Source organism: Dermacentor albipictus, chromosome 8 (genome assembly GCF_038994185.2).
Source record: "Dermacentor albipictus isolate Rhodes 1998 colony chromosome 8, USDA_Dalb.pri_finalv2, whole genome shotgun sequence".
In the NCBI taxonomy this organism is placed as follows: domain Eukaryota; kingdom Metazoa; phylum Arthropoda; class Arachnida; order Ixodida; family Ixodidae; genus Dermacentor; species Dermacentor albipictus.
Window position 1 is genome coordinate 86,965,079 of NC_091828.1, and position 72,089 is coordinate 87,037,167.

Here is a 72,089-nt window from a genome sequence, read left to right on the forward strand (position 1 = left end):
TTTGCTTGACGCTCGCGCTGTGGGGGCTACGCAGTTTGGATATGTCGGTCGTCTTTGTCTTCTCGCAATGCTGACGGCAATATATACATATATATATATATATATATATATATATATATATAAACGAGAAGAAAGGCGGTTAACCAAGGGATCCGATATTTATTAGTCATATAATGAGAAGCCAACAAACACTGACACCAAGGACAACATAGGGAAATTGCATGTGCTTAATAAATGAAATAAAGTAATGATAAATTAATGGAAATTAAAGTGGATGAAAAAACAACTTGCCGCAGGTGGGAACCGAACCCACAACCTTCGCATGTCGCGTGCGATGCTCTACCAATTGAGCTACCGCGGCGGCGTTTCCCCATCCACTTTCTTGGGTATTTATGTGTACTAGTAGAACCCTGGGAGTGTTAGCCAGCGCCCCCACTCACAGACCTTGGCGGCGGACGTGGAACGTCTTTTTTGCCGCAGGCGTTTTTTCATCCACTTTAATTTCCATTAATTTATCATTACTTTATTTCATTTATTAAGCACATGCAATTTCCCTATGTTGTCCTTGGTGTCAGTGTTTGTTGGCTTCTCATTATATGACTAATAAATATCGGGTCCCTTGGTTAACCGCCTTTCTTCTCGTTTATTACATAACGAGGGTCTCGATTACGGCAACATTGATGCCTTCAGATAGCATATGAGGGTTTATTGACCAGCTGCCTTCACCCGAAAAAGATCACGTTCTCGTGACGCCTGCGGCAAAAAAGACGTTCCACGTCCGCCGCCAAGGTCTGTGAGTGGGGGCGCTGGCTAACACTCCCAGGGTTCTACTAGTACACATAAATACCCAAGAAAGTGGATGGGAAAACGCCGCCGCGGTAGCTCAATTGGTAGAGCATCGCACGCGACATGCGAAGGTTGTGGGTTCGGTTCCCACCTGCGGCAAGTTGTTTTTTCATCCACTTTAATTTCCATTAATTTATCATTACTTTATTTCATTTATTAAGCACATGCAATTTCCCTATGTTGTCCTTGGTGTCAGTGTTTGTTGGCTTCTCATTATATATATATATATATATATATATATATATATATATATATATATATATATATTTAATGGCGACATATGGATGACATGGACACTATCTTTGTTAATCGTCGTCCTACCCTCTCTTTACATTAGGCTACCAAAGAACGGTCACTCATACACTTTACATGTGCGCACGACGCAGGCTCCAGCAAGCCGGTGCACATTAAGTAGTAGCACTGAATGTCGCGACGAAACTTAGCACATGTTGCATAGCATACAGCACATCTGTCGTGCACGATTAAGCAATGTGTCGTGATATAAAACCTACCCATTTAACGTCCACTAATGAGTCCTAAGATATCTAAGTACTAAGTACTAAGTCCTAAGTACTAAGATATCTATAGCGGCTCCACAGCCACCGTACTCCTCCATAAAGCAAGCAACAAAATCCCAATAAAGAAAGGCGTCAGGCAGAGAGATACGATCTCTCCAATGCTATTCACAGTGTGTTTACAGGAGGTATTCAGAGACCTGGATTGGGAAGAATTGGGGATAAAAGGTAATGGAGAATACCTTAGTAACTTGCGATTCGCTGATGATACTGCCTTGCTTAGTAACTCAGGGGACCAATTGCAATGCATGCTCACTGACCTGGAGAGGCAAAGCAGAAGAGTGGGTCTAAAAATTAATCTGCAGAAAACTAAAGTAATGTTTAACAGTCTCGGAAGAGAACAGCAATTTACAATAGGCAGCGAGGCACTGGAAGTCGTAAGGGAATACACCTACTTGGGGCAGGTAGTGACGGCGCATCCGGATCGTGAGACGGAAATAATCAGGAGAATAAGAATGGGCTGGGGTGCGTTTGGCAGGCATTCTCAGATCATGAACAGCAGGTTGCCATTATCCCTCAAGAGAAAAGTATATAATAGCTGTGTCTTACCAGTACTCACCTACGGGGCAGAAACCTGGAGGCTTACGAAAAGATTTCTACTCAAATTGAGGACGACGCAACGAGCTATGGAAAGAAGAATGATAGGTGTAACGTTAAGGGATAAGAAAAGAGCAGATTGGGTCAGGGAACAAACGCGAGTTAATGACATCTTAGTTGAAATCAAGAAAAAGAAATGGGCATGGGCAGGACATGTAATGAGGAGGGAAGATAACCGATGGTCATTGAGGGTTACGGACTGGATCCCAAGGGAAGCGAAGCGTAGCAGGGGGCGGCAGAAAGTTAGGTGGGCGGATGAGATTAAGAAGTTTGCAGGAACGGCATGGCCACAATTAGTACATGACCGGGGTTGTTGGAGAACTATAGGAGAGGACTTTGCCCTGCAGTGGGCGTAACCAGGCTGATGATGATGATGAATGTGTCCTCCTAATGGAACACACCTAGATAAGATTGAATGACGTCTCGCATCTGCAAATGCTTACATGAAGGCCATTGGGAGCACTGATAAGTTCAACACTGATTGATAAGATAAACGTTTATTCACAAGCTTACATAAAAACCACTGAAAATAGTGATAAGGTAAACATCGATTGATTAGATAAACGATGATTCAGAAGCTTACATGAGGCCCACTGGAATCACTGATAAGTTAAACACTGCTTGATAAGACAAACATTGATTCAGAAGCTTACATGAAGGCCACTGGAAACAGTGGTAAGGTAAATATCGATTGATAAGATAAACGATTTGCCAGCAGCCGCCGCGCCCTACCATCGGAACTTTGCTAATGAACTGCGGGCTTTTAAATTTTACCATACACCCTTCAAGGCTCTCGCCAGAGTGCGGAAAGTGTACTTACTCGTTTCCTTTCGAAGCTTTGGTGGATGCACTGATTGGAACGCCGTGCCTCAGGATTTCAAATCTAAATACATGAGAAATGGCATCACTCGGCGTGTACTGCACTAAATTTGATCGGGCTTTGAGAAAAATTTGAAAAAAGAAAACTTATCGATTGAGTGAAGTATATAGATATTCAGTTTAAGGTGTCATTGCTCCTTTTTTGTATTATTGAGAAGCGCAAAATTCTGGAGATCTGAAGCATAAAGTTTACAGCTCTGGCTCAAGCAGATAATCAAAGGTATCCCGGTCCTGTAAACTACACCTATCGAGACATGTATAGCGGATTACATCAGTGCATTGCGCGCTACTCCGCAATATAAGTCTGATTTGTGACTATGGTTTTGAAAAACCATCGTCAAGATTGTATCAGTTCCATTGTATCAGTTATAAGCTGTAAACTGGTATATCGCGAAATAAAAAAAATATAGTTTGACAAAACACTGACGGGGATAGCAAGGTTCATCGTTGTGCTTTAACCCCCCTCGGGCGGTGTTCTATCTACACGCGGCTGCGACAATGTTCGCACAAAGCATCACTCGAGGCACCTCCTGATCCATGTGCAGGAGAAACAGCGCCTTGGCAGCTACCAGGCGTCTCAGAACGCTAGGCGCGGTGAGCGCCGCCATAGGCGTTGCAGGGGTCGCAATTCAATAGTACACGAGACGAGACCGACGGTTTCCCGTCGGTTTCGTGCACCATCGTGTTGCGAAAACGTTGGCGTTGTAGACAGCGCCGAGTGAAATATATTAGGTAGTAACGTAGGTTTGCTTGACGCTTACCGCTCGGACAAGAGAAAACGTACAACAGCTCGGCAGGAACGTCAGTGCGCTTATACGTGCGCACAGCACTCATGCCAGGAGCCGGGAAAGCAGGCGTGGGCGGTTTGCCGGATGGGCGGGGGCGTACACGTGAGCGGCCAGATTGGTGGCGCCAGCTGGTGGTGCAAAGCTCCTAAACACAGAGCCTATTACTATATTCTTCTTAGCTAGGGTGTATGTTTTCGACAGCAGCGTAATTGTGAACACAATTTGCACCAGCAGCGAAGCAGAATAAAGTAGGTTACTGCAATTTCAGCTCTGTGTTTGTCTGGTTGAGCTCTACAACGCCAGGCGGCTTCACCGCTCCGGCCGCTCACGTTTACGCCCCCGATCATCCGGTAATCCGCCCAAACCACCCCAGTTCGCCGGAATAGCGGACACGCTAAAGGTCTCTATTCAGCGTATATAGCGTTAGCGGGTCCGACTCACTGGGACTTTTTTTTTGCAGCCAAACGGACTGCTGAACAGCTGTTGGGACCCGCGCATGCGTCGTTGGCGGGGTCAGTACGAGTCGTGGCCACATAAAGGCAGGGGGTACACAGCATAAGAACACGTGGTTTCTTACGTGACGATACATTTCGAACAAGCTGCATGGTTCTTTAGAGTGCAACAAGCGTCCCAATGGTCCATATTAAGTGCTTAACCAAAGATAAGTAATGTTTTAATATGGGTAGGTACGTAGATAATTTCCAGCAGTTCATCCATTTATTCCTTCTTATATCCATCCACCATCCATCCCTCCAGCCGTCCGTCCCTCCAACGTTATTCATCCATCCATCCTCACGTCCAAGTCTCCGTTAACCCGGAACGACCCGGAACGCGATTCCAGACGTCGTAAAAATACGGCCATAATGTAGTATTCCGTAGTTGTGGCGCTTTGAGCCAATCACCCAATCACAGAGGCCTTAGCAGCCCTGTGGGCCCACCGGAATTGGCAAGATGGCGAACTCAACAGCATGGCGGAATTTCGTAACCTCCATAATATACCCTACCCGTGGTACTCCGCAAATAAAAAATACATATGTTTCCAGGTTAAAACTTTCAGATATTTCTAGCGCTACTTCGGACGCCTTTTTGTGGTCCGCGGCTACTCGCAGAGACGCTGTACAACGACGGTTTCAGAGGGTGTTCGCCGCACGCCGCACAAGCCGTTTGCCTGCAAATTGGTAATGGAGCCGACGTCCGGCTTTTGGCGCGCCGACGCTGCCCCCTAGAGGGTGTCCGCTGTACATAGAGCGTACGTCTTTCGACTCGGCCAGTCGTCGCGCTCCGATATCGCACTCGTCACGTTCCGTGGGTGCCCATTACTCGCCGCCCTGCTCACCGCGGCCAGCTGTTACGTAGCCGACCCGAACAGGCGAAGCGCGCACGCACGCGCGCCAGCGCTTTCGATTACAGGGGGCGCCACAAGACACAAACGAGCGTACGCGCAGGAAGAGGCAGGACCACCACTTTCCGACCCGAAAAAAGCAGCGCCGAATCCCTTTCGTTGCGGTACCGGCTTGCGCGTGTGTGAATGCCGCGGCAACAACTTTTCTTTCTTTGTTTCCTTGTCACTGTCTTTCTTTCTTTCGTTCGTTCGTTTCGGCTGGGGGAGTGCAGAGAGCCAGCCTTCCGGAGTCGTGTTGGGATCTACCCATCTCGCTCGGGGAAATCACGACACCGATTGACTGGCGGGTCAAAGCCTTCGACGCATAGCTGGCAGAGACGAATCGGTCGAGTGTCCGTTGCGAACGAGAGAAGCAACGACCCATGTATGCGAGAGAAACACGAAAAAAAGAAAAGTAACACGGAGAAGCTAACAGCGCGCGGTTTTGTAAGGAGTATTACGCTCCACGGTGTATGGACAGACCGAGGGCATAAAGCATCAGCAAATGATGTCCCACGAACGATCATCCGGTTCGACCTCCGGCAAACGCCGCCGAAAGACCGAGGTCACCGTGGCCGGTAGGGTACGACCACGAACAAGGTGTTATCCGCGCGTCTGTCTTACACAATTTCGTCGCTCGCAGTGCCGTGAAAAGGACTGCAGGCTTTACGCGAGCGAGCTAAAAGAAGGAAATTGGGTTGGGGCGAGGAGATAGAGAGAGAAGACGAGTGAGTAACCTTTGCTGTCTTCCTGGGGTCACACATCCGCTAGGCCCTCGTATGCGGTGCCATATTGCAAACGCTAGATCACGTACGCTTGAGTATCGTGGGCTGCGGAGCTCTTTTACGTTCGCGATGCGAACTGCGGCCAGTGCGCGCAACGCTCCTCTCAAGCTTTTTGAAAGAGAGAAAGAGGCAATTTGCGCGTTACATATGCGCTTTTGTTGTGCGTTTCAGCTGTGATAACGTCCGAGTATTTTCTTTCCATCCTCTGTGTGCGTGTGCGTGTGTGTGTGTGTGTGTGTGTGTGTGTGTATGTGTGTGTGTGTGTGTGTGTGTGTGTGTGTGTTTGTAAGAGAACCGTTGCAGCTTGCACATTTCTTTATGAATGCCCGTCACAATTGGTGTTATACGACTTCCCAATCTAGCGTTGTGTTTCCAAAAAAGATATCGGATGGATTCCGCGCGCCTGCGTGAGTCAGAGCTCATGGACGCTCGGAGATGTTCGGCCTTCCCAAAATGTAGCTGGGTGAAGCGGACTCAGTCGTCCACTAGTTCTTTGTCTATAGCTACGCAGGTAAAACGAGCACTCATACTACCCACTCAGTTAGAGCCCGCGGACCTACGTCACGAAAATGAAAATGCTCGCGCGGTGCTGGGATGCGGAATCTGTCGTTTATTCGTTGTCGTATTTAACTCGGTGATATGCTTGGAATTGAATAGCTAAATCACAAAACTTGGGAAATTTGCCCCTTTTAGGCAACATTTATTCCTGATCTCAATTCTTGACCGTGTAGGTAAGTCAACGACAGTAGGGACAGTGGATGTGTGAGAGAATCCCGAGTGAGTGAGTGAGTGAGTGAGTGAGTGAGTGAGTGAGTGAGTGAGTGAGTGAGTGAGTGAGTGATTCAGTGAGTGAGTGAGTGAGTGAGTGAGTGAGTGAGTGAGTGAGTGAGTGAGTGAGTGAGTGAGTGAGTGAGTGAGTGAGTGAGTGAGTGAGTGAGTGAGTGAGGGAATCGGTCCGTCAGTCAGAAAATGAATAAGTGAGTCAGGTAGCCTAACGTTTCGATAGACCTGCGGAGACTACGAGAGACGGCGAAGTGTACGGCTCTCGGAATAACTTTGAAGTCGGCTTACCCCGCGAACCGGCAGAAACAAAAACCTCCCCCTCCGTAAACGAGAACGTCCATAACTTCGCAAGACCTTTCAAACCCATATTTCTACTGCAAATTTTCGCGCTGCTCACGTGTCATTGAACTTGCAGGAATGCTGGTTTGGTAAGATGAGACTCCTATAGAACATGAACTTGCCGCTAGTTTGCCCCCTCTTTGATCACTCGCATTGCGCCTCTCTCCACCGAAACGCCACACATCACACACAGACGCACACGATATAAAGTGAAGTAGAGGCAAATGGTCATCAGTGCGGCATTCTTTTGAACAGTAAGAATCCGCAACCCACACGAGGGCGCGTCAGTCTAACCCGCGTACACGCCGCGCGTCTGCTTAGAACTGCCGCTTCTCGCATGCAGACGACACACCAGGCGTTCCTGGTTGGCTGGTGGCGCGCGACGCGGGTGCCGCCCTGGCGGCGGGAGCGGCGGCACCCTTCTTTTTGAAACCCGATCAGGCGTAGCCGTCCGCTTCACTCCCGCTCTCCCAGCTCGTCTCGCAACGATGATGATGAGCGCCGTCCACGCGTCAAAGATGGCGGCGCCGTTAAAGGTCACGTGGCGCGGAAAATGGACAGACGCCGCCGCCGACTGCGGCGACTAATTGCCGTCGTCTGTCTGCCCTCGCCTTGACTTTCCGCAACGTTTTGTTGTTGTTGCTGTTGAAGGGAGTTTGAGCTACGGCTTTCGCGGTTCTTTGTACTTTGCGCTCGTATTTTTGGAGAGCAGTAAGCCGCGCCAGGCCTCGCGCCACGCGGCTCCCTCTGAGCTTCGTAGCACGCGCACGCGCGATGACGAATCTGTGCGAGTTCCTGTAATCGGCGGGTCCCCCCCTCGACTCCGCCCCCGCAACTCTCGGAAGAAGGAAGACGAGAGGCAAGAAAAAAGCAAAGCGCTCGTTCGCGATTCCGAAGCGGGGTGGAAGTACGCGGTCCTCTGTGACGGGCACACGCCTTCTGTCGATTCGCTAGTGTGAATTTGAAACGGCCAGATTTATTGTTTCAGAGTTTATTCCCTTCGCTGCAAGGCTGTGCAGCGGCGGGTTCTTGGACGGAAGCCTCCATTTGTTGTTGGTGGTGCTGCTGTTGTCTTTTGGGTGTCGTAGTCGTTGGCGTATCTCGTCAAGTGACCATGCTTCGGCAATGCGGCCACCTACTCGAGCATTGTTATGTTGCTTATAAAGGGACCAGTAGTGGTTACGCACCGAATGTCACTGGAGCCAACGCTCGGATAAAGGGTCTATGTCTTCGTCAAGTCCCTCAGGGAGACTTGTCTCCTTGTAGAAACGTTGGCTCTGGCCACAATACGTGTGGAACGACTGCCGATTACCTCGAGCCTTCATCTTCCTGTGAACTTCTACCATGATTGGATAATGAAGGATAGAGGGAGGATAAAAAAAAAAGAAAAACTGAGGATGTCTGCCTGGCGGCAAGCCTATATAGCCTGTTGCTCCATTTGATGAGGTTTCAAAGTTAACTCATCGTCTCACCCGATTTTAACCAGAGTTTCAGCACAAGAGAAAGAGAGAGAGAGAAGTCATAAAGGAAACGCAGGGAAGTTAATCAGGCTGCAGCCCGGTAGCACTACCCTGCACTGGGGATGGGTGCAAAGGCCTTCCTTTTTGGCACAGAATACGGGGAAAATGAAGCAGACTCTGCATAAACGGAATTCGAAGGCATAGGCTCCCATTACGGCAGAGGGGGGGGGGGGGGGCGAGCTTTCTCTGATGTTTTCCGGGCCTAACCTGGCGATGTCGAAGCCTACATCCACCCCCTAAAGTCTCATCACCAGAGTTTTGTCGCCCACATCATAAAATCTATATAAGTCACTCAGTAAGCGAAATGACGTCAAATCAGATTCAGTCGAAATCAGAAACAATAGCAGTCATTCGCAGCAGTGGTTATACTAGGACTCACAGTAAAAATTAAAAAAAATAAGAACAAGAAGAGAGGCTGCACTTTCGTCAGAACGGCGAAGCAGTACTAGTGACAGCGAAATATTAGATAATTACAGGAAGGAAGCTTACACCACCGAAAGAAACCAGATTATTGGTGGTGTCAAGGGACTCGGCCTGTGAAGTTGAACTGTCTCCTTCTGTGAGGTCTTAGAGATTTCTTTCCAGTTGCCTCTACCTTTCCCCTGAAAATTCTATTGCGTCTAATGATTACTGCATCGTGTTTGACGCCGACGTGCACGGATTTTAATTCGTAATTTCGCTTTATTTTTGCAAATCCTGACAACAGGATGACGAGTGCATTGGAAGCACCAGTGGCAGCAGCCTCATTCGCATTTTCTCACTTTTACATATTTATTTAGTTGTCATTGTAAGCATCATGCGCAGCCACAATATATTGAAATGTATACAACGGAGAATGTTTACTATATATTTTTTAAAGAGACGCAGGTAGCCAACAAACAATTATTCCTAACGGTATGGATGGCCTATGCCTAGAAAATGAACATGTTGCTTAATTTTCACCACGCTTCAAATTGCTTTGCGTGGTTTCTTGACCCTCAAAAAACCTGCAGACTTCAGTGACACCTTCGGCATTTTCTTTTATGAAAGCCATGTGAAATTCACGTCTATCGTATGTATGTTAATATTGCTTCTCTTTCCAGTAAGCAATGCTAACGACTCATGAAAAAAGCTCTTCTAATAATTTACATCATTTATTAGGGATGGAAACATCGCCACTTGCGTGAAGAGACCATAAAATATATATAATTCACTCAGTAAGCGAAATGACGTCAAACAGGATTCAGTCGAAATCAGAAACAATAGCAGTCATTCGCAGCAGTGCTTATACTCGGACTCACAGTAAAAATTAAAAAAATAAGAACAAGAAGAGATGCTGCACTTTCGTCAGAACGGCGAAGCAGTACTAGTGACAGCGAAGTATAAGATAATTACAGGAAGGAAGATTACACCACCACCGAGAGACACCAGATTCTTGGTGGTGCGAAGGGGCTCGGAGTGTGAAGTTGAACTGTCTCCTACTGTGAGGTCCTGTAAAAACTCACATAAAGCCGTCACTTCAGTGAACCATTCTTCGAGGTCACACGGAAAGCTGGCCCCCGGAAAAATGAAAGCAACTCTCCGCCTATGCTCGAAGGGACAGAAAATAGAGCACCAGGAAGGCAGGCCCGGCCTCCATTAATATACGATCCCTACTTCTTCCCCGGGAAAACCAATAATTTTTTTTCTGGGGGGGGGGGGGAGCTAGAGCGCCGTAATGCGCGAGAAACGTATAATCCAGCATTGCTGACTCAGCACAAGTGCCCCATGTGTGACAGGGCCTGTCTGACGTATCTTTAGACACAGCGATCACCAAATGGGGCATTAGTCCACACTGCTTCACCTGCTTCACCGCAGGCACCGGCAGCCACCACCGGAGCGTACGCAAACTCGACCCCGCTCCGCAATGCCGGAACGCCTAGGGAACAAACGCATACAACACGAGCAAGGAAACTTCTCCATAGTACCGAGGCAAAGTCAGATATTCGAGGAGCAGAATCCCCTAGATTTTCTCTCTCCCAGCCGCTCTCACTCGCGCCTGCGCACAAACGTCGGGCGTCTCCGGAAATGCCGCGCCCATGCTGTGCTCACTAGCAATTGTAAATTAGTGGGCCGGCCCGGCCCGGTTCTGCGACCCATTAGCCCTTGAGCCTCTACGAAGCTAGATCGAGTTTTTCGTTATTGTGGAGATATGGTCATGTGAACAACAGGCGCCGAGCGTCCTTCACGCAGCATCAAGGCAGCTTTCTGGCCTGCGTCCCCTCTTGCTGGCTGCTTTAACTGTGAGAGAAATAAACATTTAATCCCATTGCTCGCGGAATACTCACAAATTATTATACGAATAATTGGTGTGGAAACGTACATATACAATGGACAGTTAGAAAAATAGGAAGGGATCAGACAGGCAACAGCCACCGGGACTGGCAAAACGGCCTGCTTACATTTAGGGAGGAAGATTTAGAAAAATACATCCATCGATCCCTATGCTAGTGCTGTAACGTGTCATATGAACGGCCTTACTACAGTTTCCAAACAGTCGTCCCACAATATACTATAGCTAAAGTACAAGTGAACACTCCCGTATACACCTTGTTGGATATGGCGCCGTTTCCTGAGGCTACTTCGAGTTCCCCAAACCACTTCGAATCGCAGCACAGCTAATTGAGGAATGCAGAAGCAGGGGTGCCACATTCCTGAGGCAGGACACTTGCAAACAAGTTCGTACGCCGCCGGGATTAGAAGGGGGCCTCGGACAATGGAGCCCAATCATCCCCCTTCACCTTTGAAGAAGATATTTGCTACCGCTGCGCGGCCGTAGCACCGGGAGCAGGTGGGTCCTAGGACAATGGAGCATGAGCACCCCCCCTCCCCTTCTCCTCCTTGGAAGAAGCGCATTGCCAGTCTGCGAGGCAAGATCGCAGGGGGATCAAGTGACCAAGAGAGGAGGACCAAGCGCCGACTCTCTTCGCCGGGTATGACACCATCGCACGGGCGCCTACCATTGGCTGAAAGTGGCGTCATCTGAGCGGACTCTCCCATTGGTCGAACATGACGTGACTTCCAGTGCTCGAAGGGTTTATAAGAAGCCTTCCAGAGAGACCAGAACATTCCCTGATTCCCTGATTCACCTCTCTCGAACTTCCTGCAGCGGGCCGCAGCGTCCGAGTTGCTGCCGGCCCGTAATGGCTGTACGACTGTTAATTGAAGCTCACCTCTCTGTATATAATGTAAAATAAATCCTCCCAAGTTTTGGTTTTCATCCCGAAGTCCGGCCTTCAATCCCTACAACCTCCCGCCATTTCATGTCACTTTTCAATCTCATATAATCATTGGGATGTACACTGATGTAACTCGAGCAAATAAACTTGACGCGAATGTAAATTTAGATAGGCTGGTCCATTCGCTTTCAGTAATACCATAACGCGCGGCCACTATAAGCTTTTTGTATTAAGCAGTAATTAGCGATACGGAAGGCGAACACTCATGCAGAACCATACTCTGACACAGAACATGCCATTTCTATTGCTTTATTCGGCTTCATTACAAGGGTGTCAGTTCTGCAGTCGGCCATTTAGGCATATCCTTGTTTCCTAATACAAGCAAATTCCGGCTGTGTCTACTTTTCTTTCGGTACAGTGCATATACAACGTAGGCAACGTAGTTGCCCTCCCCCCGTTTCCTCCCCCGTAAGAGTGGAATATGATCTGCAATTTTGTTCCCCTAAATTCGCTGGTAACCCACGTAGTTCTATAAAACAAACATGTATAAGGCTGCGAACACGAGGGTCGGCGGGGTATACTTAACATGCGAAAATAGCATTCAAAGGGGAAAAAATTCACCGAGACAATAAAAGTGCCTGCTGGGATTTATCGCTCACGGCCAACGCCGCCGACACCGACGACACCGGCTTTTCTGCGACACGAGCTCCTCAACGCTGTCGCATTAAAATTATCTGCCTTGTGTCACCGTGCATGCTTTCTCACGGGGAGCCACGACAGCGAGTCGCACACGAATCCCTCGACCACCGGGCCGGACGCGCTCGGCGGTCCCGGGCCGTCGCGTGGGTGGCACCCGCGACACCGCTGCGCCACAAATCAAGGCGCTCGGTAGGGGGTCGACTTGTCGCGCACGTCGTCACGCGGTCGCGCTCGATGACGTGAGCGGGCGGCTTGCCTCTATCTGGCCTCCCTCTTCGGATTCCGGCGCGCATCCTCCGTCTCCATCTCATCCATCTCACTTTGTTCTTGCGGACGTTTGTCCATTTGGCTTCAGTGGCCGTATTTATTTATTTATTTATTTATTTAGAACATACCGTCAATACCGATAGGGGTTATTACAAGTAGGGCACGAAGCGTAATACGTTACGGTCAGTACAGCAATTTCATAAATATAGAGGGAAATTAACGGTGCTAAAGGTGCTGCAAAGCTAGGATTTCGCCACAGCCTCCTCACATATGGACAGTCTTCAGTGACGCAGAATCGGCTCTTCAACTACTTAGAGTGGTGTTGAAAGAGAGCGCTTACAGCGTGTTGGCTCTTCAAGCTGCCGAGCTCTACACTTTAGCGCAAGAAAACGGCCACCACATCACATTTCAGTGGATTCCCAGTCACTGTGGTATACAGGGCAACGAACTGGCCGACGCCGAAGCGAAGAAAGCACTCGAAGAACGAGAGTCACTGTTTTCAATTCCTTTTTCAAGATCGGACGCCAACTGTCTCCTTTCCAGTGTCATCCGAAAATTGAAAGCAAAGTACTGGGACAATCCGGATAATCGCCACAGACGACTCCAGAGATTGGACCCTACCATGAATTTCAGGCTACCACCGAAAATTCAACGAAGCCGTGCCAGTCTTCTGCACAGACTAAGGCTGAGGGTAGCGTTTACGCGCGGATACATGCACCTCATGTAGCGCACCGAGTCTCCACGCTGTGAAGTGTGCAATGTCACTGAGACTATAGGTCATGTGCTTTGTGACTGCCCTAAGTACGTGGAAGAGCGTGAAAGGTTGGACAACGACCTTACGCGTCTCGACAGCACACCGTTCTCGGAGGACGCTACTTTAGGCCCTTGGCCAGATGCTCAATCGAGTTTCAAGGCCATCCAGGCATTACTGAACTTTTTAAAAATTACGGGCCTCGAGTGCAGCCTTTGAGCATGCCAAATTGCTTGACATATGTTCTACATCTTCCTTCTATGGTCATCGTCACCCATCATGTACCTCTTTCTTCCCTCTTTCTTTCCCTCTTCCACTTCTCCCAATGCCGAGTAGCTGGCTAGAGGAATATACCTCAGGCCGACCTCTCAGCATTTCGTATCATTAAACTTCTCTCTCTCTCTCTAGAATATGCCACAGGGATTACAAAGCAAAAAAGAAAATGCGCCCGACTGATAAGTAATTTATCAATGCATAACGTCTAAGGTTATAAATACAAAGTTGTAACTTTGTTAGCTCACTTCTCGCAAAAAAAGAAGAAAGGATCACAAAGAGTTTGTCAAAGTATAATGTTTTTCGTATCGTATCACAAAACTGCCAAAAAAAACTTTTTTTTTCTACTATAAAGCACTACCTGGTGCGGTGACTGCGAAATGCATGTGAACAAGAGGAAATTGTTTTCTATGATCTGTATGTCAGTACAACAGAAATACTATGATAATATTTCTTGCTTCTGCTCGCCCCTCCCGCCCCCCTTCCATCTTTAGCGGAAATGTTTCACTTCACAAACAATCATCATTCAGTTATTTCACATTTTAACGTTGTAGAGAATCGGACGACAGGTACTTGGAGCTAAAATTGATAATAATTATTTAATTAACTAATTAATTAAATCTCTCTTTGACATTCGATACCGTATTTCGGATTGTACTATGTCCGTATATGGCAAATTCCATCCAACATTATCTTTGGGGCACTGCACAACATAAATCTGCAGCACGAAAATACACTGGCTGTTCCAGAAAATGCATTCAACATTCCTGGTAAACTAAGGAGGAACAACATTCATTTAGGCTAGATGGCCCACACAGGCTGGAAAATCTATGTGGGCCAAACGGGTAGATGCGTGAATGACCGTGCAGCTGAACATGTGCGGTCGCTGAAAGAAGGAGGTGCGCATCTTTCGCAACATTGCGCAACTTGCACTGCGTGTGACCGAGCGGCAGAACATTCGCCACGAAAACAATGCCGCTACTGCAAGAAGTGTGAACCACGGTTCGGAGAGATAAAGATTCTTGGCAGAAGCAGGAAAACAGGGACACGGGAGGTTTTGGAAGCATTCCATATGAAGAAGAGAGGAAAAAACTGTGTTGGTGATACTTCCGTGACTCGCTTCAAAAGCGAAATGTCCTATCTAGAACAGTTCGGCAGATGATGCATTATGGTCATCGTGCGCATGTATGATTTTCCTTATAGTTGTTGATTTTTCGCTCAATAAAGATAGATGAAGTTGGCGCTTGTCCTCTGTCGTTCTCCCTCCTGATCATCTTAGTTGGCGCTGTTCCTTCCTAATTTAAGGAGGAACATGAAAGAATTAGGTTATTTTGGGGGGGAATAGGGTTGAGCAGAAAGGCATATACGTTGAAAATTTCACAAGGCAGTAAATAGACAAGAATTTATGGCCATTATACCAATGTTTTTTATCCGAAAGAGTCAGACGATTGATTATTGTGCGTGCAATACTTAATTGTAGCCCGTCTTACGAGCATTTGATAACAGGATACAGACATGCAAGATGGATAACGCCCTAATTTCAACGGCGTAGCGAATTCACAGACGACAATTTATGGCGAATATACTAACTCTTTATACTAACACAGAAAACCAATGCTGAGCTACCCGGGAGCGCAACTCTGTAACAGCCTTAGGCCGCGAGCACGAATCACGTGACTGTGTGCACCTCACCGTCAGGAAACCATGAAACGAGTGTCCTCATGAGAGCACGATCTCGCTGACCCTTGAGTCATTTTTAAGGGGCATACCTGCGCGGTAAAAATAATCTCGAAGGAATCGCTTATCTTATCGTATCTTATAGTTACGCTTTTCTAACCCTTTCCTCTCTGTTCTCTTTCTGACCCCTATCTCCCAACCCCAGTGTAGGGTAGCAAACCGGAGGCTAATCTGAAGTGACTAGCTCAAGAGTTAACACGGGACACAAAAAGGCGACAAGCACAAGCGCACCCTTGAGGACAAGGACAAGCGCTTGTCCTTGTAGCCTTCTTGTGTCCCGTGTCCACGCTTGCGCCAGTCACTTGAACATAGAATGTCTCACACCCGGTCTCACACCCTACTTCGGAAACTAATATCTGGTTAACCTTCCTGCCTTTTCTCTTCATCTTTCTCTCTCTCTTTCTCTCCTAGCAAATTTTCTGAAACAGGCGTATGTCCGAAAGCTTTTAGGAAGTTCGTAGGATTCGAGTGACACCTATGTCAGGTTGGCAGGAAAATTTAACGAGGAAAGAAACTGCAGATTTCAGCAGCTTTTGTTTTTTCAAGCTTCCAACTCATTTACTGCGCCAGCAGGAGGAGCTGACAGCGTACTCTAGTGTCGTCTGAAGAACAATCTATCATTTGAGACGCTCGTAATATAATGCTCATTACCCGCCGTGGTTGCTCAGTGGCTGTGGTGTTGGGCTGCTGAGCACGAGGTCGCGGGATCGAATGCCGGCCGTGGCGGCCGCATTTCGATGGGGGCGAAATGAGAAAACACCCGTATACTTAGATTTAGGTGCACGTTGAAGAACCCCAGGTGGTCGAAATTTCCGGAGTCCTCTACTACGGCGTGCCTCATAATCAGAAAGTGGTTTTGGCACGTAAAACCCCATAATTTAATATAATGCTCATCCGCTACAGTAACGCCTGCAGTGTAGTCTCCGAAGGGAGTTCGCAGGCACATATCGGTCTCCGTGTGAGGATGTTCGTGACAGCTCAGCACTTGTTTTATCTGTTGCACCCCCAACTGCACATTTGCTCAAATGAATGAAAGACCGATCACTAGTGGCGGTTGTGGTCAAAGCTTCACTTTTTCTTTTCTCTTCGTACGGTGAAGGTTAAGTTGAGGATGTTGAGCTCACGTGATGATGCGACGACAGCAACGGTGGTATGGCGTAACGTAACGGACAGATCAGACGGATCGAGAGAAGTGACCCAATTTCGGGCTTCTGAGTTTGTGGGCGTCTAAATGCTCTATTTTGTTTTCTAGCACATTGGAAAGGAAATTGCACAGTAGAGGAAGCAGGATGGTTTTCGTTCGACGCTATTGTTACGCTTTTCTAGCACAAGTCGTGTTCTCTTTGAACATTTACTAAAGCACCGTACCCCGCCGATCATCGGCTCAGAAGGCAGTGTGGGCACTTGTGTGCTTTCTGAGAACGTCTGGTTTGCATGAGCGGCTTTGACTCAATGACTGTCGGTGAACGTCTCTACACCTTCTCTCTCCCCCTTCTCTCTCTTCCCCTTCTCCCTTCCCCCAAGGTAGGGCAGCCAACCAGACTCTTGGCTGGCTAACATCCCTGCCTTCCTTATATATATATATATATATATATATATATATATATATATATATATATATATATATATATATATATATTGTCGCGAAGCACTTTAAGCAGTAAGCGTTCGCGACTAGAACGTTGGAGCAGCGAGAGGTAGTGTAGCCGATCGAGCACCGAAGCAAGGTTGTTTTTTCTCGTCGTCGTTGTCTCTCTCCTAGCCACAGCCCCACTGCTCCCTATTTTACAGTACAATATATATATATATATATATATATATATATATATATATATATATATATATATATATATATATATATATATATATATATATATATATATATATATATATATATATATATATATATATATATATATATATAGCTTGCTCGCTCGATACTCACAAGCACAGTCACATATCGAATTTACGAAACCGAGCCATTCGTCATTGTCTATTGGTCGGTGTGCCCACCCCTAGATATGTTTGTCCGTCCGGCCACTCGTTCGCTGGAAGCTTAATTGCGCGTTCCAGTCCAAACGCGTGTTGGGCAGCTTTACAGTCGGATACTGCTTAGGTCTGCAGTGAAGCACCACCCATGCCCTCGTAACCGCCAGCCACTGTTCCTCCGAGAGGCTGCAAATAGTTCGTGCTTCAAGGTTTCCCTGTTACCTAAATAAGGTGGTAACCACAAAAATGAAATAATTAGCGCTTAATTTTATACGTTTTCACTCGTCTATTATAGTGGAACGGTGAAAGCTTAGTTCTTCATTGAACTGAGATAAAACACTTGCTCGCTACAACTATTTATTATCAAGTTTCACTTCAGTTGGCAGTGAAGTTTCATGAGCAAAACGGGCTCAGCAACGAAATGAACTGTACTGCGGACTTTTAAAAAGTGAAATGCTGAGACTCCATACACTTTGTACATATCCTTTGTACACCTCATCGCTTCCACCTAAGAAAAGGCTCTTCAAGAATAGCAGAAGCTCCGGAGGCATCAAGTACGACGCCATTTTGAAAAGGTCGCATGACGATGATTTTGTTTGCTTCCGTGATTGGCTGGCGGAGTAACAGAACCACGCGCGGTCCGTGTGCCTTGGTTGCCAACGCTGTTTTTCGTTTAAGTTGTATCCTATTATAGGGAACGTTAATGAATTTAAAGGTGGCAAGCACTTGCTGCCTGCTACTTCAGTTCTAAGTGCGCTACAATATGTGATATATGCAAATTACTCAGTGTTCTAGAATGTCCCCCTACAAATCAAACATTTGGAGTTGGGTACAAGTTGGGTGCGCGTTTGTTGGGTACAAATTTGTACTCGACATTCCCCATTCCGTTCCTCAGCGTAGCACCAAGAACCGACGCACTGCCACATTTTGACGAACCAAGCAGGCACCTCGCCTCCCCCCCCTCCCCCGCTTCCTCTAAGGAAAGGAAAAGCAAAGAAAGAAAGAAAGCCAGAAAGAAAGAAAGAAAGAAAGGAAGAAAGAAAGAAAGAAAGAGAAAAAGAAAGAACGCAACACAAGAAGGAACGAAGGACGGACGAAACCCAGCGCTCAAGAGAAATCGCGGAGTAACGCGACGTCCAACTCGGCCCCCCTGTCGTGACGTTTGACGGCGACTCGTCGGCGCCTCCGCCGCTGCGCTCGGGGCGACAGAGCGAGTTCGGTGCAGTGCTTCGCGTATATCGCAGCAGCAACGCAGGCACACGGAAGAGAGCACGTTTACTATAGTCTCGAAATACGCGACCATATAGCGCTTCGCTGTACTTCAACTCTGTAGCAAACAGACAGAAAAAAAATTGGCAGTGGCTTAGCTCGGCTATGCCAGGATATACGTAGCGAAAGCTAAGGCATAGCATTGTAAGCCTTGGTCAATCTTCATTGCAAGTCCAGGTTAGTCTGGTTGTCTAGCTATGTTGCGGCGTTTGGCCAGTCGTTCGGCGCACTGTTAATCTGTTTCCTGGGCGATTCGTTTCCTCTTCATCTCGTTCCGATGTCAATTCCAGGCCTCCTCCTTGCTTATCAGAATTGTCGCCGTCCATGCTGCCGCCTCCGCGGTGGTTGCGGCACACGCGAGATCTGCTTTTTCAATCCTGCGACATGTTATCAGGCATGCGACGCAACTGCCGAAGCGAGCGGAGGCGAGCGCAACGACGAGGAAGGCGGTGTGACGTCATACCAAACGGCGGCGGCGGGGAGGCGCGGCGCTGCGCAGCGGCGGAACACCTGTGGCTCGGGGCTACTAGTGGCGCATGCGCAGTAGTGACTAGGGAGCAAGAGAGAGAGAGAAATATCCGCGGAGAGGCGCGCGTTGTGACATCATGTACCTACTCAGAGTACCACCACGGCGAAATCGCAAGGTCGCGGCCAGTAAAGCTTTCGCTTTAAAAAAACGCAGGTACCACGCACTTTCGGAATCGAAGTTATTCGTAACATTTGGCAGGCAACTAGTCACCAAGTGGCTTTTGGCGTTCTCCAAAGCGCTACACCAGAAGGTCCAATATGTTTGTGTAAGGCGAGAAACAGCGTGTGATTCGAGCACGAGCTTGAAGACAGCTGCAAGAAGACGGCGACAACGTTAGTGTGAGAGCCATTCGACTTATCTAAAATTTTTCTTCTTCGTAGTACGGCTAATAAACGTTATAGCCTGCTCCGTTTTACCTTTGCCAGCGATCAAGGCGGCACAGTCTCTCGAAGCATGTACCTAGCGCAAGGTACATCCGAGGAACGGACTGGGCCATGTGGAACGATCCCCAAAAGGCGGTACTCTCGTCACGACTCTCCCGAGGGAAGATTGGGAGGAACTGGTACGTTCACGCTTTTTCTTTATAAGAAACTTGTTGCTTTCCGACGTGAGTCACTCGAAAGACAGCCAATGCTAAGGTTGGCTATTATTCGCCCGTTCCATTCATGCGTTGGCGGCCTGAAGGAAAGCCCGTGAAGCACTTGCGGTCGCGGAGAGCACGTGCACAGAGAACACGTGCTAACTGTGAACGTGCTCTCGCTGGAACTACCCGACGTGACCCACTCGCAAATCGTCTCGGAGAAGTAGTTCGTGTTGGCCCGAGAGATTTGCGCGTCCGAGTATAGACTAATAAGTTGACTAGAAATTAGTTGCTGAGGGAATCATAGTTTCTGCGTTTCGCTCTAACATGCATGTCATCCATAAGCTTTAAGTAAAGACATGTGGAAGGGTACACATCGTCACAACTAGTTGGTGCCAGATATAGCAGGGAATGGGGATGTAGATTAATGTTTTGATCTTTGTGAACGAACTGAAATTTTGTCCAGAGTGCCGTTTTATACTGGTAAGGTGTTTATCCTTGCCGCAATTTTGGAGCTTCTTGTGGAAGCTTGACCTTTGCCTGAACAGCGTGTATCAAGTATAAATAGCAACTTTACGGGGCTCTTCATTGACTCTGCGTCGGCGTGCAATTGGAGCAGACTCCTTACCTCTTTTAATCTCTTTGTTACCCACAAGTGCCGTTTGCGCGCTGTGATAAATACCCTGAAAGAAAAGGCTAGAGTGCGGCATAATGGTTGAAGCATAGGGCTGTTGCACCGCAATATGGATGGTGAATCCCCATCAGCGGACACGTAATTCCCTTATATCAAGTTGGTTAGCTATTCAGTAAGACTGCGGCAGCAGCAGCAGCCACCGTAAATAAAGCTCGGAGTCTTCACACACACAAAAAAAGCAGCTGCACCCTAATAGCGCAAATGCGTTGATTGGTTTCTGAGAAAGTCAATAGCTTCGCTGATTATACTCGACGCCAGGCGGTAAGGCCTGCAGTCGGGCTAAAGAGGCCAACCCGACACCGTTGAAATGCATAGCATGTGTAGGGGTAGGCTGGTCGATAAACGATACAGTGAACCCTAACAATCGGTTTGAGTCAAAACCGACCCGACGATCCCTCAATCCGCTATTACGTAGGCGTTGATACACCCGACCATTCACAAATGTCAAGGACGGTGGACGGGAGAAAAGCAGTCGCAGTAGCTTCATTGGTAACCGACAGCCAGAGGCTGTGGGTTCTGCTTCTACCAGTGACAAGTTTGTCTATTATTTCACTTTCATTTATTTGTTTTAAGCCAGAAATGCTTTAACTCGCGTTGTCGGCAACCTTCAAGTGACCTTGATTCAAAAGCCTGAGCCGTTATCCGGGCACTCGAACGAGAACATCCGGGCAAGTTGCGAGAACAAAACGAGATATCCGGGAAACCAGTCGGCCGCTGGCCCCCAGTATTTTGCACAGGACCGAATTACATACGCTAGTTACTGCCCAAACGAGTTGCAAGAAATATAGCTTCCGAGTTTTTCCTGATGTTTGTTGACAATACTCACAGTGTCCTGTTGCTCTACCTTTCATCTTTCCTCCCCTCCTTCCTATCTTTCATTTCTGTGTTGCTGTCACCTCCCTTCTGAAGAGTAGGCAGGCTTAGTGCCCCTTCCGGTGGCAGTTGCCAGCCTGCTCCTCGCTTTCCCTTTCCTGTTACTTGTGTATATGTGTTCAAAAGAAATAATAATATTATTAATTCACAATGTCACTCAATCTATAACTTATAGCACGCTGAAGTTTTATTTGTCATTTCCAATAGCGACGTTCAAGAGGCAGATGCATGGCACCATATACTTCATTGTTATCTTTTGTAGCTGAGACAGGTTTGCTTGTCCTCTTTTGAACGCCAGCGGTCCGCGAGCTCCTCGACGCGGGTTTTGCGTCACGCTGAGAGATGGCGCCACGCTGCGTGGTGCCTCCTTCAGGCGCCTATCCTATGCTATATGCTTTCCTTGATTTCATCGTCTGTCCGTAGCGTATCGTTATTGATGTAATGCCCAAAGTATGCATTTTACTGCGCAGGGTTTCATAACTCCAAATTCCGTTTTCGGCATATGAAAGTTCACGCACAGCCTATAGTAGCGTTTTTCACACACTTGAGAGAATGCTTAGTTGTCGGTAGTTCAGAAACCTAATTATAGTTAATTACCATCTTAATTATGTTCTTGCTCAAGTAACAATGTATTTATATTTTGCACAAATGTGTTCTTGAATGGCCTCAGGCAGCCACAAAGAGGTTGATGTAATCTTCCTTAATGTGGGACTGTGCTTGGAACAAGGGCGTATGTTGTGGCGAACTCGAGAAAACGTTTTGTAGATTGACAGAATCATCACCACCGCCATCACCATCATCATCACCATCATATTTATGTCAACTGGGTAGGACGAATACATCTTCCAGCAATATCCAATTTTAAACAGCACGACACAGGAGGCGGCAAAAGAACAACAGGACAGGACATTCTGTCGTGTGGTTCTCTTGCTCTATCACGCTGTTTAAAGCTGCTGTTTGCAAGATGTACCAATCAGCCCAAATGAACACGCTGGTATCCACTTACCCCAGCCTGACGCTAGCTGAAACCTTCTTCTGCCAGCGGATTTTCGTATTTCATCGCACCGCCCGATTCTCTGCCGTATTCGACTGCGCTTCTCTTCACTGTAACTCTAATAGACTATCGCTTATCTGCCCCGATCCACGGACTATACGCTCTCGATTGCACGAAGTGAATATCTGCTGCGCGGAATTGTCTGGACTGGGTGCCGACGTCTGACGTCCGGAGCCATGAGAGCGACCCGGGGCGCCTGCGGCTCGTCCGAGCATGTTTTCTCTGCGGCGCCGAAGAGACCTCGAGCCTTGGGTATGATGGCGTGCGAGAACTCTAAGGACGCTGGCATTCCGCTGCCGCTGGAGAGACAGACGCTCACTTAGAACTAGCAGGGGGAAAAAAAAGAAAGAAATTGCGAGTGATCCGTGAAACCTGATCCGTACGCATCATATATGGTTGCTCGTCTGCTCTTCGCTCCATCGTCTGCAACGTCGGGATTCGGCCGAGGCTGGCTCGCGTAGCAGACGGCACGATATGCATTCTCCTATGAGACCCCTTCTACATATAGTCAGTCCCGGGTATCTTTGTGAAGCCTTCCAAAATAATGTCTAGTATCCCCTGCGGCAGATGAAGTTCTAGTCCTTGATGAATTGCAGAAAGAAACAGATGTGCGGCAGACATTGTCATTCCATAATTGACTAATTGGCGAAATAGAACTGATTAAGCTTACTATTAATTCCTTTACAGCACACATTGCAAATCACGAATTGTAGCCAGTGATTTCGGATAGCATATCCCATTTGGAATATATTTTAGCACGTCTTATGCGTCGAAGCACACAAATAACTGGAGTGCCAGTTTATTTTGTCGATCACTTTAGGAATTGGCTTGTACTTTCGGAATGCGTAGCTAAAGTGAGCTGATAGGGTAGTCGTCATCGATCACTTTAGGAATTGTCCTTTCGGAATGCGCAGCTATGGTGAGTTGACAGGGGAGTCATCGACGACCACTTTAGGAATTGGCTTGTACTCTCGGGATGCATAACTATGGTAAGCTTATGGGGTAGTCGTCGTCTATCAGTTTAGGAATTGACTTGTACTTTTGGAATGCGTAGCAATGATGAGCTGACAGGGTAGTTGTCCTCGATCACTTTAGGAATTGGCTTGTATTTTCGGAATGCGTAGTTATGGTGAGCGGACAGGGGAGCCGCTGCCGATCACACTCTAGGAATTGGCCTATACTTTCGGAATGCGTAGCTATGATGAGCTGATAGGGGAGTCGTCGTTGATCACTTTAGGAATTGGCTTGTACTTTTAGAATGCGCAGCTATGGTGAGCTGACAGGGTAGTCATCGTCGATCACTTTAGGAATTGGCTTGTACTTTCGGAAGGCGTAGCTATGGTGAACTGATAGGGTAGTCGTCTACGATAACTTAGGAATTGACTTGTACATTCGGAATGCGCAGCTATGGTGAGCTGATCAGGAAGTCGTCATTGATCACTTTAGCAATTGATTTGTACTTTCGGAATGCGCAGGTATGGTAAGCTGATAGGGTAGTCATCGTCGATTACTTTAGGAATTGGCTTTTACTTTCGGAATGCGCAGCTATGGTGAGCTGATAGGGAAGTCGTTGTCGATCACTTTAGGAGTTGGCTTGTACTTTCGGAATGCGCTGCTATGGTGAGCTGATAGGGGAGTCGCCATCCATCACTTCAGGAATTGACTTGTACTTTCGGAATGCGTAGCTATGGTGAAGTGATAGGGGAGTCCTCATCGATCACTTTAGGAATTGGCTTGTACTTTCACAATGCGCAGGTATGGTGAGCTGATAGGGGAGTCGTCGTCGATCACTTTACGAATTGGCTTGTACTTTCGTGGTGTGCGGCTATGGCGCGCTGATAGCGGAGTAGTCGAAGTTACTAAGTCCTCTGCAACATTCCAATGCCACGAAGAGCTTCTTCGCAAATCACCTTCGAGCACACGTATAATTAACTCCAAATATATCTGGTTTCCATACAGTCCCGTACTTCAGACTTCGTTCGCAATTTGAACTGGTTTTCTAGGACGAGTAACAATGCCGTTTCATTGAGTCGTGTGGCTTGGCTTGTAGACTTTATTTGCCGCAGGCACTTTAAAATTAGGGTCTCTCTAATAAAATATTTGCAAAAAATTTGTTTTCATGCTGAAGATACGCCTGTTTTCAGCTCGGGGAAGCTAGTTGTTGTTGTCCCAATTGTAACTGCCATTATAATGAAATGCCATAACATTCACCCAGTCAGAACCATAGGAAACATCCACCGTCCAGAAGCGCTTGGTTTCAAAGGTGATTGGGGCGTTCGTTAATTGGTCAGCGCTTGAAGTAGGCTCCTCGAGTTTAGCATATGGCGGAGGAAAAATATCAGGGAACACATGGGCAAGGGATTGCCGCAGGAATAGGTAAACTTAGCGACACAAAATGGAGATGTAAATAGAACGTAATAACTTACGATGTGGTAACACACTACTCACTCACTCGTGCTAGGCGTCAACTTGTGGCCACCCTGGTTCATATGGGAGGCCACTATAAATCAGCAGCAGCAGCAGCACAACCATCATCACCATCATAATCTCCTAAGTGCTCGTTATGTTGTAATAAATGTGTGACGCTTTCTCGCGCTATCATAACAAAAATTGATCATCTAAGTATCGTTACCTGTGCCTGCTCCTCGGTTGGGTGCAAGCCCTCGTAGCACGTTAAATCTCAGCCGACACTTGCAAAGTCATAGCGCCGAAACAGATACCCTCGCTCGTTTTAGGCACTTGTGCGTATCCACAAAGTATAAATCGTGTATATGACAAAGAGTAGTAGCTTACGACTTGGACCTCCGTAGCGGTGCAGTTTTATATGCTACCGGCAAGCCCCCGAATCATGGCATTATCGCCTAAATGCGCCTGGTCCTTCAGAACAACACTCACACTGACAAAAACTATCCTTTGCAGAGCGCCCTTCCATCGCGGCACTAAAGCTTTGTTTGCGCGATAGGTTTTACGACCTCCCGTTTCCATCGCGATTTCTTTTTTGTTTTCTGTGTGGGTGTCGGCTGGCGCCAAAGGGAAGACCCAGGGCCGTATTGAGTCTTCTGTGCTGAATACTAAACAAGATCGCGCCCTTAGAAAGAAAGAAAGAAAGAAAGAAAGAAAGAAAGAAAGGAGGAAAGAAAGAAAGAAAGAAAGAAAGAAAGAAAGAAAGAAAGAAAGAAAGAAAGAAAGAAAGAAAGAAAGAAAGAAAGAAAGAAAGAAAGAAAGAAAGAAGTGTCGACTGGTGAGCTCGTAGTTCACAAACAAATGGCCAGCCAGCTATGGGTGCGAAGTACTTCGGTTGAAGCCGCTGCTTATCGTCTCCGCGAAGTGAATCTTCGTTGCCTTCGACGCCTGCAACCCACTGTTACTGTTTTAATGCTTGTCCTTCAATATATTTTGGAAGACGCAGAAGACGCAATTCTCCACCACACGCACGCCAGGCTGAGTAGAGACGAAGCCGGTAGACTTCTGAAGACATCAGACCATCTCCTTTCGATGTATCCCATGCTTCCATACCAGAATGTACCAAGCGAGCTACAAGGAATGCAACCACTGCAAGGTGCCCAACACCGTGTGCCTACGGTATGGGGAATGTGACAGTGCCGACGCTGTCGTCGTCGTCATCATCATCATCACCCTGGTTACGCCCACTGCAGGACAAAGGCCTCTCCCATAGTTCTCCAGCTACCCCGGTCGAATTTGATTGTTGTATTCGTATAGGCGCTTCATATATATTCATATCATTTATATATATTCATATCAGCGCCCACGTACTGCCCATCAAAGAACCAACCACCGAGCTGCGGGAAGACCCGACTGACCAGCTCCGACTCTGAAGGCCAGACGAGTCTTGGCCAAAAAGCTATGCGGTAAGCTATAACCCTAGCTTTGAAACATCGATGCCTTGTTTTCCTGTTTGTTCGGTTTCACCTTTCTGTATCGTTGCGTTTGGTGCATTCATCCACTGCTTATCCATGCCTGTATCGTCTAATCCTCTATATATCCTATGTCTGCCAAAATTACCCACGTCCATAAAATTGTGTATTTCACGTGGTAAACTGTACGCCTAGTTAATACGCTGTAATACGCAGCTCATTTCTTTGTGCCACGGATTTTCGCCAGTAACGTGGCTCTGTAATATGGTAAACTAAATTCAGTTATGACGATTAACGCCCTGAATGTAGCTGCACAGTGGGTTATGAGGGTCGCTTCCAAACTGATCGAAAAGCTTTTACCACCTGTACTTCTTTAACGTGCATCTAAAGCACGGCACAGGAGCGTATTTCCTTTGCATCCCCATGTGAATGCGGCCGTTGCGGTCGAGAATCGAACCTTCGACCTCGTGCTTAACACTAGCTAGAGCACACTAGTTCGTTGTTCCGGCCCGATATCGATTGATTGATTGATTGATTGATTGATTGATTGATTGATTGAGTGAGTGAGTGAGTGAGTGAGTGAGTGAGTGAGTGAGTGAGTGAGTGAGTGAGTGAGTGAGTGAGCGAGTGAGTGAGTGAGTGAGTGAGTGAGTGAGTGAGTGAGTGAGTGAGCGAGTGAGCGAGTGAGTGAGCGAGCGAGTGAGTGAGTGAGCGAGCGAGTGAGTGAGTGAGTGAGCGAGTGAGTGAGCGAGTGAGTGAGGGAGCAAGTGAGCGAGTGAGTGAGTGAGTGAGTGAGCGAGTGAGTGAGTGAGTGAGTGAGTGAGTGAGTGAGCGAGTGAGTGAGCGAGTGAGTGAGCGAGTGAGCGAGTGAGCGAGTGAGTGAGTGAGCGAGTGAGTGAGTGAGCGAGTGAGCGAGTGAGTGAGCGAGTGAGTGAGTGAGCGAGTGAGCGAGTGAGTGAGTGAGCGAGTGAGTGAGTGAGCGAGTGAGTGAGTGAGTGAGGGAGCAAGTGAGCGAGTGAGTGAGTGAGTGAGTGAGTGAGTGAGCGAGCGAGTGAGTGAGTGAGTGAGTGAGCGAGTGAGTGAGTGAGTGAGTGAGTGAGTGAGCGAGTGAGCGAGTGAGCGAGTGAGCGAGTGAGCGAGTGAGTGAGTGAGTGAGTGAGTGAGCGAGTGAGTGAGCGAGCGAGTGAGTGAGCGAGTGAGTGAGTGAGTGAGTGAGTGAGTGAGTGAGTGAGTGAGTGAGTGAGTGAGTGAGTGAGCGAGCGAGTTAGTGAGTGAGTGAGTGAGTGAGACCCCTACCTTATCTCTAGACGCAAAATAACACTAAAAATGTGTGTTAACGTGCTATTAGCAATCACTCCTTCGCATGAGTAAACATACAGCTAGAATTGTCCTTGGAGGGTGTGACAGGCAAGGTGTTTAAAGAAAAGCACTATTGCACCACATTTGAAGAGACCTTAGTCGTAAAACCATTGCCCCATATAAAAGAGGCGATGTCTAGACCACTGTCGAATTCGATCGATGATAACGATTATCAAATCTTCGAGAAGCTCTACTATTTCCCGCATCCTTGAAACGGATATACCCTCCTTTCGGCTGCCATAAACCGCGGCGAGCGGTTTTCGTCTGCTTCGAAAGGCCGCGGCTTATTTGTCCTGTCGTCTGCTTGTATTCCCGCGGCGCCGTGCGCGTTGTTTTTCGTCTGGCACGGCGGAGGCGTTTGCCCTAAGTGTTTCCCTCGGTCGGGGAGGTGGTAATCGAAAGAAAAAAAGGAAAGCTAAGCAAAACTGAAAAAGGGAAATAAAGAATCATCGCCTCGGTATCGCACGCGCGCGTCCCGCTTATCTCTGGCGCATATAAGCGGCCATTAACGTCATCCCCGGTCGCGCGGCACGGCGGATCATTTCCAGCGTTGATTTGTGGTTGGGGCGCGCGACCCCGCTCATACGAAAAGCGAGAGAAACATGCTCGGATAAAGCGGGATGGGGTGTGTGGGGGGGGGGGCGAAGAAGGTGGAGGCGTGTTAGTTCAGCACACCACGTTTCCCGCGCCTACCCTGCTTTTATAACACATGCCGCGCGGCACCCTTCAATTCGTACCCACTCTGTTCGTTCCCCGCTAAAACACCCTTGTGATGCACTATACTGCGTCCACGCGTTCTCTCGAGCACCGCGCAGAACGCCCCCAACTTACCCTCCCCTGACTTCTCTTTTCTCCCAACTTCGACCATCCGAGTTGTTTTGCCCCGACGTGAAAACTGGCAGATTACTACAAGACTCGAATGTTCTGTTCTCTTTTTCTTTCTTTCTTTCTTTTATTTTACTTTTTTGTGGTCAGGTAATGATAGTACTTTCAAATTCCTAATCCGGAGCCGCGGTGACCATTACTTATCCTCGTTCGTCTGCTCGATGCCGAGATTCTAAATTGACGTAGCCTCGTTGGCCGCGGCAGAGGTCAAAATAAAGAAGCGCGAAATTTATATTGATATATCGACGTGTGGCATTTATGACTTTCACTTTTGCGTTGATGAAAGTCCCACCTACAGAAACTCTAGAAAATCAAGACTCACTTTGTCAAGACTCACAGCGTCCCAAATGATTTAAACGATTTGGCATGTCATAACCCTTCTACGAACCACTTTCGGTTTCGTTTCACATAAGGTGTACAGGTCGTGACGCCGTCACGCGGCAGGTGGTCACGTGGTTGCAGGACATCGTGAGGTTGCAGCGCTCCGTCTGGCTCCAACGGTTGACTCTAGTGATTCTCGTTGCGTGATCCGACATGCCACACCTGGCTCGGTGTTTTACGCTTCGTCGTAGCTTGCGGACGATGTAGTGCATAAACATAAACGTTGCGTGATGTTACGGTTGTGACCTGTGTGGTGTATCATCATCATCATTGCACGAGACTACACCTGTAAAAGAAACGCAACTGGACGCTTCGCATTTCATCATCATCATCATCATCATCATCATCTTCTTCTTCTTCTTCTTCTTCTTCTTCTTCTTCTTCTTCTTCTTCTTCTTCATCATCACCATCATCATCACCTTCATCATCATCATCATCAGCCTGGTTACGCCCACTGCAGGGCAAAGGCCTCTCCCATACTTCTCCAACTACCCCGGTCATGTACTAATTGTGGCCATGTTGTCCCAGCAAACTTCTTAATCTCATCCGCCCACCTAACTTTCTGCCGCCCTCTGCTACGCTTCCCTTCCCTTGGAAACCATTCTGTAACTCTTAATGACTATCGGTTAACTTCCCTCCTCATTACGTGTTCTGCCCATGCCCATGCCCATGCCCATGCCCATGCCCATGCCCATACCCATGCCCATTCGTATTTCGTTGAACAGCAAATGAACCGCTTCACCGAAACTGTCAATCGTGCGGATTCCTGCGTGTTCGCTTGATCTGAATGTCTCCTTGCCGTTCTTTTATTGTTTTTCCTGCACGTCTGTCTCTTCATTTATGCACAGGTCCTTATCGCAGCGTGTCATTGCGCTGTTACTATCTCTTCTCCTTTTACAATGATGCTTTATTTTGCTCAGGTGGCTTGAGTTGAGCGCTTACAAATGTCGTCGCGCGCTCCCCCAGTAATGTTCCCCAGTTGCTAGTTAACCTCATTCACTGCTCAATCCCGGGGTTTTACGTGCCAAAAACCGTGAGCTGATTATGAGGCAGGCCGGTGAGGGGGGACGTCGGATTAATTTAGACCACCCGGGGTTCTTTAACGTGCAGCTAAATCACCAAAAGGTTCTTGCATTGCCCCCTCCTTCCCCCTCCACTCATCGAGTTGCGGTCGCCGAGGACGGCGTCGAGCCCCTGACCTTGGGCCCATCACCGCATCGCCTCAATCATTGAGCTACCGCGACGGGTAGCGTTGTCCTGTTGATTCCTTTGTTTTCAAAGCTTCGTCCACTTGCCGCATTGCGTGAAAAAAAGAGAAGGAGAAGGAATAATCATACAGCTACACACAGGAACGCTCACCACGGTTAACTTGATCCGGTGGCTTCGACAGCATTGTATGCTTCCACAGCCATGGGTCCTTCACCATCTTTTCGGGCGCGGTTACCGACCGCCATGGGACACCCCTATAGATAACACCCTCTAATGGTGTGAGTTATAGACACATGTACACCCTTTTTCACGTTTTAAGGGTGTAAATTATTTTATAGTGCAGCTGCTGCCGCGGTATGGAAGAGGAGCGTGGATTTCGGTAATGATCGGTGACGGAGTTCAGTGGTGACATTAGTAAAGGAAGTCGATCAAGCTAGACAAAATCCTGAGTGCATGGCCATCAGAACACTTGCTAGGTAGTGCAGTGCGCCCATCAGTAATTTCTTGAAAAATTAAGAACATCCGAAAGTTAACGAAATTATTGTTGATTTGATCGTGACGGCGGCTCAGTGAGGCCTGCTGCATAAACACCGAGACTGAGGCTGTGAAATGCTTAACGAAAGTTATTTTAAATTATTCCCCACTTTCGAATGTGTTTATCTGTTTACTGATATTTCTTTACACCAAGTAATGTTTCCTTGCTGAGATTACTGCAATCACTTATATATGTTAATCGTTTCAATCAAAATTTACCTGAGAGTAACCGCTCGTCCTGTTTGCTTCTATTATTCGTCTGTGTTCCTTCGCGGTACTAACTAAATACGGGCTACCGTACCAACTCGCCCAACTTTGCATCTTTTTGTGAAATTATTTATCGGCACTTTAATCCCTTTCTACATGCTCCCCAGTAAGTGAAACGCATTCGTCTCACCGTTTCAACACAACCTATGAAGCCCGACAGAAGCCGTCTATTGCCACATTAAAATAACCTTCCATGTCTTGCCTAAATGCCTTGTTACGCGGCTTGTGCCATTTAAAAAGCAACCACTTTTCTTACCTCTCCCAGAAGCATGAATTCCGACGAACCCCTGACCCACACTAAAATCTAGACGCAGCACTTTTCGACTTCTGTATGTACCCCACGGCAAAACAAGCAACAAAGAGAGAGAGAGAGAGAGAGAGAGAGAGAGACTCTTTTGACATGGAACAAGGCACATTTAATACCGGTTTCACACGCACACTTCCGATCGCGATCGGGGCTGATCCGGATAGGATTTCTCGATCGCGATCAACAGTGGTCGCTGCTACACGGTCCACCGGTATGGATCGAGTATGTTATCGTCTGCTGATCGTCGGCAACTCTCAGAACTGCATAATGTCTTGGCTACAAATTCAGACGTGCCAAATATGGTTAAATTTAGACAAAATTTCAATTTTACAGCTTACCGTTGCTGATAAGAAGATTCTTAAATAAAAAAAAAATAAAGTTTATTCCTCCTCCTCCTCCTGAGCTGCCTTCACTTCTTGTTTTTAGCGTTTTCAGAATACTGCGCTTGAGGACGCAGACGTCAGCCTGCGATCGCGATCAAGAGGCCCGATCGCCATCGGAAATGACCCGTGCATCATCCCTCGATCCGAATCAAGCACAATTCAACTCGGCCCCGATCGCGATCCGAAGTGTACGTGTCACCGGTATAAGATAGCGGAGGCAATTTTCAAGAATGCGGCGAAAGGTGGCTTCACTCATGTTATCTAGATTTCTCTAGAAACAGCGAGACACGCGCATTTATTTCACGTGCTGGGCATCATAAACAGAAAGGGATAAAAGTGCCCATGAATAATTTTCAAAAATAAAGATTCCACAGCGACAGTATCCGTATATGTTGTACAACTCTCGCATTTGAGGAAGTTATACATATATACATACATATATATATATATATATATATATATATATATATATATATATATATATATATATATATATATATATATATATTGCAGCACATGCACGTAATCTTATTTTTCGCAATCACTTTCGTTGCCATGTTCCCGTGACTATAGGCGCCGGACACGAGATGAGTTTGGACCGGTAGCGATATCACACGGCGGCGCCTCGAATGCAGTGGCACAATCATATTAACCCAACATAGCTCGCAGCAGCGCCATCTACGTTGCTTTAATATGTTCCGTCGTTCCTACGCAACAGCGTTAAGAGGAAGCTTTAGCTCGGGTGCTCCTATCTAAATACATGTAAAAGGACAATTCGCTTTTCTCGGCAACCGCTGCACCAAATTTGACGAGGTTTGTTGCATTTAAAAGAAAAATTTTAAATCCAGTGACTGTTGGTTTCGAATGGTTGAGTTAAGTCGTCAATTTTTATTAAATATGAGCAAAAATAGAAAATTTTCCAAACACGAGAATATGTAGTTTACAGCTCTGCAACTCAACAACGAAAACAGGTAATACAATTCTATGAATTGCATCTAATAGTACATCTAAAGCGTACAAAATTTACATGTTACACATGAATACAAAAAAAATTCGTAATATGGAAATACAGCTATTGCAGAACCCTTGTAAACAACGAAATAAATTCACGTAAAATGTAAAATGACGTATCGAATTTGTCCGCTTTGAATGGTCTAATGGATGCCGCTTACAGAACCGCGATATCTGTGCTTGGTGCAGTGCTATGAATTTGTAAACTTCGTGCTTCTATAGCTTTCAAATGGTCGAATATTTGAAAATATTTTTAACAAAATTCAAGCACTAAATCCAAATTGCGCTTCCAACAGTCACTAGAATTTAAATTTTTCTCTCAAATGCAACAAATTTAATTAGTATTTGTCCAGGGGTTATCTCATAAAAACGTTTTTGCGTTTTACATGTATTTGAATATAGGCCGCGTCGGAGTTGGGCCCGAGCTAAAGCTTCCCATTAAGAGCCCCGTGTGTTTAGAAAAAGTTTATTTCGACAAGAGACGATACAAACACCGAGTCATGATCACGGCACAATTCCACCGGGACGACAGCATGTAAGAAACGAAACACAGCACGTTTTAAACGTAAGTAATGTCCGAGTCCTCACGCACCATCATATAAACACATATACCCACGGAAAGGCACAGTTACACATAAACTTAATGCCACATGTACAAAATGACTTTCAATAGTCGTGTTTAGAAAAAGTTTATTTCGACAAGAGACGATACGAACACTGAGTCATAATCATGGCACAATTCCACGCGGACGATAACATGTAAGACACGAAACAGAGCGCGTTGTCAACGCGAGTAGTGTCCGAGTCCTCACGCACCAACATATAAACACGTATACCCACGGAAAGGCACAGTTACACATAAACTAAATGCTACATGTACAAAATGATTTTCAATATATACAGTGTGCACAATGGTTATATACAATGATGATGTGATGGTTGATGGTTACAATGGTTATATACAATGATGATGTGATAGAACACTTTACACAATTTTGAAGTGATGTGCACGAGATGTGTATATACAAAAATGATCATGTATACGAGAGGACACACACACAGAAATCACGGGCACCTGCATTCTATGTGCATTAAATGAATATTTCTGATGGTCTGGCTACAAGAACCAGGCTGGACAAAAATTCAGCCATACGCGTCCATTAGCCACCGACAGGAAGCGACATGACCACTGTCCAAGGAACTCTTCTTCTCCAAGGAAGAACAATTCCTCCGACAGAAACGACAGTAGTTCAGAGTAGAGTCTCCCCATAAGTGGAAATAGAGCGCGGTGACGACGTCCCATGGCAACTGCCTCGCACCGGTTACGCCATAGACAGAAGGCCCCCGCAGCAATTAAAAGTCGCGCGAAGCGGCCACGTGAGCAGCGACCAGATGTAATAAAGCGGTTGACTCCAAGGCCACGAAATCCAGTATGCACGGCCCTCCAAAATATCCTGGCAACGACGCATTGCAGCAGTACATGTTTATTGGATTCTTGAAGGGGGCAATTGGGACACTGCGAAGATGAGACAACGCCCCACCGCTCAAGCCTGTCCCGAGTTGGAAGCACTTGCCACCCTAGACGCCACATGAAGTCGCGTAGGTGGCCAGGCAAAAATGACGCCGTTATCGCATCCCACGACACATTATTGGAACGTGCGAGGCGCGCTGGGGGAACTAGAGGAAGCAGTAAGGCTGACATAGTATCTACTACACGGGTTTGGAGGACGTCTACATCAGGACATACCTGTTGTATGTGGCGATAAAATGCCACGGTCGTACAGTAAAATGTAGGCGCGTTTAACACTTGTGGGCCGCGATTTAAGTGTACGCCCGGTAACATGTAGCGAATTTTCGTGCCAAGGAAATAGCAAGCGAGTTCACGCGCTGGACACTGATCATGCTGTAACAGACGGAGCAGAAATCGCAGAGCAAGCAGCCGGCAGCGGACAGACACGGATGGGAAGGCGAACCCACCGCGAGAGCGTGGTTGCCCAAGCACCGCGCGACAGACTAGTTCTGTACGGCCCGACCAGAAGAAGGCACCAAGAAGGGACTGCAAGGACCTAGTAACCCGTAATGGTGGCTGTACGACGTGACAAACGTACCACACTCGGCCGCAAAATACAGACTGCGCTAAGTACCTTCTTTCTGATAGGGGTAAATCATAACCTTGAACATCTTCAATATTTCGCCTTACATCTTCAAGAATTGAGAGCCACACAGAGTCTGATATACCATTAGAGGTGTAGTCAAGGCCTAAAATGCGAAGAGAATTGCTCTTTTGAAGACGGAAAAGGGGACTTAGGCGTGTCTGTGGTGAACCAATGAACAAATAACGACATTTTGAAAAATTTAGCGCAGCACCTGAAATATTTCCGTACTCAGTGAAAATTCGAAGGCTACGGGTTAAGCTATCTTCATTCCTGAGATATAATGTGATGTCATCGGCGAAGGCTGTCACCTTTACAACACCGCTACCAGGCAGTGGGAGACCGCATACGTAAGGGTCTCTCACTATTGAGCGCAGAAATGGTTCAAGACTGAGCACAAAAAGTACTGGGGATAGAGGGCACCCTTGTCGAACGCCACGAGTAACCGGAAACGGTGCACTTTCTCGACCATCAAGGAACAATGTACTTCGGATATTTGAATAGGTATTCCTAATAAGTTGAACAAAATTTGACGAGAAGCCGAACGAGGTCAGTACATTAAAAATGTAGTTATGTTCAAGGCGATCGAATGCCTTTTCTTGATCCAGTGAAACTAAGAGACCACGTGCCGACCTGGTCAGCGTGTATGTCATTATGTCACGAGTAACGAACGAAAGACTGTGTATCTCTCTGCCAGGGACTGAGCATGCCTGATGGTGTCCTATTAGGGAAGGCATCAGGCTTCTCAAGCGCCGGGTGAGAACAGCTGTGAAGGTTTTGTAGTCAACGTTGAGAAGCGTGATTGGCCTCCATTCCTCTGGACGAACTGATGACGGATCGTGCTTAGGTATCAGCACAATACGACCGTCCCGAAAACTTAACGGGAAATCAAAGTTCTCAAAGCATTGGCTGATAACCGATACGAAAGTGGCACCAATATCTTCCCAGAACGTTAGATAAAACTCCACGGGTAACCCGTCCGGCCCTGGGGCCGAGCCACGCTTCATTGAAGATAATGCTGCCTTCACTTCCTCGGCTGATGGTCGTGCACAAAGACGGTTAGCTACCTCAGGTGGAACCTGAGGCAGACCACTAAGCAAAGTATGAAGACCTTGAGAGCCAGAATCTATTTGCATGGTCGTACGCGCCATGTTTTCAAAATGCGTTACAAAGAGCGAATAATCACGTGTGGGAGGTGGTGTAACAGGAAGTGATCTTGGGGCCGCAGAACCGAATGCAGTCGGCTGTCTAAAAAGCGAGTTTCTTGAAAAGCGCAGAACTTCGGGGTGTGCACACGGATTACGTCGGCATCGCCAAGCAGCAGCTGACAAAGACGACGCCGCGATGAGGCGTTGGAAACGCCTCCGTAGCTCACGCTGCCAGGACCGCATCAACGGAGTCAGTTGATTGACCCGAAGGGCGATGCGGAGCTTCGTGGCAGTATCCGCCAGTTCCTCTGACATACGTCGTCTGAGTGCACGTCCTTCAAATGAACAGTGTAGACGCCACTGCACCTTAAGCGCATCCCATGACTCTCGGTCAGATCTAGAAACAGAGGCGCCCAAAACTCGTGACAAACAAGAGCGCGAGCGTGCGTCATGTAGAACGCGCATGTCCAGACGCCAGGGTTTTACTGATGAGGAAGCAGGGAAACGAATTTCAAGTATTACTGGTTTGTGATCGGAAATATAAACAGGGGATGAAGGTAACGTTATCACATCAGACTGGGTGACATACTGAGTTAAACTGCTTGGCACATAGGCACGGTCTAACCTGCTTGACGACGCACCGCGTCGCCAGGTCCAGGCAAAGAAAGAACCATGAAAAAGTTGATATGTATCTAGCAACGAAAAATGCTGGACGAGGCGACGCAACTCCCGTGCGTTCCAATCAGGGCGACCCCAGCCCGGGCCCTGCACATCTGCTCGCGTGTCTAAGACGCAGTTAAAATCCCCAACGAGCACCACGTGACGACCGTCAAGGAAATACACGTCCAGGTCACGGAAAAAATCATTGGACTTAATGGCCTGCGCGGGTCCATATATGCACAAAATCCGTAACCTAAATGAAGATAGTACACAATCAAATGCCAATATTCGCCCAGTCCCATCATAAAAGACATGATGATCTCGCAAGAGAGCTCTGTTGAAAATAATAATACCAACTCCGCTAGATCGTGATGTAGCGAAGGAGAAGAAACAGTCTAGGTTAAAAGTGCGTTTGAAAGTGAGGACATGTCCAATGGTGAAAAAATTTGTTTCTTGTAAACACAGTATGTCACACTGTTTTGCGCGGGCCACGCTAATAATTTCGGCTTGTTTTACAGGACTTCGGAACCCTTGTGCATTTAATGAAATAATTTTCAGGGTGTCAGCCATAATTAATTAAATGTATCACCAAACTGACCTGGTCGTGTTGTTCAAGTCGGCGCCCCGGGAACAAGTCCAGGGGTTAAGCAGTCCACGCGTCACTTCTTCGACCCTCTCGAAGAAGGCCGAGGTTTTTTGGGCCGCTGTAACTCGGCACGGCGATCGGGGCCGCCGTCCGAGCCAAAGGCTGACGCATGAGCGCGCTTTACGTCTCGTGGGGCCGCCATTTCTATGTCGAGTTCATCCAGGCTCGGCGAGAGTCCAACGCTGCTATCAACTCCGAGGCTGAAGCTGTTTTCTGATGAGGATGATGTCGGTAGCGGTAAGACGGCGGGATTGGTTTCATCGTCACCGACAACCTCGGCAGCCGGGGGCCCACCCAGATGCAATGGCTGCGCCGCTGTAGGAGATGCAACTGAGGCTGATGAAGCCGCAGCAGACTTCGTGGGTACATCGACTGCAGCGATCGCAGGGTCAGACGCTATATCCGCGTTCAAAACTTTGCTGGGATCAGGAGGAGTGATGGTAACAGCCGAAGTGGAGGCGCTTTCGGCTACAGCACGCGTGTCCCCTGCTTGAAAGGGCAGCGAACATGGCGTGTTGCGATCCGCCACGTCACGGTCTTCTTTTTCAGTAGAGGAGGCCGGCGAACATGGCGCGCTGTGACTTCTCGAGCTGCATGCCTCTTCTTTTTCATTTCTTGACGCTAGTTCATGCGGTGTCAGTGCAATTTCTTTGGTTGTGGCGTCACGCGCAGTCGCAACCGCAGTTGACGCCGGCGGTAAGGGGGGAAAGGCTCCAGTAGCAGCGTCTGAGTATGAACGCCGCACAGGGCACGCGACCGTAGGGTGACTATCCCCGCAACGCCGACAAGGCGGTCACACCCGTCGCTTTCGTGGCCATGGACGCCACAACGGCCACAGAACGCTGCGGTGCACTGTGCACGGTAGTGGCCGCTGGAACCGCACCGACGACACACGCGTTGCAAGCCGCGGTAGTCAAACGTTACACGATGACCAGAGACTCGGAGATAATTGGGGACAGGTGTTGTGGGGCTCATTTCCATACGCACGAAGCGTGTGCCCGTGAGCACGCCACGTCGTCCGCTCATGAGACCAGCACTGACAGACAGAACCTTGCCGTATGGTGATAGTGCCTGGACGAGGACTTCGTTCGGAACGAAGGACGGCAAAAAGAGGCAGGTTACGTTGGTTACCTGCGGGCCAACGGGAACGATGGGACAACGCTCGCCACCGATGACGAGGCAGCCAGCATCGACGATTAGAGTCATGGAAGCCATGCTCTTGACAGTGACTTGGAAGTTGAGGCCTCCAATGTGCTGAACGCAGTAGACCTCAGAGAGGCCAACTATTGAGGCCGTCGCGTCGACGACGGTCTCGGGACCATTCCCCGCAGGGACAACAACATCGAAGACGTGGGCCTTCGAGGGAGTCCATGACGCTGTAGGCGCCATGGCGTGAGAGGTGGACGTCCCCGACGTGGAACACGCTGGGGCGTCGGTAGAACCGCTTGTTCCGTGCGCCTTCTTCTTCTTCTTCCTCTTCGCGGACACAGCTGTCGGCGTCCAGCATCCAGCGTCGGCAAAAAGAAACGCATACCCAACCTCAAAGGCCCTCCATGTGGCGCAAGGAAATTACTGAACTTATTGAATTTCTCAAGGTAAAATACGGAGAAAAATCGTAAAATATGACTTCCGCATATCCTACAGACATGAGAGCCTTGGATTGTAATTTGAATATGCGAATAAACATAATTATGTTACACGGAAACCCGAACACAAACCCCTTTTAACGCGATAGCGTTTTCGCGCTGCCGTTTGAAGTCTGTCTTAGTAGGAGCGGAGCGGCATGTTTGGTTCCTTGCACACCATCAAAAAAAAATACATACATAAAGAGAACCACAAAGCTCGTTTTCGTGCATAGCGTTCGCTGCAGCGTTTCCCAGTAAACGCTACAATTACATAAGCTGCGGTTGCAGGGAAGCGTGAGAAGCACTCAGGGATTTTTGAGTGCTACCACATTCCACTCTATCGCATCGCATTCTATTCCATGCAGCTGGCGAGGCGAGCGCAACGACGAGGAACGCGGAGTGACGTCATACCAAGCGGCGGCGGCGGAAAGGCGCAGCGCTGCGCAGCGGCGGAACACCTGTGGCTCGGGGCTGCTAGTGGCGCATGCGCAGTAGTGGTTAGGGAGCGAGACAGAGAAATATCCGCGGCGAGTGCTTAAAGGCGAAGCATAGGCGTCGTCAAATTTGTTTCCCTTTTTTTTAGTTCTGCGTTGGCAAAATACCACGTAAAACCAATTCTGATCAAACATGTGCTTTTGGATGCACGAGCAGTTACTGAAACATGACTGAAGCTGGTTAGTCAATTAACCTCAATCCTCTTTCTTCGCGGCGTCACCAGATGGAGCGGCGGAAAGACTGGATGCGCCCGGTCTGTAGGCAACTTCTTCTTATGTGGTTTTACGTGCCAAAACCACTTTCTGATCATGAGGCACGCCGTATATGGAGGACTCCGAAACATTTCGACCACATGGGGTTCCTTAACGTGCACCTAAATCTAAGTACACGGGTGTTCTCGCATTTCGCCCCCATCGAAATGCGGCCGCCGTGGCGAGGGATTCGATCCCGCGACCTCGTGCTCAGCAGCCCAACACCATAGCGACTGAGCAACCACGGCGGGTAAGTCTGTCGGCAACAGTACGTGTGTACAGTGCTCAGCGATTGAGACGCGATACTCGAAGCGGCAGGTCGCTGGCACTTGTTGCATCGGTTACAGTGTACGCGCATGAGGACACTGGGCTGATGCATCATGGTATACTGCGAGAGCGAGAACCTTCGTAAAGCACTGTAACTGCACATGGTCCCATGACGATCACCTAGAGCTCACCTGTAGCGTAGCAAAAAAAAAATGGCTGTGGCTTAGCTAAGGTTAAGCCCAGGATGCGAAGCATACTAGCCTTTATTTTAGTTGTTGAACCACTGTTTAAGCCTGGTGAACTGCTGTTGCTTGGCTATATTTGGTTCGGCTAGACGAAGAAACAACTCATGCAGGCGAGCGCACGAGCTGAGACCCGGCTATGAAGCTACGCGGCCGCAAGCGAGCGCACGAGCTGAGCCTCCGCTTTTGCAGCTGTTATGACGTCACATGGTAGCTACGCGGCCGCGCGCGACGCATCAAGGAACAGCGTGGTTGTGCGGCTAGTATGCTTCGCATAAAAGAAAAAAGCGCAGAAGAAATGCAGCGGAAACGCACTTCGCAACTCGTGTAATTGTGACTTCTGTACGTTACATGTTCATAATTACCGATATACACCGCAGTATAACTTTCCACGGCTCGTTTCGAAGGCAACACCGCATTCACTAGAGGCGCGTTTGCACCGCTTGGAAGCATCGAACTCGTGGCTGAGTGGTAGCGTCTCCGTCTCACACTCCGGAGACCCTGGTTCGATTCCCACCGGGCCAATCTTGGAGGTTGCTTTTTATTTATGAAGCGTCTGCGGTGATTTATCGCTCACGGTCAACGCCGCAAACGCCGACACCGACGCCGACGACACCGGCTTTTCTGCAACACGAGCTCCTTAACGCTATCGCGTTAAAAGACGGACAGACGGTGACAGCCGCGAGCTCCGGATATTGCGTTTCAGCCGTTGAGCACTGTGGCATTTCCGACGCTGCTTTCCACTGGTCTGGGAACCGTTAAATACTCGAGTTTCGTGTCCCATGGCAATAGCCTGTCTTCGTCTTCGAAGCTGTGACGGCTCCCGAACTTCGGCTGCGTAGGCGCACCCTCAAATATTTGTAGTCGCCATTCTGCCGTTTCATCCGTGCATCAGTCTTCCTTTTGGGGTGTATTTGCCTTCCTCGCGGTTCCCAACTCTAGTTGCGTCCCGTACATGACGCATCGACGGCGGAAGCAAACGCACCGGCGTGTTCACACTTGCCGCTACCGGCGGCTGTCGTCGCGCTAAGTTGTGTGAAATGGACCATGACTGAAGATTGGGCTAGATTATAATGCATTAAGACCGACGAAGCATTGCAAAGTTAAAAATGATTGCAATGGACGCAGAACGAGAACTTACCGACACACGTACGATCGGCGAAGCAGCTCAAGAAGGGAGGTCTCCTTTTTTTCCCATAATTTTAGAACGCAGCTCTTAGTCGCCCGTTCCTGCGTTGACCGTCGGCGTCGACATAACATAGCGAACGAGCTCAGCGAAGGATGAGAGAGCGAACGCGGAGTGCTGCGGGGGAGAGAGAGAGAAGGAGATTCATGTTGATGGGAAGGAAAGGCTGGGGTAAAGTGCAGCGCAGTAACTGTCTCTCAACAGAGGACACCTCAACCGCGCTGCACAGGGGGTAGGGAATGAAAGTAGAGGGAGAGAAAGTGCACCAGAGACAGCAGCATGAAAGACGGTGAGAGCGAAGATAGCGCGAGGAGGAAAGCGGAGGAGGAAGGTATGCCGAAAGCGTGAGAAGGAAAGCGTAGTGCCGCGCAAGACGGTCTCCGCGGCGACGACCGCCGCGAGGTGGCGCCGGAGTAGTGCGCCGTCGTCTGTTCGCCGATGGCATGCGGAGAGTGCGTCGACCGATACCAGAAATGTAAACAAAGCGCTGCATGAGCGGAGGTCTGTCTGCGGCGGCTGCTGTGAATCGCTCCCATCGAGAGGCGCGCTGCCTCTCGCGATCTCTCGATTGGCGAGGCAATCGCGCCGCACTTTGCTGCGTTTGCAATGCGCCGCACGAGACTGATTGTCCGCGCCCGCCAATATAACATGATATGAAAGCGCCACACTTTGCTGCGTTTGCAATGCGCCGCACGAGACTGATTGTCCGCGCCAGCCAATATAACATGAAATGAAAACGCGTATGGGTGATGAAATAGGGAGTATCGTAATAGTCGGCTAATTTTTTTTACTCCAGAGAGAATCGGTACAACCTGTTGCCGAACCCGAAGGAAACACAACGTCTCGCCGCATATTCGAAGCGCTTAGCTACGAGGAAAGGACTGGGGAACGGGAGCCGACCCCTAAGTCGGGGGTGCAGTTTAGTGCAGTGTTCCAAAGCGTTAGCTGCCACGAGGCGAGAATGGGACCAACTGACACGCTCCCGATAGTGACACAAGGAAGAAAGTCATTGGTTCCAGTGGCCGAATGGAAGACGGAGCGCACACTGGTGCTCTATAGCTCGTGCTATGGGGGACGCGACGTATATACGCGCCAGTCGTGTGAAAGAAGCGTAATACACTCGAACGCCTTTATGACAAAATGCTTGAGGCATCCGAAATCCCTCATTTACAGGTCACTTCATTATTATAAAGGTCGAGCAGCGCACAGCTCACACAACAGCAGGGACGGGATCATTCCGTTTGAACATCGCGCTGTTATGTGTCTCCTGAAAGGGGTTTCGGACCCACCGTGCAAACGACTGCAGTAGTGCTACACCGCTGCCATTGGATCCAAATAATATACGCGCAACCCGACGTCTTACCGCTCATAACCACTGCAGTCACTCCAGCAATCTTCGTAGTCTTCTGACAAATGCTTCTTCATTGTATGATTAACGAGAAAAATCAGAGCAGTCTTCGTCCACCGCTTCGGTAGCAGCGAAAGCCCTTTGGCCCAATGTCTCCCAGGCAAGGTCCTCAAAGAGCACAAACGCGATGTTGAAGGTCATAGCTGGTAAGAACGTGCCTTTCGATATCCTAAAAAAAAGAAAACGCAACGTCGACGCCGACCCTGATTTTTACGAAGAATCGCATTACGTGAACGCCACCGTGTAGGTGTGAATGTTGCGATACTTGCAGTGACTCAAGCTGGTGCCAAAAAAGGTTCATTGATGATCGGAACGTGCCCCTTGGCTCCTGGGGCACATATCCAGTATCATATAATCCAGGGGCCCCATGATACATACCCAGTGGTATGTATTTTACACATTTTTCATACATCGTCTGTGAATTTCTTCTTGTGCTCTTCACTTATTTACAGTACGCGACAATGTTAACGTGCACAGCGAAATAACACCCGGAATATAAATACTGGAGCTGCACGTCCTGGCTTACCGCGGTGAGCTCCGTTGGCGGGATGCATTTGCGTCGCCGTTCGCGCTAGTTTTTTACTCTATGTAGTACCCGGTGCCATGAATGTGGTCTGGCCTCGTACAAGCGGCGACCTTTCTCAAGCGCAGACACAGGCAAATGCGTTTTTCCGGCACGTCAGGCCTTAAAACCCGCAGTGCGAAATCACTGGAAGCGCCGTGGGCGCCTTCGTCCCGTCGTCTGCTTCACATGCCGGTGCTCTGACTTCTGCTCCGACCAGCGGGGCGCTAGCCGTCGCTGACGCCCCGCTGTGGCCTTACGACGGCCGCCCGGTGCCTACTGTGATCGCGAGCGTCATAAACGTTCGCCACAAACGAGGGACCACATTTGTACTTCCATATGAACATTTCTACTTTGTAGGCTGCTTAAAAGCATTTAATTTTGTATATTCATGCCACGCTGTAGTCGTATTACCACTAAGGTATATGCTTAGTACCACTAAGGTACTAAGTACTTAGTACTAAGTACCTTAGTACTTAGTACTAAGGTATCTATACCTTAGTACTTACTATATGCTTAGTACTTATACTAAGTACTACGTACTTAATACTTCGTATATACCTTAGTACTTAGAACTAAGGTATATACCTTAGTACCAAGGTACTAAGGTATATACCTTAGTACCAAGGTACTAAGCTGTATGCTCGATTGTGAGCATACAGCTCGCTCTGTGGTTAACAGTCAAGAAATACGTACGCACCGGCGTTCCTTCAGGTCCACCCAGTTCCCTTGCGGATGCAAGCTAATTAGGATCGCGCACTTTTCTGGCACATTTAAATAGAACCATTAATAAACCTATTCTGAAATCATGAGCACATACTATCGTTTAGACGTTGAACTAAACGAACGCGCATTCACGTAAGCCTGTTTCAAACTGTCTACAAGCAGCCAGCTGCGGGCGCAAGCTACAGAGGTGAAAAGGACAGCTTTAAACGGTTCTGGCCCTCCGCATGACGTAAGCAGTTTGTGCCTGTAGCCTGGACCGAGACAAAGAAGGACCATTCTTTCAAACGGGGGTTTCTGCATAGTACACCGCGACCCCCCGCCTTCATTTTTCATCGGGCACGCCACAAACTTCCACAACAGTTGCTTCTCCGACATGCTGAGCATACAAGTCCGGCGCTTCCTTGGAGACCGAAAGACAGCCCCCGAAAACAGCCGCCCACAAAACGAGAAATAAAAGAAGCAGGCACGCAAGTTAGGGGGGGGGGGGAAGCCCAGGCTGATAGCGCACATATACCGTTATACTTCGTTCCTTTTTAATATCTCGTTCGTCTCTGCTGCAATCTCGTTCGTTTCCATCCTCCCCAGCAAAATCTTGATCAAGCCTGATCGCGCCAGTCTCTCTCGCTTTCGCGCCGCCTCTTGCCTTCTCTCTCCTTCTCCTTCACTCACTCACTCTCTCTCCCTCGAATCACACGTTCAAATTACGAGCTTTGCCGCCAGCCCTCTCCCCTCTTTCTCTCTCCTTTCTTTCTGTTCCTCGCAAGTTCGTGCCGTGCCTGCCTGCTCCCCGAGCCCACCTCCACACCAACAAACTTCGCGCCGCCGAGCGGCGGCATCTCGTGGCACGATGGCGGCACGCTGGCACGAACTATAAAGGAGCAAGCATAGCTACGCGCGGAAAGAAGGAAGGAAGAAACCGAGCGCGAAACGGTGCAAGACAAAAGTAAAGAGGACGACAGGGGTGCGGGAAGGGCAAGCGTTGTAGTGTGGATATGCGAGGCGGTTTTCAAAAAAAAAAAAAAATAAAGCGCACCGCCGCCGCGCAACCAGCCTCTATATACGAAGCCGCGTCGGTCGGTCCTCGGCTCCTCCGGGAGGCCTGCGCAGTGCCGCGCGCGCGAGAGAGCACAGATCTGGCCGCGATGTCGCTTCGTCTCTGCCGGCGGCAGTTAATGACGCGCCCTAAATAGTCATTAGGGGACAAGGGACGGCCCTTGTGTCGCTCAAACGCCGCCTCCACAAGTTCGCGCGGCGAGAGAGAGATAGAGAGAGAGAGGCGGACGCGAGAAGGAGACAGAGAGAGAGAGAGAGGCGTACGCGGGAAGGAGAGAGAGAGAGAGAGGCGTACGCGGGAAGGAGACAGAGAGAGAGCGAGAGAGAGAGAGATCGAGAGACGTGGTGCACGTCGAGGGTCCTCGAAGCTCGCGCATATGACGTCTCGTCGGGAGGAGCTCGATGTCCTCGTCACAAGCTTGCGAGTGCCGCGCCGCGTATCGGCCTCGGCTGCCAGGCGTGTCACCGTGCGCGCGCGCTCGCATAACTCTCTTCGCTGTCAGCGTTTATAGTTTCTTGTCGCAGCGACGAAGACGACGGGAGGGCGAGTGCGTCGCGTTCGCTTTTCGTTCGATTTTGCGCATCTCCCTTTGCTTGCCCGTTCTCTCTCTCTCTCTTTCTCGATCTCTTCCTTCCTGCGCAAGTCTTTTATCTGCAACCTCCTCGCTTTCAACGCCGCCACCGACCCTCGCCAAGCCTCATTTATCGCACCCTCTCCCTTCACCTTCCCCACGGACGCGATCTCTTCTGTTACGGCAAAAAAACTGCAGTGAAGCACCCTTTCACTAATCTCATTTCCACTCCCTTCCCTTTGCAGGGAAAAAAAAAGAAAAGGAGAAGGAAAAGAAGCATTTTGGTTCTTCTTGGCGCTCGTTCCCGTTTGGTCCTCTCCCTCATTTATTTATGCTCAACCAACACCATTTCCACCCTGCTTTCCGGGCTTCAAACACCTTCAATCCCATGTTTCTACGCCATTTGGTTATTCGTTAATTCTGTCCATTGAAAAGTTGCTTGGTTGTAACATATTCCTCTATATGTTCAGTGACATTAAAAACACGCAATCGCATAATTTTTAATCCAGTTTTGTTAATCCAGTTGTATATATATATATATATATATATATATATATATATATATATATATATATATATATATATATATTTAAGGGAACTATAGAGACCATGTGAGAGAGTGTGAAGTTGGGCTGGTTGGTTCTGCAACATGCCCAGAAGAGCGCAACAGCACCGCCCATTAAAAGACGAAACGCCCCGTGTTGTTTCGTCTTTCAGTTGTCCTGTTGCTGCGGTGCTGGCCTTCTTTCATTTTCTCGTAGAACGAACTGTTTCCCCTTAATTGTGTTAGAAAAACAGCGATCGACACCAGAAGTGCGACTTGTGGATATAGCAATTATCCGCAACAACAAAAGAGAACCATCTATATACGTATAACACCGTAACAAACGTGCCAAATTTCTCTCTTACAATTCGTTTTACTAACACGCTTGGAGCGTATTAATAAAGCTTTAGGGCGCGAATGCAACGAACCACGTGTAAAGATGTACCAGTATAAGATCATTACTTCCATGAGTACTTTTTATTTGGAGGAGTTTTCTTGGCACGCACAATAGCACGCGAAGCTCCTGGAGAGGCTGTATTCGATTACTTCGCCATTTCCCTCTTCCTTAACTGCTCCTTTCCTCCCACTTGCACACCTATGTTTCTTGTCGCTCTAATAGAAAGAATTAAAAAACTATATGCATTCCTATCTTGCTTCCTTTTCCTCCGTTGCAGACTAATTGTGTTCCTAGTTCTCGCAAAGCACGATGATATTAACGCGTGTACAAAGGCCGCTTAAAGCACTAAGTTGTCTGCAAAAATCAGTTATACAAAGCTATATTCTGTAGCTATGGGTGCCAAAACCACAATGTACGACTGCGAGGCAAGCCGCAGTGGAGGACTCCTGATTGACTTAGACCACCTGGGGGTTCTTTAAACTACACCCGATGCACTGTACATGGGCGTATTCTCTTTCTTTCTTTCTTTCTTTCTTTCTTTCTTTTTTGGGGCCGCCGCGCCCCTGATTCAATCACTCGCAATGCCACCTGCATTGCACCACCACGGCGTGTGATTTCTTGGGAAAATTTTGAAGGTAAAGCGAAACAAATAATCCCACAAGAATGTCGCCAGCCACAAGCGCGAAGATTAGAAAAAAGCTTGCGCTATCCATTATAAGATAAGGAAATTTAAAAATCTTGCACTAACCATTATAGTTTATTTATTTATTTATTTGTTTATTTATTTATTCAAGTAACTCACAGGCTCGATCATTTACATGGGAGCACTGTGCGAGTGGGACTATATACATGGAAATTGCAAAAGCATTAAAGAAAATACAACGATTGAAGAAAAACGTTACACAATTGTTAGCGGCCAACACAGGCATTATACTCTTAAAATCAAGACAAGTTCATGAATAAAAAAATTATAAGAAAAGACTTTGCACTAATCATTACAACATTACGAGGAACTCTCGCACTAACCATCCTAAAATAAAAAAAAATATATATAGCCCTAACCATCGTTCCCGTACTATACACTGTAAAATAATTTACACCCTTAAAAGTGAGAAGGGTGTAAATGTGTCTATAACTTACACCCTTAGGGTGTGAATAATATAACATACACCCTAAGGATGTGAGTTATAGACATATTTACACCCTTTATCACTTTTAAGGGTGTAAATTATTTTACAGTGTAGCCGAACGATCCCAGCACCAGAGACCGTCTCAAGCAAATTTAGTAGAAACCTACGACTAACCACAGGCAACGTGCCGAGAGCGACCACCAGTCCATTCGGGCAACCGCACGAGCTGCACGCTTCCTTCGGGAGCGACTCCGTTCTCCATTTGGGACGTCCCGTTCCGGCGCGGCGGCGGCAGCAGCAACGGCAGTTCCTTAGGCCAGCGCGTTGCATGCAGCTGGCGCTGTCGATCATACAGTGCCCCTCCCGCCACGTTTTGCCTGTGCGCTTGCGTTCGTCGCCCAGTCCGCACCACTCTAGTTGCATCCGTTGGCGTCGTATATATACCCACCCCTCTTAGCCCGTTCGCTTCTGGGGTCCGCGGTCTCTCCCTTTCCACCCCTAGAATCCTCCTCTCCCTTTCCTTAGCGCTTTTGAAGCCAAAACAGTGCGTGCAACTCGGGTCATTAACGGCAGAAAAGCAAGAGCACCGCGAGTTTTTTCTTTCTTTTTTTACATGCAGTCGGTGTCGCACTGTACAGGCAACTGGCCGACGGCACTAACTCTGTCGCTGGCAGTAAACCTGTCGTCGAGTCAGCAGGCGCCGTTTGCGTCTCGGAGGCTCGCTCAATCTTGTAGCCGTATCTCGCTTTAAGGAAAGACTAAATGGCGACATTAATTGAGTTTACGCCGGTGTTTCTACGCTCGCTGACAACGTTCTCTGGCTATGACGCGAGAGAGAGAGAGCAAGCTAGGCAGGCCAAAAAAGCACGCCCGAGACGACGCTCCTGGAAATAGTCCCACATTCTCATAAACGCTAGCTCAATCCGGCTGAACAGAAAAAATGGGCGCGTATTTCGTTACAGCGCTTATGTATAAATAACGCATAAAAATGCGCCACTCAGTGTTAAATTCGCCTTATTTTCCCACTTTTATATCTTCAGCGCTTGGGCAAATGCGAAACCGTCGCCCTGGAGAAGGTTGTTAGGCTTATTTAGCGTGCGTTCCACAAAACCCAAAGTGCTGTCAAACTATGCCGGACTACTTGGAGAAATGGGCACGGGCAGGACATGTAATGAGAAGGGAAGATAACCGATGGTCATTAAGGGTTACGGAATGGATTCCAAGGGAAGGGAAGCGTAGCAGAGGGCGGCAGAAAGTTAGGTGGGCGGATGAGATTAAGAAGTTTGCAGGCATGGCATGGCCACAATTAGTACATGACCGGGGTTGTTGGAGAAGTATGGGAGAGGCCTTTGCCCTGCAGTGGGCGTAACCAGGCTGATGATGATGATGATGACTTGGAGCCGTAACATATGCTCAGAAGCAATGCATGTGCACATATGCACAGAAATTGTCCACGTGAACAGGTGTAACAAAGGCATTGGCAGAAGAAACTGACTTCGTTATAAGCGGTAGCCTGTTTCACGATGACCAGCTACGGCTACGACATGGTAATGAGGGAAGAAGAAAAGCTTGGAATGAAGCTATTTCATTATAACGAGGCTTTACTGTGTATAAAAGAGAAATGAATGCCCGTATGTGAGCCACTCAGATTGAACCATATCAAGCGAGACGCGCAGTAGCCAGCTTAACGTTTTCACTATCTTTATAGCGGGTGATAAGACAGGAATTTTGCCGTTAGCGTACGTACACATGTTAAGCACCCATTCGCCTGGAAGCTGAGGAGGGACCTGAGCGATGGTAGCCAACGGGCCCCTAAACTAAGAGTGAGAAGACATGAGTCTTGATCGCACTTTCACATGCACTAAGCTAGGTGCAGCGTGTCTACAGACGGGCACTCAAGTCTGTCGCCTTCAAGTACAGAAGAAACGCTCGAATGGCTTTCAAAGCTCATGAGCTGATTTTCACCTCTTGTTCTATGTCTTTCTGTCTCTTTTTAGGCACACACAACCAAGGCCATAACCACGCCATAAGCCTCGCATACATGTTGATATATGTTATATCGCCACAACAAATGCACCTAAGTATTGGTACTTCCCACGAACAGCTAAGGAGTAGAATAAATGCACATTAAAATTAGGCGCATACAATAAATAAGGCGCATTTACAATCTCGCACCACCGCCAACCTAGCAGCTTGCATGGACTCATTTCGACTGAGTCGAACTCGACTAAAGTGCACCGGATTAGAAAAGATTCCACTCGAATGTATTGTGTGGCACTAGAATGAAGTAAAAGAGACAAGAAAATTCTCAAATTCACGGCGTTGGACTCAACTGAACTGGACAAGAAATGACTGAACTGGTCTGAAGTTGGTTGGACTCAGCTTAACTATATTGTGATGGGAAATACCTAACTTTACTGAACTGGATCAGGTTCAACTGAATTTGACTAAATTGACTGACTGACTGACTATTGAGTCTTGACTGACTCCCTAACTGACCGACTGACTGACTAAGATAGAGAGAGGGAAACAAAATGGAAGGGAAGACAGAGAGGTTAGCCAGTGTATGTACCGACTGGTTAGACTAACTGACTGACTGAACTGAACTGACTGAGCGACAGACTGACTGAGCGACTCAGAAACTGAGTGAGTGAGTGTGTGACTTACTGACTCGCGGACTGACTGAATGAATGACTGACTGAGTGCATGAGTGACTGACTGACAAAATGAGTGACTGACTGAATGACTCACTGACTGACTGTCTGACTGTCTGACTCACTGAATGAGTGACTGAGAAACTGAGTAAGTGACTGACTGACTGAGTAACTGACATAGTGACTGCCTGACTGACTGACTGAAGTTACTGACTGACTGTCTAATGACTGAGTTACTGTCTGACTGACTGACTCACTGAGTGAGTGAGTGGCTGACTGAGTGACTGTCTGGTTGAGTGCCTGAGTGACTCACCGATCGACCGACTGAATGAGTAAGTGATTGACTGGCTTAGGACTGACTGACAGAGTGACTGACAGACTGAATGACTGAGTGCCTGAGTGACTAACTGAGTGACTGTCTGATTGATTGTGTGAGTGACTCACCGACCGACTGACTGAGTGAGTGAGCGATTAAGTCACTCATTGACTAAGTGACTGAGTGATTGACTGACTGAGTGAGTGACTGACTGACTGACTGACTGACTGACTGACAGAGTGACTGACAGAATGACTGAGAGAGTGAATGACTGAGTGCCTGAGTGACTAACTGAGTGACTGTCTGATTGATTGTATGAGGGACTCACCGACCGACTGACTGACTGAGTGAGCGATTAAGTCACTCATTGACTAAGTGACTGAGTGATTAAGAATGACTGACTGACTTTTGAGTCGGTCTTTAGAATGACTGACCCTTGAGTCTTGACTGACTGAGTGACTCTGAGTGACTGACTAAGTGATTGACGGAGTGGCTGACTGACTGACTGACTGACTGAGAGTCTTCAGATTGACGGACTCTTGAGGCCTGCCTGAATGAGTGACTGATTGACTTTGAGTCAGTCTTCAAGCTGACTGACCCTTGAGTATTGACTGACTGACTGACTGACTGACTGACTGACTGACTGACTGACTGACTGACTGACTGACTGACTGACTGACTGACTGACCGAGTGACTGACTGACGTTTGAGTCAGTTTTCGGACTGACTGTCTCTCGAGTCTTGACTTACTGGCTGAATGAGTAACTGACTGAGGGACTGACTGACTCTTGAGTCCTGACTAACTGAGTGACTGACTGAGTGACTGACTTACCTTTGAGTCGCACTTCAGACCAACTGACCCTTGAGCCTTGACTAACTGAATGGCTCACTGGCCGACTGAGTAACTGACTGAGTGATTGACTGAGTGAATGACTAAGAGACTGGCTGTGGGATGAATGACCGAGTGACCGGCCGACCGACTGACTCACTGTCAGTCTTGAGATTGACCGAATGGTTTGTTGACCGACTGACTGACCAACTGACCAACTGATTGAATGATTTATTGGTCGATTGCGTTCCGCTCGATAAGAGAGTCCGCCATCGACCCATCATCTACCACCGCGAGTTGTAGGCCCCCTTTTAGGAATCCTTTTTCGTCCTTGCAGTGTGCTTCACAGCCCTTCAACGGATCAATGCATGGCGGCCGCACGCTTCGCCGAGCTGAGCTCTCTGACGTGGCACCACGTGCGTTTTGTGAGGATAATGCCCGTTCATACCCCCCCTCCTCCCCGCCTTTGTTCCGATGCGCCTTTGGCCGAACGCCGAACCGCGAACAGTGCGTATAGCGGGGAGATGAGTGCGCGCAAAGACGAAAGGAAAAGGAAGTTTGTTTGGAAACGGAACGCATCCCCTTCTTTTGAGCGAGGCGTAGGGCGGCAGTGCGGAGACTCGCGCGCGCCGCGTTTACGCCACTTTCCATCTTTTTATGTGCGCGCGTCGCTCTCGGGCGGGAAAGAGGAACACGTGCGCCCAGCGTGGACTCGGGCGCTTCGTTCACTCCGAGCGAGAGTTCCGTCGGCTTCCGGCCGTTCGCGTAAGCAGCGCGTGCGGGCGGCTCCCTTTCAAGTCTCGAACCGGCGGCCGATATATCGCCGGCGTAGCGCGGGCGCCGGGGGGTCCTGTGCTGCGGTGCCTATCGCGCACTACGTAAATGCGCTGGACCGTGGACGTACGCGCGAAACCGGCCCTGGCGTGCGCTTGAAGTGAGAATTAAGAGACGCGCAAAGTATAGTCATTCATAGCCGCACTCCGTCCCCAAAGGGAGCCAGATCATCGGCTTCGCACAGCAGAAACAAAAGAATGGAGACTTCGACAAGTTGGCGCTAGTACTCTCAGCGCGAGTCCTTTGTGGTTAGTTTCCTTGTCCTCTTTTTTGGTGGCACTGCCCGTAACACCTTGAACCTGCAGGACAAGCTATGTGTACACCGGCTAAGGCTGGGAGGTTGGGCCCTTGTCGCGTCCCCCAAGGCATTTCTGTAAGGAATGTCTTGAATAAATGAATAAAGAAAGAAAGAAAGAAAGATTGCATGTTCAGCTGGTGGCTTACAAAAAAACTACCAGGGGCTGTGATCTAGAGACATGAAGTTGCAGCATGCGGATCGGACTCGAGTTGAGCAGCAGCTGGCCGTTGCATGTTCTTATTTTAGCCACCATGGCACGTATAAAGTGGTATTTCGTAACAGCTTAAAAAAAACGTGTCGCGGTTCTTAGTTGCAATCAATATTTAGCAAAAGGGGCGTACAGTTCGTGCGGCGCTCGAGGTGGTCGGCGCAATTCGAGTTGGTTGTTTCGCTAAGTTTTGTTACATGATCATTTCCCTCTATACAATATGATGCCGTCTCTAGCCTGAAAGATATTCCTCCGTGAGAGGCACCATCGAGCGTGCAACACGCGAGCTCTGCTTGTCACAGGACCGGGCGAGAAAAGCTTGTCTCAGCTTCCGTGGAACGCACTTTGGAATGAAAGTGCGTCCATCGCAAACCATACGAGTCGTAACAACCCTGACTGAGACCGGTAAATTCTTCAAGATTGTCGTTCGAGATCATCGACGAGCCGCAGACGTCAAGGAGAGAAGAGACATGGGCCTCGAAGAAAAAGAAAGTAAAATCACATTGACCGTACACAGTATATAAAGGAACGGCATGCTTACTTCGCGAAGCTGGCAACAGGGAGCGGGCCGCCTCCGCCCACGCGCTACTCGCAAGCGCGTCGACGCAGAACGCCAAGCGCGCGCGGGAGCGGGCTCCAAATTCGTTTGCCAACCACTCTCTCTCTCTCTCTCTTCCTCGTTCCTTTTCCGTCCGTCAAACGAGCGCGAGTCTGAGCACGAGGGAAGGAGCGAAAAACGGCGAGCAGGCGAGCGCCAATCGCTCATCATCATCACCTTCCCAGTGAGAGAGTACCGCTGGGCAGCCAGCTGGGATGGCACGACGAATATCCGTCTCCCCTCCGCCCTTCCACAAACCTCGGGTCGCGAGCACAAAGGCGTCCCTCTTTTTCCTATCTCCCCGCGGACTCCAAGTCGCGGGGCTACAATAATTCGAGGAGGAAAATGGCTGCGCCTCTCCTCGCGCCCAGGCCTACGGTTCTCAAAGGACGGCGCTTGTTTTCGACGATGACGACGATGTCGTCTGCTTTTTTCGTGGTGTCGTCTGGCTGCCGCCTGATGCTCGCAGACGAAAAGAATGCCGGCCGGAACGCGAAGTGGATGGAAGGATCGCTCATGCTGGAATCTACAAGGAATCTGGAATCTACTGGCAGCTACAAGGAAAAAAAAAACATAGTATTTTTCACTTACTTAAATGAAATGACATTCCACTTGAAATCACAAAACATAAGGAATGGCGCTGCAGATACTCGAAATTTAGATGTTCTTATTGCGCATGATAAATACGTGTAAATGTGTTCCAGTGCAATAAACACTGTTACCGGGAACAGTGTTCCACACACCTGTAATTTTCATCAAGAACATTGTTTTACCGGAAACTTTCATCTGGAATAACTATGTATAACACAGTTGCACAAATTGGTGTAAAAAGTTCCAATATATGGGAATATATGTACATAACATATACATACAATATAGTTTCCTATGTTTTATTTTATGTGGGACGCCCTTACTTTTGCGTAAGTTAAAAAAATTACTAAAATTTTGCATTCCCGATTGGAACCTAAGTGGAACAATTTTAAGAGAGCAGGGTGTTCGTTTTTTAGAGTTAACGGAATGCTCAAGAATCGCCGGGGGCATGTAGCACAGTTCTGCGGATCGAGCAAGATTACTCTGAGGGGCGTACATTATTTGTACGGAAAATCAGCACACCAAAAAAACCGACATGTTGCCGAAACATTGCTAATTAGCTTTTAAACTAATTGCGTTACGGCATACGTCCCTTTGGGAATTGTAGCGGGTGATTTCATAAGGCATATCTACTCGAAACGAATACTGAGGATGACGCCAGTTTCGAAATGAGTTCCCAAAATTTTTAGCTGAAATTTTACCGAACGAAATAGTCAATTGAAGCAATTTCTTTAACGTCATCTATAAAGATATATATATATATATATATCAAAACGTTTATTTAAAAGAGGAAAAAAAATGCAGAAAGCGAGTGGGTGGAGCCCCTAGTCCAGGGCCCCACTGGCTTGAGCGGTCCGCCGTGCTTGGTCGAGAAGCGCTAGCTGCATCTCCCGATCCTCGCTGGCGAGCCAAGTCTCCCACTGCTCCCTTCCGGAAAGTTTGCCGGCTATTTTTGGAGTATTAATTTTGGGTGGCCTGTTCTGGCAGTCCCACGTAATGTGGGCGAGAGTTGGCCGGCCTCCGCACCAAGGACAGCGAGCGCTGTACAGCGTTGGGTGAATGGCATTTTTCAAATAAAGGTTTGGAAATGTGTGCGTCTGTATTCGGCGCCAGTCATAAGAGTCCTGCCTGGATAGGTCAGGGTGTGGTGGACTGTACTTTCTTCGCTCGCGCCGCTGGTGCTCAAGGATGTCTCGTGGTAAAAAGGGGTTTTCGTCAGAGTGGTCGGCCGCTCGGTTGACAAAAGCACGAGCTGCGCCGTCCGCTCTCTCATTGCCCTCGAGTCCTGCGTGACCCGGGCACCAGATGATCATGTGTTTCTGCGTTAGGTTGGATCCTAATAGGTGAGTGGTGCTGTGTGGTAGCCTCCCGGTGAGGAATAGTCTACATGCGACTTGGGAATCTGTAAGAGTTATCGACGATTGTCCCAGAGCGTCCTTAGTTTTAATAGCTAGCGCGATGGCTGAAGCTTCTGCGGTATTCGCAGATGCAGCTCTAGCCGTGGCACAAGTCACAAGCCCTTGATTTGCGGCCGCTCCTACCACTGCGAGGGCGTATTTGTCAACACCACATCGAGCGACATCTGTGTAGACTGTATCCGGGTTTCCATCGAATTGCTGCATTAACTTTCGAGCTCGAGCATTTCTACGTCCCTGGTGGTATTTTGGACTCATGTTCTTAGGGATTGGGGCTACCATGATCCTTTCACGAAGGACTCTGGTCAGAGATTCGAGTTCTTCTCCCGCATACTGTGGATGGGTAGGGTAACCCACGCGGCAAAGTAATTTTCTGCCAGAGGTGGTTAAGCTAAGCCGCTCCCGTTGAGATATGAGCGTCGCTGCCCGTAGCTCCTCGTAGTTATTGTGAATCCCGAGGGCCAGCAGGCGTTCAGTAGAGGTTCCCTGTGGTAGGCCAAGAGCCGCTTTGTACGACGTTCTAATCAACGCATCTAGGGCCTTTAGTTCTGTTTTCGTGGGGTCCTGGAAAGGGAGGCTATATGTGAGACGACTTAGCACAAAAGCCTGAACGAGCCGGATCGTCTCTGTTTCCTTGAAACCTTTTCGGTGATAAGTTACTCTACGGATCATACGAGAGATCTGTTTCACCGTAGTCCTAAGGGTTTTAATGGTGTGGTCTACTCGTTTGTTGCTTTGCAGCCACAGTCCGAGGATTCGCATTTTTTGGACTTCCTTTATCTGGCTGTCTCCTAGAAAGAGGTTCACCGGCTCGTGAGTTTGACGGCCTCGCCCTCGTATCCTGATAAATTCTGATTTATCGGGAGCGCAGCTCATTCCACTGCTGCGAGCGAAGGTTTCAACAACGGTCGCTGCTTCTTGCAGGATTTCTTCGTTGTGTCCTAACGAGCCGCTGGTTGCCCATAGGGTAATATCGTCTGCATATATTGCGTACCCTAGCCCAGGTATGACGTCGAGTGATTTGGCTAAGCGTCTCATACCGATATTGAAAAGAAGGGGGGAGAGTATCGCCCCTTGCGGTGTACCTCTATTGGGCATGGGAAAAGGGTCTGAGCGCGTAGTGCCAATGCCTATTGTCGCGATGCGAGAGGTCAGGAAAGAGCGGGCGTAATCATAGATTCTTTGTCCACAACCGATGTCACTTAGCTCAGATAAGATAAGTTCATGTGAAATAGTGTCAAATGCGCTTTTTAAATCAAGAGCCAGGACGAGATGTTCCGCACCAACCGTGGTGTTGCATAGAACTTCTTCGCGAAGTAGCAGGAAAACATCTTGTGTCGACAGATGCTGGCGAAAGCCGAATATGTTAGTGGGAAATAGGTTGCGGTCTTCAATGTAAGAAGTGAGACGTGTGTGGATCACCTTCTCAAATAATTTGCCAAGACAGGAGGTTAGTGATATCGGCCTGAGATTTTGTAGATCATGAGGTTTTCCTGCTTTCGGAATAAGCACGATTTTGGCCTCCTTCCACTGTTGTGGAACTACGTCCCTCTCCCATATTTGTTCATTAAAATACCTGGTAAGCTGTTCTAGGTGTTCGTCGCTCAGGTTCCGGATCATAGCATTTGTGAGCTGATCTGGTCCTGGAGCAGTATTTCTCTTCGCAGCTTGCGCTGCCGCGAAGAGTTCTGCCTTAGTTATCGGAGCGTCTAGCACCGCGTTTTCTTGCCCTTGGTATGGCAAGGTGCATGGGGGAGTGATTACTGCTCCTACGTACTTCTCTTTAAGCTTAGTGAGGAGGGCCTGATCTGTTCCTGAAAATTCTCCGGCAAGTTTTTGAAGAGTGCGGTTATTGGCCGTTTTTGTTTTTCCTGGTTCCATTATGCTGCGAAGTATCGCCCATGTCTTGGAGGTGTGTAACGTTTCGCGAAGTGAGTCGCAAAAGCTCGCCCAACTCGCTCTCTCTAACTGCTGTGCGTAAGCGTTTGCCCGCTCTGATATTTCAGCAATTCTGTGGCGCAGTTTGCGATTAAGTCGCTGTTTTTTCCATCGTTTAGTTAGCCCCCTTCTGGCTTCCCACATATGTAGCAGATGGTTGTCAACTACCGGCGTTTCCGCTGTGAGCGCTAGCCGCTTAGATGTTGCTTTATGAGCGTCTCGAATGTGTTTTGCCCACTCTTCAGCGTTTTCAGGTGATATCTCCGGCATGGGGATTTTGCGATAATTTACCCAGTTCGTGATTACCACCTGGCCACAGGGTCGCCGAATTTTCGGGGAGCCTACCGACACACTGATAATGAAATGGTCACTGCCTAGATTCTCTCCTAGATTGGTCCAGAATACCTCGTTGACATTATTTGTGAATGTGAGATCTGGAAAGGTGTCTGCACTGACGCTGTTACCTAATCTTGTCGGGTTTTGAGGGAGAATTATGAGTTGGAGATCATATGCTTCGGTCGCTCGCTCGAGCTCTCGGCCTTTGGGGGTGTCTGTTCGGTAACCCCAGCTGGTGTGAGGAGCATTGAAGTCCCCAAGAAGCAGTAGTCTATCCTGGGTGCCGGAGTGACACATGACGTACCGAATGATGGCCTCGAAATCGGCCCTCCTTTCTTTAGGGGGGCTATACACGTTCGTGATTATTGTTTTTGCCTTGCTACGCTTCTGCGGTAGTATTGTTACAATTTGATGATTGATGCTGCTAGTCGCCAGATAATCTATACTGATTGCTATGTCCTTGAGCACCATCGTCGCGACCTTAGGGTAGTCTGGGTGGGTTATCGTGTAGTAGCCAGTCAATCTGACTGGCTTGTTACCGATCTCTTGCAAACAAATAACATCAGGTTTGACTGGCACCGTGTTAATGTATTGTTGTAGAGCTGCCGCACGTTTGTGGAAGGTGCGGCAGTTCCATTGCCAAATTTCGAGATATTCGTGATGTACTCGCGTTCTACTCGCCATGAATAGTGCTTTCGCTGTCCGAGGTCGATATGGGTCGCGGACGGCGGTTAGATTGAGCGCTGGGGCTAATGCTGGCTCGCTTACGAGCCGCGCTCTTTGCACTGGCCACAGATTCATCGACGTAAGTTTTTAGGCTTTGAAATTCTGCGTACATCTGCTGCTGAAAATTTTGCATAGTTTGTAATTGATGCACAACTTGTTGGAGTGTAACTTCCACAGAATTCGGCGTCGTTATAACCTCGAGAGGCATGCCTGCTGCTTTAGTATGTGTTGTTTTGTTCGTTTCGGTACAGCGACTAGCTTTGAGGGAGGCCAACTCTCGCTTAATTTCTGCCAAGCTCTCGCGGAGGAGCTTGTTCTCGTTAACGATCTTCCGATATTCGGGATTTTCTGTTATAGGAGCAGTAGGAGAAACGACTCGTGCCCAGCTTACCGTGTTATCTTGTGGCACTTGCTTGGTCACAGTGCCGAAAGCCCCCGATTTAGGTGGTTTTGGTGATTGGTAATGAGGTGGGTTTTTGGGATTGGAGTTCTTTCGGGTCCGCGATCTTGACCTGGATCGACGGCGAGTCTCCGATACCTCCGGCGAGGAATCGGATGCGGATTCTCCATCATCGGAACTGAACCAACGTAGGCGTTGAGGTGGCTTCGTTGAGCTGTCCTTCCGGGTAGTCCGTTGAACGCCAGTCCTCGGCGTTCTTTTGCTTTGGGGTTTGAGACGCTTTTTACAACTTCGGTCTCCTGTCATGTGACCCTCCCCACAGGCTGCACACTTGGGAGCACACTCATGTCCGGCTACAGGGTCCCGTTGTCCACATATACGGCACACTGGAATGTCCGGCTGGGGACAGACGTCCGATCGGTGACCAATTTGGTGACACACTTTGCACACCTGAGTGGTAATCTTGTAGGGATAGCAAGCAAGTTCTCCGCCGTTGTAGTAGACGTACCGCGGCGTAATACCTCCAAAAAAGGTGATAACGGCCGTTTTAGTGTTACGGAACATGCGCGCTTGGAGAATTTCAACCCCTTGCGTGCGTATGCGTAGATTCGCTTTTAGCATTTCAGGTGTCGTGTGCGGGTCCAAGCCGTGAATGACACCCTTGGTTGTCCCGTCACTTGTCGCTACGTAGGCGTTGACCGAGTGAGGCCGGCCGTTGATGTTGAGCATTTCAATACGTCTAACGTAGTCCGCCACTGTCTGGTGTGGCGTGGACACGATAAAGATGTTGGAGCCCGGCTTGATTCTGAGCAGAAATTGCTCACCTGATATTTTCCCGTTGCATGCAGCAATCACGGCATCCGCCAGTAGTGGACTAGTCACGTTCTTGACCGGTAGCCCTTGATGCGGTCGCACCACTATCTTAAAATCATCCTTTGGCAGGGGGGGTAAGCGCCTGTATGCTGGTTTGTGTTTAGATTTACCAGTTGCTTGACCAGTGGAAACTTGCTGATTCTTCAAGGTCCCCGAATATTCCAGTGCTCTGATCTTCTTCTCTTTCGCACCCTTCTTTTTCTGCCGAAGCGTGAGGACCGTCTGCCAATCCCCATCTGTTTGACATTGGCTCTCTGTCCCGGCGTTCTGGTCGCTGGGTCCTTTTGGTGTCGTGAGGTTGTGAGCAGCGGAGTCTTGAAAATCCATGCTGTCAAGGTCCTGGCGGCGCGTGTCCGTCACCCGCGAGGGTCCGGGACGCGCAGGTGCGTCAGGCGGTTGATTTGCAAGAGCCATCGAGCGGTCGGTGGGAAACGGCAAGAAAGCCGCTTCCCATATGGCTTCCGGCGAAAGCGGCCCGGCCGAGGGCGGTCGGTGAAGATGGCGTCGTCTTCTTGGTTGGGGAGCGCGCCGACGACACGTCCGTTCCCTTCCAAGGCGAAACTCTCTGGGGTCAGTTGGGATCGGTCGATGCCGCTGGCCTTCACGGACACATTGGTGCAAGCAAAACTTACGTTCAAGGTAAATAGCACTGCGTAATTAGCTAGAAATCACGGAGCCGATCGCTGGCTAGGAACGAGCGCTTCTTCTTCGTCTTCTATAAACTTCTATAAAGAACTATACGAGGCAAGTCGCACTGCTCCAGTTGAGAGTCTGTGTATCCATGAGCATTCTCTTATGAACCAAGAAAATTTCCGAGTATGCATTCCCCCATGAAAATTAGTGGCCGCCATCTGCAGGTTTTAGATACCTAATCGAAATTTTCAGAGTAAATTGATGAATGTCGCGGAATATCGTAACTTGAATGGTTCATTTCACAAACAATTACCGCCGTAACTAAAAAAAAAAAAGAAGTTCGGAATTCAATGCCTACAACATCGTACACTTATACAGCGTCTAAAGCGGATTAATTCTTTCTTGGGATACGTAGCTCTGCAGGCTTCTGCTGTTTCGCGAATACACGAACAAACTGGCAGAACAGAGACACAAGAAATAAGCCGACTAAAGAACAAACACTGCTTTTTGACATGCCTTAAAAAACTCTATTTCAAGCATATCGCCGAATCGCGGTACACTGTGAGCTGTAACTTTGATGTTCAATCTATTTCTCTATTGTCGATCTTCTTTTGCTACTCTTGAACTATTTACATCAATCGGACCTCTATTAGCGAAGCACAATAAATAGTAATATAAAAAAAGGTCCGCAAGTATTTGCGCTACTTCTGAACTTTATACGCTGTACAGCGATTATACAATGCTAAGCTGTAGGATAATGAACTATGTGAGAACAGTACGCAGCGCCTACACCTAATGCCCCATGAAAAAAAAATTGCTCGAAGCAACCACCAGCCAACTCCGGCTGTCAAGAAGAATGCTCATCCGAGGCGCATGGGCCAGTTGCAGTCAGTGCAATTTGCGTTACATATGGACTAGCGACACCACACACCCTTGAGCGACGTCTGTTGTTGGCTACATAAATAAAAAAAGATGTTGCTTGTCAGGTGGGCGGCAGGGGAGGGGATGGCATGGCGGAGGAGGGACGTCTAGTAGTCACTTGTTGGAGCCCTGTCTTCTGTCACTGATACGTTAAACCTGTCGCTGATCAAGGACACCAAGAAAGCCCGAGGGAGAAGGAGAACTAAATCTGTCAGCAACAGATGTTTCCCCAAGTTGTCTACCTTCGAACTATACCGAGGAAAACTGTGGCCTCCGAGAGTAGGCGCAGCCCGATCTCGGAGGCTATGACCAACCACATAGTTGCATAGCCGGGGTGACCTGACGGGAACAGGCGTATTCATCTGAAAACACGAAACGATCGCCATCATCGAGTCAGCACTCACTCGAATGTAACTTTCCTGTTAAATGCAACAAGCGCTTCCACGTCGATGCCGCGGTGTTCGGCAAAGCTTCTGCATTTTACGTGCATTGGGAAACGGTAATTATTCTCAAGCGCTCTTTAAAAGCTTTCTCGATGAAAGAAAAAGAAAGAACCCCGGGCGCTGACCTTTGACGCTCGTGGTTGACCTTTCCTGTCCGATCGTTGACCTCTCGACCAGGATGACGATGCGCACGCACCGCGTGAGAGAACAAAGAGTTCATTTTGCCAGGAGCCGAAGCCCTCGTTTAAATAACCTGCGAACGAGCGCAGAGATGACGGTGAAAGAAAACAGTGCTAAGGGGAGAAGAATAACAAATAACCACAAAGAAAATGACTCCAGCGCCGACTAATAACCCCTCGCACAAGGGAAGAAGTCTATATGACTACCGCGTGTTCGGTGTAACGGTCGTCTTTGCGAGCTCCGTATTTAGTGGAAGCCTAAAGGCTCACGTGAACACACACACACACACACACACACACACACACACACACACACACACACACACACACACACACGCACACACGCACACACACGCACACATACACATACACACACACGCACACACATACATACATATATATATATATATATAAACAGCAACCATAAGCGATTTCTGCGGCTCTGTAATCATTTGCTGCAAAAAAATACCACGTTTATTACAGTGTACTCTGCGATGTTGATGATGGTGATCGCCCTATAATGGTGTCATCTATTCAAGAGCGACTTTCCTATATTCACATCGTCATTTTCGTCCACCACAATGCTGCTTGCTTTCATTTCCCAAATACATGCGTAGACACCACCAGTGTCAGCGTCTGCTTGGTGCAGAAACACCTCTACCTTACCAAACTGAGATAAATCATCCTCCTCCTTTTTACTCCAACTGGGAGCGACTACAACCATCTACCCATCTTCTCGTCTGCCTTGAAAATGTGAGCCCGATGGATGCAAACGCTATGTAGGAATAAAAATTCCTCCCAAAATCCACGCTTATATGGTTGTTATTATAGATTGAAATTTAGGAGCGCCAGTTACTTTTAAATGTGAAAATGTGCCACATTATACAAGTTGCCGTGTTAGAGTGCACTTAGGCACCAGCATCATTATCATCAGGAGCATAACAATCGGCGCCTACTCTTTAAGAACGGACGGAGTCTTAGAAACTCCCTTTTTCTAGGAGCAACTGCTTGGCCTACGCTTGGCTCCATCTCACGCACTGTATACACTCCTAAACAAATGTACACACTTTGGGGGTATATATTTGCCATACAATAATAATCGTGATCTCTAATGCTTGCGTTGCTTGAAAACGCTGCGCTCGATACTTTCTTGTCGAGAATGCTCTGGCATGCTGATAACGGCACGCCGTTCGTGTCTTGGAAGTGCCGGGTTCGCCGGGTTAAAGAAAGGAAATGAGGCCAAGACAGATGACGATTTTTGTTGTGGCACAAGGGTGTAATTTTGCTGAGGAGTGTAATAAAAGCTCGTTACCCCTAAGGGTGTAAATCTCTTTGTACGCCCGACCCTGGGGGTACAGCCGCTGCTGGCATCCTACACCTGGCGTACTGATGTAGCACCCCGGATGAGGAGTGCCCAGCAAAGGAAGCTGAGAGCTAATTGCGGCCTTGTCCGCTGCGCACAATAACCTAAGGAGATCAGGAACACGCAAATAGTGAAAGAGCTATTTTTTAGCTATCTGCCCGTCCTTATTATGAGTAAAACGAGAACAAGGTAGAAGCGGAAGCCCCGCATTTACCTTGTTTTCGTTTTGCTCGTCGTCTTGAATTTGCATCTCCCGCGCCTTCCCCGTGTTTTCCCCGTACTTATTATGTATTTCCTTAATTTTTTGTGCGCTATGAACACCGTCGAAGTATACCGCATCGCCCTATAGCTTCAACATTTGGATAAATATTATATTTAAGGTGTTACGGGGAGCTCTTAGACACACATTTCTGACTAAGTGCACGCTATTCCTTTCTTTTTTTCGTTTTTACATAGTTCGCTGTAGCTTAGACAGCCACACCAGAGTAACGCATGGTATCACTGTAAATGAGAGTTATTCATGACATCCAGCGAAGCCTCCTTATTTGAGCAAACAAGGATCTGTAAAAAAACAATGTCGTTTTGAGCACGCTTTCGTGTGTCAAGCTTTTTTCTTTCGCGCAAGTTACTGTAGGACACAAGAAATACCAACGCCGCATTCCACTGCTATAGCGAGAACGGTTAACTCGTTGAAAATGGAGGAAAATCTTGGACCGGAAGTTACTCTCGCTGAGGGAGTCTCGAGCACTCTTAATTTATACCTTACCGTTCACATGCACCGAACGCGGTGCAGGAGTTTCCCTTAAAGTGACGCTAACGAAATAAAGTTGAATAGGATGGCAGATCGCGGGTCTTCAACAGCAAACAATGGAAATACTAGACGCGGCTGACGCCGTCGCATTGAAACACCATCAACTTATTCCGAAAGAATTTGCAATTGTACATCCGCGCACTTGCAATTGGCACGCACGCACGCACGCACGCACGCACGCACACATTTCATACACATGCATTTTTGCCCACTTGAAACTCCTAAAGATAATGCATCAATATCGTAGTTTGAGGTGATTTAGTATTTCTAGTTAACATGCCCATCAGCTCGCTCAGTTAAAGATGCCTCAATTGATGTTTGTCCTCTGCCAAGAAGCAGGCAACAGTGTACGATAAGCTGCATTCGGGCCAGCCAGGAGCGCAAGCTTTGAACTCTGGTCGCTGTAAATGTCAACGCATTGGCCGTATGATCCAGTTAAGCCCAGTAATTGGGAGCCGCTAAAGAAAGAAAAGAAGGAAAAGAGCGTGTTTATTCTTCGTACGAATTTGCAGAAATGGATACAAGATACGCAGCGCGTGCCCATCCTTTAGGCTCCCCTCTGGGCCGCTAACCAAGTGGCAAATAACTACATGTGAGAAGGTCTGCTTTTCACGCTGTTATGTGTATTAAAGGCCGATCAACTAAGATTCAATATACACAGGCCTACATGGTACGATGCACTACACTGGAGGCCCTTACAACCACCTTTGGCTGTTGTCATCCGAAGCTGCATCGCCGTCAACATAAACATTGTTCGCGCGTTCGGGCTAAGTGAATAGCTAAAGTAACAACATCAATAGAGACACAAGTCACGTTTCTGTTTCGTTGAAGTCTCGCACTCATCGCTCGCAGGGCGTCTGCTCTCCCGTTAAAAAGCAGACGAACAACTCGCGCGCACTCGTCTGCACGCTTTGCGTACAACCAGACCAACAAACCACCGCGCCGCGTAAACTCGTTAATGGGCTCCCATTCCTCGCTCATTGGAGGGTGCCGACAGCTCGCCCGTCGTGCAGGCTAACGGGAAAGCAGTCCCGCAGAAAGATCAGCGATCTCCCCGGTAAGGGAGAGAACTCGAACGCTCTTCGGATGGGAGGTAAAAGAGAGAGGGCGGGCGTCTGCTTAACGTCGACTTTACGGCCAACACGCTTTCTCGGTCCCCCCTCACTTCGCCTTATAGCGCTGAAGAAACCACCACGGCGAGGCACGACCGACAATGGCGGTCCACTGTGACGGCCGTACGACGTGGTCGACCGGCTTTAGGCAGCGCTTGTGTGGTGGTGTGGTCCTCGTCGCCGGCCCGGCGCGAGGAAGCGGCGATACGATACTGCGGCGAGCGCGCGCGAGCGCCTCGCGTGCAAGCGCGTGTGTGTGTTTAGCGTGCGTGAGGGGAGGACCTGACGCTCGGCCAGCCTAGCGCGTTTATCAACGAGGGCTCTTTGTCTACGGCCGGGTCCGCCCGCTGCGAGCGGAGCAAAACAAGGCCACCTCTTTGAGCCCCCGGGCCGAACGCCGCCGCCGCCGCCTAGGCTTCGCCTCAGGTCCCGTAGTTTCTCGCCGGTTGCGTGGCTTCGCGGCAGTGTTGTTCAACGGAGGGTTGCGGGTGGGGGGGATCAAGTAAAGAGGGATCGAGACCGCGGGTGAGAAAATAAAACCCCACGAGCCGTTCAACCGAGCAAAACTAGCCGAGCCAAGAAAGAAGCAATCAGCTCCAAAAGAACAACGACTTCCGCCGGAAGAGTGGCGCTCTGCCATTTTCCAGAACTACAGCCCTCGTCAGGCGTCCGAGCCGGCTTCTATGCTTAGGCCTAGCGCTCCTTCTGCAGGATGTTCGGCGTTATGATCAGCGAGGGCGAGGCTAGGAAAGGTCAACTCCTTCTCGCAGATAGAGCGTGTGTGTGCCCTCGGTGATCAGTGACCGCGAAGACACGAGCGTAAACACCGCCGATGCGGTTGGATCTTCCCTTTTTATGTTCTCTGCCACGGGTCCTTGTAGAGCGGTTATAAGGGCTCTTGCAGCTGTTCGGCGGGAGGGAAAGCTGCGAAGAAAAGCAACGTCGATAGCTTATGGTACTCTGGGCATAGTGTTGTTCCACGAGTTCATTCGCAACGTCGCTTGAATGAAAAAGGAGAGAGTGACAAATCAGGCGGTCGACAACTCTCAATCGCGATTACATAATGAAGGAACTTCTAGCTCTGGCCCGGAACTTTAGGCCAGCCATTTTGTGCAAACCTGACACTAAAGAAAAAGGACAGCTCTCAAAAAGTCTTCAGAGCTACTTAATATCATCATCATCATCATAATCAGCCTATTCTTATGTACACTGCAGGACGAAGGCCTCTCGCCCCAACTACCCATGTCTTGCGCTAGCATATTCGAATGTGAGCCCGTAAGTTTTCTGATTTCATCATTCCTGCCTTCCCTACCCTTGCTTTCTCTTTTCATCCCACCTAGTTTTCTGCCTCCCTTCCCTTGGCACCAATTCTGCAACTCTAATGGTCCACTGGGTATCAATTCCAAGCATTACATAGCCCCTCCAGGCCTATCTTTTCCCCTTAATGTCAGCTAGGGTATTGGCTATCCCCGTTTGCTCTCTGATCCGCACCTCTCTTTTCCTTACTCCTAACGGTATACACCTAACATTTTTCGTTCCATCGCTGTTAGCGGAGTCCTTAACTTGTTCTTAAGCTTCTTTGTTGACCTCCAAGTTTCTGCACCATATGTTAGCACCGGTAGAAGGCAATCATGGCTCACTTTTCTTTTCGACGACAATGGTAAGCTCCCGGTCAGGATTTCATAATGCCTTCCGTATGCACTCCGATTTTTATTTTTTTCTGTAAATTTCATACTCATGATCAAGGCCCCTGTAAGTAATGGCCCTAGATAAACGTGCCCCTATGCAGATTCTATCTTGCTTCGCACCTGCCGCAAAACTTTCGACTTTTCCTTGGTGCCTCATTCAACCAAAGGTCAACCTGGCGTCCGGAAAAAAGCAGATATTTCATCGCCGGCGCTTAAACAACTTACCTTGCTCCTATTGTACCAAAAATACCGGTATTGCAATTGCACCCGCATATAAACAGACGGCTCCCTCCTGCGGAAGAGCTCTACGGCAGCTGTCTTCATTCCAGAAAACGCCGCCACTGTCAAGTTGAAAACATCTCATTCGACAACGTCGACGGCAGCAGAACTCGCAGCGCTTCGAGGTGCACTACACTTTATTAGTGACTAACCAACACACAAATGGTCCATTTTCTGCGACTCGAAGACGGCACCACAGTGTTCGTTGTCAGCATTACGGCGCGGTCCGCATGAACAGATGCTATTTGAAATTACAGAGGCAATACAGCGCCTGACTGAAAAAAGGACATGACATAATTTTTGAATGGCTACCAAGTGTTACGGTTGGCGTGTAACACGCCGGGCAAACAGGATGCTCGAAGGACCCTGCTCAACCGAAGCGAAGGATGGATTCCTAATTTGCTATGGTTGTCTCGGGTGGTTGCCGGTCTGGCAGGCGTCCCGCAGTGATGACAGGCCCCTTTGTGTGCGCTACCAAGGGGAGAACCCTTTCCACGAACTGTTCAACTCTTGGGGAGAACGCTTTCCGCGAACCAAACAGGACCCGTCGGTTGCCGCCAGCGGAACGCAAGCCCGTGAAAATGCACCTGTGAGAAGGGATCCGCCGCCTATCGCTGACCAGACTCAGTGCATGTCACGTGACGCATATCATATTGACCGCAAATAAAGACGGGGACAGAGGGGGATGTCACGTGACGTTGACTTGAGCAAGATCCCGCCTACGATTTCAGTGGACCTATTTAAGGGGCCCCACATTGTACTTTTTCAATTCATTCATTCTCTTCTTCTATATCCTTCGCCAACCATTGAATAAACAGTGCAAGTTTCGCACTAGAAATCGTCTCGTCCCTGTCAGGGCGCCATGGTCTCGCGGAAGCCTGCACCCTGCCGACAACGCCACGCTACCCAATAGTAACGCCGGCCGAGCTTCGAAAAACAGGAGTCGCAACGCAAGTCACTGTGGTATCATCGGCAATGAACGCGTCGATCATGACACATGATGACATGACACATTAGTCCGACATCTACGCATTTAAAATAGTCTACATGGCTTCATGCCTTATTCCAGCGGTAGTTGGCAGCCACATACCAAGTATTTCCGTTAAAAAGGTACCCTGCACTACTTGCCGCCTTCTTTATTATGTGGCATACCCTTAGCTTCGGGGGGGGGGGGGGGATTTGTCAAGCTTTGTCCATTGAAAGCTTCCACATGTCATTCCTGTGTAATTTTCAGAGCCTTTTCTATTAAGCATTGTTGTTTTTTCCAATGTATCTTGTAGCTGGTAATTGTTTTAACCGTGACAAGCATTTTGGTTTAGAATGGACGTTAATGAGAACGTCTGAAACAGTTTTACACTGGTAGTTTACTCTTCTGAATCTGTACTTGCACTTCTTTGGTGTATAAAGATTTTTTTGGCAGAGGATATGAAAGTTAAACAAAACATGCTGTTATTGCGCTCGAACTATAGCACCGATGACAACAACATATGGACATTTAATTCCACCGCATTTGTGCATTTATGCGTTCAGCTCACGTAGAAGACAGCCGCCTTTCGGTGTCTGTAGGACAGATGCTGCAAGGATCATCCCGCCTACTTGCATGCCAATGCACTACATCCGAGTGGAATTAAAAACATTTTATGCATGCCCGTTTATACATCCTGAATCCGTCCTTAAGCCTCCGACTTCCACCAAGACTTCCCCGAAGAGACGCGACCCTTTTGTGTAGGCTATGGTTGGGCGTCGCTTTCATCAATGCCTACGCGTTGCGTATAAGATTGCCGACACCGCAGCATGTGGCGATTGCGGTGACGCGGAAACAATTCCTCACGTTCTTTGCCAGTGTCCAATGTACAGTGTAACAGATACAATCGCTTTCCGTCGTGCTGTACCAGTTGGACGACCAGCCTCTGTCGGAAGAACGAATTTCGAAACATCGACGCGACTGACCCTCGCATCAGAAGGCCGTGCAAACGCTACCGCCCTTCATGAGATCGACCGGCCGGTGTGAACGCCTGTGGTTGTAACGCCTCTTCTGTTACCCATCTCTTTTTTTTTCATGTCCCTTTTTTTCTGGCTATTTCTCGTCTTTAAAATCCCTATATTTTCAACCCCAGTGCAGGGTAGCAAACCGGAAACGGCCCGTGTGAACGCCTGGGGTTGTAACGCCTCTTCTGTTACCCGTCTTCTTTTCCATGTCCCTCTATTTCTGGCTCTTTCTCGTCTTTAAAATCCCTATATCCTCCACCACAGTGCAGGGTAACAAACCGGAAACTCACCTCTGGCTGACCTCCCTGCCTTTCCTCTCTCTCTCTCTCTCCATACAGACTCTAGAACAGGCTGACTGACGATCCTGCTTGAGACCTACTTAAGGTCCCTTGAAGATGGGCAAACCGGTTTACAGTGTACGATTTTTCACAAAGGATAGATATAATGCTTGGAATAGTACTTTAGGCGCACGTGATGTGAGGATTTAGGTAGTACCTGTAGCGACAAATCAACGCCCCAGCTCTCGATTAGCGCATGGTTACCTGCATACTTTTATCGATGATTCACTGACTAATTTTAGCATCGCAAAGTTGCGTCAATGCTACGGGATATATTGAGGTATATTAAGAGTAAGTGCGAGCGACTATAGTTACTTACCGTGCATGTACCTAAGCTGAAACGCGGGGACATTTCTGCATTACTCCTTCGTGGCACTACCAGGTACTGTGGCCCCGAAGTCAAACTCGGTTCCTTGCACACACCAGGAGAATATGTCAAACACTGACCTTCGGCATAGACCTGTGTGTTTACAAAACACTGCCTGGGATCAAGGAGTGTCGATCCCATGTAAGACTCGAACTAAGAAGCGACAGCCGCACCAAACGAACAGCCATCCTCAAGGCGAATGCGTACCTCCTAAAACGGCTAAGTCGAGTTCCAGGCGTTTCACACTTAAAGTAACACATGTCTTAGCCTCCTCGGGCCCAGTGATTTCCTTTGGAACCACACAACTTTAATTGAATTTCATTGGAACCACACCCGTGTATATGAACAATGCGCCCATTAAGATATTCAAAACCAAACTGCTTCATTCAGAATGATCAGGGCCGGTATTTTGTAGCGATGCCTTTTCCGATTCTATGCTTTTTCAGGCTTTCCGCGCTTGGCCAGTGGCCATAGTGACGGTCTGCCCACCTTATCACCGGGATCAGGCGGCCGTGTGTGGTGGATTATAAGAATAGCATGGAATAAGGCATAAGGCATCGCTACAAAATAGCGGCCCAGGCCTTTTGTTTGCGCAGGCTAACAATGTTGCCTATAGTAGTCAACTGCTGCCTATAGAGTTTAATAACGCGAAATCTTTGCTTTGATGATTTTCTGCGCACCAACGCACCACGTCGCTCTCTCCACAAATTCCAGCTCGGAAGACATATTTAGGGATGTTTCGTTTTGCGAACACTTACTTTTATCGAGCTTGAAAAAAAAATGAACAGCGTATATTATGTATGGTAAAAACAAACGGCGCGTGGGTTTTGTGAAAACATCTAATACTAACGTCATTCTTTGGCATTGGTCATACATATGACCCAGGTAGACTTCACGTCAATACAATGATCTTTTTCTGGACACGGACTCGTGATTCCGGTCACAAAGAGGTAAACAAATATAAACCTTCGTTACTGCGTGAGCATCCGCACGATTACGGCGGTAACTACGGCTCTACGTAGTTGCTGCTTGACAAGCCACTTGTTTCCAGAAGCGAAACCGATTAAGAAGTCGCGAGGACCGGCCGAGGAGTGGGGGGGTACCCCGAAAATGCTACGGTCGTGAACGGTTTATATGACCTCGTCGTGCTGGCATAACGACATCCAAGCGGCGCTTCCCCAAACACACGCGCGCGCACGCACAAAGACACAAACACCGCATTTGTTCGCCGCGCGAAACGGAGGAGCGTGCGAAAAAAATGCGAACGCCGTCATTTCCTGCGACGCCCAACCAGGGGGCGTGCAGGTCGACCTGCTCACGGCTCCTTAGGCCCGGCGCGCGCGTGAGCCGCATCGTACAAACGAATCAGCAGGACGTCACTCGAGGAATGCCCGCAGCGACTTGGTGCGGCCCTTCTCCAAAGCTCCCAGATGATCATCAGCGGCTTCCTTTGTGACCGTGCGCCGTTGTGGGACGCGAGACGAGCAAGGCGAAGACACGGCGCTGCACTGCAAGGGAATGCCGCCACGCAGCCCGCGCTATCCCCCCCCCCCTTTTTTTTCCTCGGTTAGGCCGCGGCGCACTTCCACTTCCTGTCTCCTCTCAAAGATGGCGGCGGCGCGCAGCGTCGTCGCCGTAAGCCGGACGATTTGGTTCGCGGGAAAGCAGCTGCACACGTGGGGGCGTGCCGATCGCTTTCAATGCGAGCCCGCGAAAATCGCGCCGCGAGAAAAACCGCCGCACGCCTTCCCGGGACGCGCTAGCGTGTAGCGCCGCTGCCGGTTGCGAGGGAAGCTGCCGCGCGCGTCTGAACGCAGCTAAGCCTAACGGGTCGTCGAGGGCACGCGCGCTCGCCTCTTCCTGTGGGAAGGAAGCCCGCTTCTGTCGCTGCAGTCTGCCAAAGCGACACCGCTCTCACATCCGCCGGCTAGGCACGCACACCGCGGTATATATCCTAGTTTTCCTTTCTCTGCTACGCACGCGCACCTCGAAACGTCAAAGGCTATCCGGCCCCTCCTTCTTCCTTCAGGTCTTCGAGGGTTGCGGAAGGCATACGTCTTCACAGCTAGCGCCCACGCGTCTTTTGCTATATACCGCGCGTTCTTAAGCACCGAACAGGCTCGGGAGTGGGACGTTTGATGGAGGCAGGAGTGAATCGTATCTCGCCGCGAGCAAGACGACCATCCGCCTTCCTGTCGCGTCTCCCGACGACCATGGTGGACAAGGCGCAGGTCCTGTATACATAGTTTCACCACGGCAGGGTGGCTCG